Source organism: Lissotriton helveticus, chromosome 10 (assembly GCF_964261635.1).
Source record: "Lissotriton helveticus chromosome 10, aLisHel1.1, whole genome shotgun sequence".
In the NCBI taxonomy this organism is placed as follows: Eukaryota; Metazoa; Chordata; class Amphibia; order Caudata; family Salamandridae; genus Lissotriton; species Lissotriton helveticus.
Window position 1 is genome coordinate 927811139 of NC_136071.1, and position 72089 is coordinate 927883227.

The 72089-nt window shown below is 43.6% G+C and overlaps 1 long non-coding RNA gene across 1 annotated transcript; it reads right to left on the bottom strand.

The window, feature by feature from the left end:
* Positions 1–45690: 45690 nt before the first annotated feature.
* Positions 45691–46795, bottom strand: LOC144785548 (uncharacterized). Its single transcript, XR_013601956.1, has 2 exons — positions 46741–46795; positions 45691–46065 (listed from the first exon to the last, which is right to left on the bottom strand). It is a non-coding gene; the product is annotated as an uncharacterized LOC144785548 (long non-coding RNA).
* Between the last annotated feature and the right edge of the window lie 25294 nt (positions 46796–72089).

Sequence of the window (72089 nt, forward strand, 5' to 3'; positions counted from 1 at the left end):
AGGGTACCCGGATTGAAGGATTTAGACTCACAATGGAGGAGTTCAGAATTACATTAAGGAGACTCAAAAATCCCAGAGTCAGCCCTGGGAGGAATTTGTAGACTACTCAGTAAATACACTAGGTGGCTAGTTGACTTGAAGTAAAATGCAGGATTATGAGGGACTACAGAATTTGTTTATGAAGGAACACACTTTAAGTAACTGCAGCAATGAAAAGTTGAATCAGTGTCTGGTAGACCTAGGTCCAAATTCACCTCAATAATTGGGAAAGAAGGCAGACTACTGAGTCAAGACTAGGAAGACCAAAATGTCCACTGAGGATGACCAAAAGAAAGGGTTACAAAACCTCCTCAGGGTAAAGAGGGTGAGCAGCTAAAGTCTCAGGTAGCCACCCCAAAAACCTCTCCAGGAAGGGGGCCCAAAGACACCTCACAACCTAAAACTGGGTACCAAGGTAAGAGTTGGTATCCCAAAAAGCTATGGTGTCCCAACCCTCAAAAGACAGGACACCACACCAAGGGCCCTAACTATCCTAAAACAAAGCTCCTAGTGTAGCTCGAGGGGTTGCCAATGTAGCCTATGAGGGTAGTCCCTCATATGAGGTAGACCACATAGCATTCAACTGGAAAATGGGCACACATGGTGAGTTGGAAATTCCAGAGTGGAGTAGACAGTTCCACCACCTACTGGTTAATGGAATCCCAACCACTGCCCTGAGAGATACCTGTGCCAGTCACACCGTGGTGCATGACAGGTTGGTACTCTCAAGCCAGTATTTCCCAGGGGAACAAACAACTAAGAGCTATTCCAGGGAAGGTCACTGTTAGGCCTGTGGATGTAGTACCCCTAGAAATAGCTGTGTCCCTTAGTTGGGGAATGGTGATAGATAATAAAGACCCCCCCCCCTTGATTGTCTCCTTGGTAATGACCATCCATAGGTTGGTCTGAGCCAAAGTGAGGTACTGGTCCAGTGCCAGACCTCCCTCAAGGAATTTGGGGGGGGGGGGGGGGGGAGGGGCTGAACCTGCAGTTAGTGCAGAAAAGTCCCAAAAGAAAAAGAAGAAAACGTGTAGGAAAGGTAGACAACTATTAGCCACCATTCCAGTGTGCCAGGGATATTCTATAACAATAGGTGAGAACTCCAAGATTGGCAGTGTTAAAGTCCTTCCAAGCCCACAAAAAGATCTGACTAGTCAGGCAACTGTCCACTCTCAGTTGATGGATCCTCAGCACACAGAACTGAGGGTGGAAGAAGGAAGTTCACTAATAAGTGTTGTGGCCCCCCACCCTAAAACAGCAGACAGGTGACTAGAACCAAAAGACACCTGTTAGTTATCCCCTTCAACTAGCAGTCAAGAGCAAAAGTTGTGGTTTTGGGCACTGACAGCTGTCAGTGGCCTCTGCTGAGTGTTAGCCTTCATGGCAGCACTGTCCTTGGCATGATGGTCTAGCCCTATGCCAAATAGCAAATTAGGCCCCTGTGGGTAACCTCTATAGGTAAGCTGGAATTTTCCCTTGCTAAGTTAGTGTTGAGTAGTTCCCACTACTCCGTAGGACCTGCATGTTTGTTTGGACAACATAAACTTTGGGTAAAGTGTCTAAAGTGATTCTGGGCACCCCACAGTATATGTTGGCCTAGAGACCAGCTAGCTCACAGTGTAAAAGTTAGCCCCCCCCTCAGCTTACCAGGGAGAGAAAGGTTTTTGGCAACCACTGAACATGACAACCCTGACCCCTCAGGGATCGTAGAAATAAACCTTTCGCTCAGTCACTCATGCTTACTAGTGCTGAGAGAAAATATACAGAATACACAGTGGGACATTTTCAATATATTTACTGATCCAACGTTATTCTTGTATTGAATACAAGTGCTGCGATAATCAGTTGACAGAAGCAGATGAAAGAGATTACAAGCACTGTTAGAAATGGGATTTCTGGTTGGCTAAGGCTTGCGCCAACGCCAGGCAGAAACCATCACTCTAGTCAGGGCAAGGGAGTTACACGCTGAAGATAACCCCTGCTCACCCCCTTGTTAGCTTGGCACGAGCAGTCAGACTTATCTCAGAGGCAATGTGTAAAGCGTTTGCGCAACACACACACACAGCAGCAACACACTAGGCACACTACAAAAGAAACTCCACACAAGGTTATATCAAAAATAGCCTTTGTATTATCATAAACACATTAGAAACATAATCACACATTTACTCTGTGCCAGCTGGTACTGGGCAATATTCACAGGGGATTATATACAGTACCAGGCCAATAGGGCCACTGTCAAAACCATCAGATCAGGTAAGTAAATGCAAAACACAACCAGTAACTACTGGTACCATAATGACCTAAGCATTCTCATATTAGCATTAGACACCCTCCTAAAATATCATAGCATGACATTAGGCAATAAATCACATTAGTGTTAGATACCCTCCACAGCATAAACACATTATACATTAGGCCTCACCAGCATAAACACATTATGCAATAACCTCATGAGCATAAACATCATTAGAGACAGAAATCATGGTGAATAACTCACATCACATAAATCACTTTATGAAATCACAATCACCTGAGGCATAAAACACATTATGTAGCTTTGTAGAGCCTGGCGCTCTATCAATCTCACCCACAATGACCCCAGGCCATCTGGCCTTTCACCTGGGCCCTAAACGCCCTTTGTCCAGAATGTCAGGGCTTGGCTGCCAATGCAGCAAACTCCAAAGTGTGCAATGCGCTGGGGTCTGGGGTGCTTCTCACCCCTTTCCTGTAGGAAACACTAATGCCCCCAAGTCCCACTTCAGGACTTCTAGAGATGATCTGGCCCCCAAAGATTAAAGGACACTGGCACCAACTGCAAAGGTCCCCCACTGGGACTTTTGCAAAACAACTGTGCCCCCACGTTGCAGCTGCCTCCAACTGGCAGTGCAGCTGTGAGAATAGGCTCAGACTTTGGCACTCACTGTGCCTGGGGGGTCCCCTCTGGGACTCTATAAACAAAACTACCCCCTCGGTGCAGTTGCCTGCAACTGCGGCGCAGCTGTGAAATTTAACAGGGCACCCCTGTGCCTGGGGAGCCCCTCCGTCTCCCTCACAGGCACCTACAATGTGCCTCGAACTGCTCCCAGCCTCATACAATGCACCACCACTCACCGGATTCTGTTGGGGACTCTGCTCCTCTCTGCACTGGTCCTCAGACTCCGCTCCTCAGCTCTGGGCAGCACTCTCCTGACTTTACCCGCGCTCCCTCCTGGGACCCGGGTCTTCTACGGGAGGCTCGCAGGGCAGGACCACGAACGCGGGGTGGGCTCTCTCTGGACCCTCACTCTCCTGCCGGCACACATAGGGCTCTCCTCGTTGTCCCGGGAGCGCAGCCAACAACAACCGCACCTCTCCGCTTCCGGTGCGCCCTTTTCTGCTCATCGCCAGTGCCGGGTGGGCTCCCGCCTGGCTTCTGCTACTCGCGGGGCTCCCACCAGGTCACGGGAGCCATGCAGAGGCCAACACCTAATTCTGGACTTTGGCCTTTGGCCTTGCTGCCATTGGCGGCCTTGGCCGCCTCCTCCCATTGGCCCGCCCGAGTCAGGCAGCAGGCGCCTGGCTTCCGGGTCGCTGCTCCTCTCGGCGGCGGCTCCTTCTGGCTACGGCAGTTTGCGGGGTGGGCACCCACTGTAATTAAAATAAGCATTGATGCAAACTGCGGGGTGGGCACCCGTTTAAAAATAACCATAAAGTGGGGTAGGCTCCCGCTCTCCTTAGCACAACACGGGGTGGGCTCCCTCTTCTATAAGCAGCACAGGGGGGAATCCCGTACGCCGGGATTCCTTCACAGCCTCGCGCTGAGAGGGCCAGCTCCTTTGGCAAAATATAGCACTCACGAGGCGCTGGGATCACGAAAGGTCCTGCAGTTAAAAAGACTGAGCCCACTCAACAGTTCTTCCAGGTCCAGGGGGCATAGCGGTGCCCAGGGAGGCCAGCACACAGGGCCCTCCAGCAGGCAGGTAATCCCCAATGGCGGTTCCTCCTTGGCCCCAGCAGCAACAAGCCCCAGCACAAAATAGAACAATTTCATTGGTCCACAGCCCCTATAATTATACTAAGGATTCCTTTGTCTGCAGTGCAGGGCATGGGGTAACCAGATGCAACTGGTTCAGGGGGGATTTGGAGCACTTTGTTTTCCAAGCTCCTCTTCCCCTTTGTTAGGTGGGGGCTCGTCATCAGACACACCACAGGGGGGCGGAGCCAGTATTTACTAGGGCAGGCAAATCCTATTCAGTTACCAGGGCTTCCCCTCCCACTACTCAACATGCAGATGTCCCATTCAGCCTAGCACTGACTAACCTTCCCCCTTCTGGAGCCACACACACCTCACCAGTCCCTGTCACTCAAAAGCCAGACATGCAATTCACATCAGGAAGGCAGACACATAGCACATAGAAATACCAACTTCTAAAAGTGGCATTTCTAAAGTAGTTATAATAAATCTGCACACACAAAATGTGTAGCATTTATTATCACTATTCCAAACATACCAAACTTGACCACGCTGCGCCTCTCATATCAGGGATTACTACTGAAATACTTATCAGGGAATCCCCAATGCATTCCTATGGGTGGGCAGCCCCACAGTAGTGAGAAACCAAAATGGCTGTTTGTCACTACCAGGACATGTCACACACTTAAGGGACATCTCCTGTCTGTTACCTGCCCATAGGGATAGCTATGGGGGCAGTAACACTGCGCGCACAGGCCCTGCAATGGCAGAGGACTGAAATAGGTTTGAAAGGCTACTTTGGTGGGTGGCGCAATCTTGCGATGTACATTGTAGTTTAGCGATGTTATGGATATGTAGATAGCTCTTTCGCCCTGTGGATGAAGATAGTACGACATTTGTACTTAGTGCATAATGAGGCCTTGTACATGACATTTGAGGCATCATGATAAGGTTGTGCAAAGCTAGATGTGCAAACAATGTAGTTTCAGAGAAACTAATCCAACATCGTCGTGCATGCAAATATGGGCAAAAGTTCACAGGAGAAATGTTAATATGAAAAAAAGGACAATGTAACAAATGAGCAGCTTCTCTGCATGGGCCTAGCCCGGGAACAAAACACCCACTCCTCCTCGATATATAAAAGCAATCTAAAAAGCCAATAGGTCATAACTCAAACTAAAAAAGGTCTAAAATCAGTTTTAAAAACATCTAAAAGCAAGTTTTGCTTTAAAATATTCCTAATAGCCATTATACGTATTTGAAATCTGAAGCACTCAGAAAGCCACTGTGCTTTAAAAATAAAGCAAAAAACTGTATATCCATTACAGTTTTGTTTTAAAAACAGTCCAAATGGTTCCCACCACACAGAAAAGCCATTTGTTCATGTGTTCCGAGTGGTAGACGCAACACTGATGTTGCTAGCGACCGCAGATGATGTTCCCAGAGGCGCACCTCAAAGGAGGTGTATAGAGCCAAGGTGATTCCATCCAGATCCCACAACAGCCGCTGAGGGACGGACTGCATCCTGTAAGCATATTGTGAACCGGGGTTCGTTTCGCTGGGAGCCAGAACATCCAAGGGTGGCTCGAAGAATGCATTCATCAGCAATCGAATGAGCTGGGGAAAATGATACCCATGGGCTTTAAAGGGGCCATCAGTACTTCAATGTCCAATGGTGCAACAAATTGTGATCCTAGGCATAGATCGAATGTGCATTCATGACTGCAAAGCAAGAAGTGGAATACAGGGTGCACACAGTGAAGCTAAACAGGCCTGAAGGTCAAGAACCAGTGCTCATTCAGTTTTCGAAGACAAGATGTGCCACAGCAGTGTACCATGCACTCACAGCACTGCAGCTCAAGCAGTGGTATCTCCATTCTGGGTTAAACTGGGACGTCCATCGCGGAGCAGAATAATTAAAATCAGGATTCCCGCCACAAGCAGCAGGACAAGCCGGAGCCCTCCAGAAACGCTTCCCAACACGGAGTGTATGAAAGATGGTAAAACTCCCAAAATCGTCTGAAAGGTGCTAACCAGTCCAGAGTCGTTACATTTTAAAAAGCGCACTATTCCTTTTGTATTATACATATCGAAGATATTGTGAACCAGCTCCCCAAAATTCAGTGAGACGTAAGTGTGGAGTAGTGTCTGAATCTCAGAGGAGGATCTTGCAACCTGGATATCAAACGTCTCTCTGGCTGAAGTTAAGGCCACATCCTTTTGAAAAATCATGGCTTTCAGTTTGCTCAGAGAATAAACATGTGTGTGGGAAACATTCATCGAAGGCCATAGCATTTCCTCTTTAACTGTGCGGGCAGGTGGAAGCAATACTTGTGTGCAACAAGTTACTATGGAATTACCCATCACCAGATAAGCGATGCCTGGTTCCATTCAACAGCATGCACATAGAAATCGGAGCCTAGAGGGAAAGAATAGGTCTGGGTCGCCCCCCACTCAATACGTTATCAATACAACAATGACCCAGATCAAGGGCATTCAATTTATTTTGTACGACTTGGGTACCTCATGTCGTATTCTTTTAACAATAACCACCCATTTCATGCTGTGTAGGGTTGGGGGTACACCAGTCAATAGCCCATTTTAAAAAAGCCTGTCTCCTTCTATACAACAGTCCTACCACCCACACCATAATGTGTAGAAAAAAAGTGTGAAAAACGTGATAACACCTCACAGGCGCACCACCAATGGGACCCCTGGCTGGTACTCACCAGGATGGCCCTGTTATCATCATCGGTGTTATCACGCTGAACGGAAACGTGTCCAACCAAACAAGTGTTAATAGTGATGAGTGCAGTGGAACAAACAGACAACACATACATATAGTGAAACAATACCACATATATAAAACCCGCAAAAAGCATGAACAGACAACTTTATTCTTGTTCTAATATGCTTGATGCTCTCAAGTTAAAAAGGTGAAAATGGCTACTCCCTATAGAGCCACTATCAACTTGCCGACATGTTTCATTGCCTTAATAATTTTAGGCAATTTCTTCAGGGCATATCTTTAGTCGCCACTGCTTAGGACACCAGGGTTGTAGATACTGTTGTAAAGACAAACCACAGAAAAGTGTCTCACTCATATGTCCTTTACGTGTGCAATTCTATTGACACACCGCACCACACACACAATCATCTATCATATTTACCCTCGATCAGCCAATGTGTCTCCTACCAGCCGAGAGGTCTTTAAAAACAAACTCCAAGGAACTCCAATCGTGAGTTCACGAGGTTTCTCCTTGCGCGATGAATCACTGTAAAAACATCGCAGTCATGTTCAAATATGCCTTAAACAATTCATTGTTACAGACCTGTATTTCTCCAGCTCTTCCCTACGTTTGTTTCAAGGAAAATTACCGCTATACGGAGAGTCGCCGGCTTTCTCTCATCCCTCGAGCAACTTTCTGGTTGTTCCTTCCCTGTTTACATATTACGCTCTCTGATAGGTTCCCGTGGTCTCGCGGGCAGTTCCCATTGTTTGTTATACCAAAGGATGTAACTCCCGTCTACTCACGCGAGATGACGGAGTCCGTTTCCTTGGTTACATGGATACTACTTCGGATTGCTATCACCTTGTTTACAGATTGAGCAAGCCAACCTGCATATCATAAATGCACTAATGCAATCGGGGTTATTAAATGTTTGACTGAAATTTATGCTGCCATGTGTCTGATCTTTTGATACTGGAAAGTGCAGCCATAGCTCCTTATTTTTTCGATTGTTTAAAATCAAATTGGGTTTACATAGTCGGATCCTAATCACTCAGAGTTTTTCCATAGATAGGCGATAATGATTTTCGTGTGTTGGATTCTATGTATCCCTCCCTTGTTTTCTGTATTTGTTTTTATATTTTTTATAATAAAAAATGTAAAGGGTCGTGTAGTTTTATCCATGTAGTTGTGTCTAGTATGTCCAGATGTGCATCATACACTAGGGGCAACATTCTTTTACCATTATAATCATATACAGTACTGACGGATGGACCTGTACATAAGAGCATGCTGCTTGATATATTGTGCGTGCAAAACCCTCACAAGACGCAGAGCACCACAGAGGAGGTTAACGTAGTTTATTCCATTCGAGGAGTTCATTCAGCCCTCTTTCTTCACTTTTCTCCTTGTAAATCCATCTTGCTTCTTTTGTTATAAGTAATCTTTCAATTGTTTGTGGATCTCCTTTCACTTTCTCCAATACCACCCATGTAAACGTGTGTTTGTTTCTGTGGCAATGTTGGACAAGTTTTGTCGTTAATCTGCCCGTTCTAATTGTGCTCAGATGCTCCTGTATTCGCAGTTTTATTTTTCTTGTGGTCAGGCCAATGTATTGCAGGCCACATTCACATTGAAGTCTATACACCACGTTAGTGGTATTACAATTGCTGAATTGCCCCAACCACCATGTCTTGCCAGATTGAAGTGTTATACTCAATGTTTTTTCAGTCAAGGCACATACAGAACAAGTTCTGCATGGATAGTGGCCCTTGGGGATGTTGCTTTCATTTCCTTTAGTGTGTAGTTTTTCCCTAGTGTGCACCAGTTTGTCTTTCAAGTTGCAGGCTCTTTTAAAGGAAAAGCGTGGAGGAGGCATCTTAAAGTCATTGTTCGACAATAGTGCCCAGTGTTTCCTGATCGATTGGCGCACTTTAGTCGCAAGAAGGTCAAATGTCATAATGACCGGAATACACTCTTCTCTTTCCCTCTTATTGGACTCCAACAGCGCACTCCTTGGTGTGTTAAGGGCTCTTTTTCTCGCCTGCTTAATCACTCTTGATGGATATTCTCTAGCTTTTAATTTTTCACTCAGAGTCATAGATTGTTCATTGTAGTCTGCAGTGGATGAACAGTTTCTACGGTATCTGAGAAACTGTCCCACCGGCAGATTATCCCTCAAAGCCCTCGGGTGGTATGACTTGTATGATAGTAGGGAATTTCTGTCGGTGGGCTTTTGATGTACGCGGGTTTTCAAGATGTTATCTATAGCTTCAATATCTAAATCCAGATACACAGCTGTACTATTGCTGTACGTCCAGGTGAACCGCAGGCTCTGATCTTGGGTGTTAAGCCAATTTAGAAACTCAAGCAGGGCTCTTTCATCACCAGTCCAGATGCATAGCACGTCATCGATATATCTCTTCCATTCAACAGCAACCTTGATCATTCAGCCTCAAATAGATCATATTTGAGAGCAGTTTGAAAATCGGGAGAATCAAAGCAGCTGGGGTACCCTTAAGATAACAGGACAAGTTCGCCACTGAAGCATTGCTTGCCTCGTGAAGTGAAAGGACCTTGCAAACTAGGAACCCTGTTAAACATTCCTCACAGTCACCAGAACCAATACGGAAAACATTTACATCCCCATTCCTGCACCTAAACCTGAAGGGTAACTCCCATTACTCATGCACATAACATTCCCTTAGTGCTTCATATCCGCATACCTGCTGGAATTGGAGACAATATTGGAATTGGAAATCGTGACTGGTAGGGTGATGTAACCATGGATAAGTCAATCTGTGGATGGTGTCTCAGCCACGGTGAAAGATATTCGGTCTCATTTCTCAATGTACAACAAAGTACACTTTGCATCTCTGCATGCCAATACTTTCTGTTTCTCCGTTAGATCGAATGCAAAAAACAGACTTGTACTGTTTATGTAATGCCAAGGAATGTGGCCAGAACAGAGTGTTTGCAACATCCAGCTCAATATTGAAACGGACCGTAATTGTGACTGTCCATTATGTAAAATAGACATGTTTTGCTGTATAATGTCAATTGAAGAAAACACTATCTGGCCCAGTGAACACATTGTGGATACTAAAGTGGTACTACCATTGTCAACCACAGCCAAAGCCTTATCCAAATTAACCCTGTTGGTCTCGCGCAATCTCTCAGCAGCCTCCTGTTGAGAAAATTTCCACTTGTATATTCTGTACAAGGAGCGCTTTCGGAGTGGGTTCCAGGGACCTAAAAGAAAATCCCCAAGATCTATGTCATCAGAAAGAAGGGACAAGTGTTGCTTCACCTGAGAGAGTGTTGAAGTTTTTAGCCAATCAAGGCACAACTTCCCAACACCATCTGATGCCACCACCCCAGAGTCCTCTGTTTACACATATCGCTGATCAGGCAGATTGATCCTAAACACTTCGGTGTTACCCAGGTATCTAGATTGACACCCGTTTGTGTCCAAAGGCCAAACCAACCATCCCTTTCAATTGGGATCTGATAAATTAAAAGTACCATTACATATCATTGTATCTAGTTTATCCTCGTTGTAGTGTGTTAAGTGCTGCCAGTTCTCACATTGTGAGAATGTGGGAATGCAAGGTATGTTCAAATCCTTCATCTTGGCTATTCCAAGACAGGAAGACTTTTGCACTGTTTTAATCAGGGAAATTATTTGATTTGGTATGAGGCATACTCTAAATATGGCCTCAGTTCCCTGAACCTGCCAATCTGTTTTCCCCCAGACAGATTTTGTGTCCATGGTGTCTTGAACAGACAGTTGGGAAATAAAGGAAGCAGACTATATCAGCTTGGTGTTTGTTAGCATATTTTTCTTTGCTGGTTTAGGTTTGGGCCTGTAGTAATAAGACGCTTGGTCTGATGTGTCAATACCAAAATAAATAAGCACATTTTTGTGCAAATATTTTTGAGGTACCATTTGGCGGTGTTGGGCAGTGTTCTTATTGAGTGTAATTGAAAACACCGCAAGGGATACTAGCTTTGTGTAAAACGATGGTGATAACAGAACATGTCGCCAAAATTAGATGTACCATCATACAATTCGTCACTTGAAAATGCAGCTGATTCTTCTAGATCTGCAAGCAGATTATGCACAGTTTCAATGTCCCAATCATCCGAGAAAGTACTAAAGGTGATGATATCATTTAAGCAAATTTTAAACAAATACGGAATTTGTAAAAGTTCAGTAGGACCATATACATCATATGCTACCCTATCCCATACTATTCCTTCCGGAAATGGAACTCCTGTAATGTTCACCAGGGACAGGTCCCTTAGTTCACAGTGCGATGATGCATGTTTACTGCCAGTTGAGTAGTACGAGTTTATGTGCCCAAACGTATGCAGCCTGTTCCTATCTATGTTAGGGTGTCATGTACTTTGACTTAGCCATGGGCAGTCTGCCTTTCCCTGATGACTGCTACCCCCAATCATGTCCTTTAAACTGCCAAAGTGGATGACTTCTCACTTGGTAGGTCCTTAGTATTCTTTGCTACCGTGCCCCGGGATTCACTTCCTTATTGGATCTTGGCGCTTTTCAGGGCCCATTGTCAAATTTAGTTCATTTCATACCAATTTTATATACTTTCCAATGTTGGCCAAGTCCATCGATACTGTGCAAGTACAAAGCCATGAGATTGCCTCTACACAGGACCTAATCTCATATCATAGAATATTGGCTTTGAAAGTGTTCGGTGTTATTGTAATAAAGCAGGGCAGCAACATACAAGGTGCAGCAGGATCACTGCTCTATATTTGCACAGCCTACATTTAGTTACCTGCTGCTAGCATTTCTATCCCGGGTTGAGTTCCTTAATTGGAAGTTGTCCTATTCTGGCCCATTGGATGTCTTTCACATTTTTTTTGCCCAGTGCGCTGCTCGCTGTAAGTTTCATAGGAGGAAGTCAGGCCTAGTCAGTCTCCCTTTTCTTTCTGTCTGGCTTCATTTTCAGCCCTCGAGAGCAGAAATACCTGTTTATTTAGAGCTTTTTCTGTTGTCAGATAACTCATTTCTTCCAGAGACAAATTGTCTATTGCTAAGTTCAGTTTGTAGACTGCCAGTTGCATGTGGATGTTCCATTGGTTCGCTCCCTTTTCAAAAATAACTTTGAGTATTTCTTTTAGAGAACTAAGTGTCTGGGAATAGTATTTCGCAAGGGTAGTCATGCATTCATATCTTTGTTGTATTAGGCGGAAGTCCAGCCTGGCCAAGCGATTGATGGTGTCATTTGGAAGCTTAAAGACACATTTTTAGCACTGGCATTGTGCTTTTTCCAGGGAGAGTTACATCTGCCCTGGGAAAGCTTTCCGGGAATATCCTGCTCCTGCTACTGCTAACAGCTTTGATTTGATTAATCTCCTTATTGATATTGTGGGGCTGCATCATTTTTGCTGTAATTTACACAGTGTGTATGTGGTTGCTTGTGTTTTGGCTTTCATCTTGGCCAGATGTGTGTCGCATAGCCATGCCCCTGGATAGTTAAAGGTACATGCTGTTTTCATCGTCTGGTTTCCCATCCTCCTTCTGAGCCCGTTTTTTTTTTGTGTATGTTGTCCAAATACCACCAATTTGGTCTTGCTTTCATTGGCTACTAACTCGTTGGCCTCATTATATTGATTCAAGGCATCCATACTTCTTTGTAGACCTATTCTGGGATTGGTCAAAAACTACCTGGTCATCCACATATTGGAGAAGGTGCATCTGTAGGCCCATATTTTTGGGGTAACTAGTGCTGCTCCTTGCAGGGTCTTGCCTAAATATAGTATAAAGTTTGAAAAGCGACGGGGATAGGACACAGCCCTGTTTCAGGCCCCGGTCCATGTATATCCTTTTGGAGACTGTGTCCCCTGTCAATTTTATCCACACCCAGGTGTTGCTATATAGTGAGATGACAGCCATTAGGAGGTGATATAGGATATTGCAGTTCTTTAGTTTTAACCACAGCTTGAAGACCCCATCAAACGCCGCTGAGTAGTCCACAAAGCAGGCGATCAGTGACAAGTTGTTATTGGTGTTCCCCTGCTGAAGCAGGTATGATAGTGCTACTATGTTGTCAATCGTTGACCCACCCTTTCAAAACCCTGTTTGGTAGAATGGTAAGATGTTATTTGCAGTGAACCAGTCATTTAACTCATTTAGAAGAGAACTGGTGCATGCTTTTCCTTCTATATCCAACACAGCTGTTAGCCTGTAATTTTTAGGATCCATTCTGTCACCTTTCTTGTATAGCCGTTGCAACATAGAGCCTCTCCAGGAGTCTGGTACATCTGCCTTTGCACTATATTTCATATAAAAGCAGATAATGTCTTTGACCAGTAAGCCAGGCCTTCTTTGAACATGCCACCTGGGAGGCAGTTGGGTCCTGGTGTCCTGTCTTTTCTTTATCGTTCTTAAGATTTTCTCCATAGTGTGCTGTTCCTGTGCCCTTGTATCTTCTGGCTTTTGGAGCCCTTTGCTTGCCAGAGCGCTTTCAGACCACGGGGTCTCCCTGGCCCCTTGTAGCAATGCCCTTGGTTCGGTTGTATACATGTATGCTACATGATCTTGCCATGCTTCCGCTGTCGGTCTATCTTTTTGTTCTCCAGATTGGCTAAATAATCCCAGAATTGCTTCTGTTTGTTGCTTTTGCACAGCTCATGTATCTTGATACATTCATCTTTTATGAGCCTTTGTTTTAAATTCCAGATGAGATATTTGTGCTCTCTCTCGGTTGAATAGCTTATATGCCATCTCAGTCGCTTGTGTTCCTGTTTTTGGTGTATTTGTTTTACCCGCCTTAGGATTCGTGTGCTATTGCTTAACTTATTTTACCATGAAGCAACAAAGACAGCTGACTATTTAGTGCGCTCGGCGAGGAATTTACCTGCTTGCTAATTTTTATCTATTGTACTCGTGTCACTTGCTGTAAAAATGTATAGCCACAATTGCGAAAGTGTTTCGAAGCTTTTAATACTGCCCTTTGTTTTATGAGCTGTTTACTCTTACCTGCACATTAAAATTGAATTCCCACATCCCACTGCTTTAGGGAGAACAGAGTAGCGGGCGTTTTTTTCGTGAGCGCCATCTTGGGTGAGGGAATTGGGCTCGGCCACACGTCAGGGGCTGTGCTCTAGCGGTCAGGCACCTGCTTGCCTACTTAAGAGCTGGCAATACTAGCGCGCGGTTAATTTTACTGTGAAGCAACAAAGACAGCTGACTATTTAGTGCGCTCGGCGAGGAATTTACCTGCTTGCTAATTTGTATCTATTGTACTTGTGTCACTTGCTGTAAAAATTTATAGCCACAATTGCGAAAGTGTTTCTAAGCTTTTAATTCTGCCCTTTGTTTTATGAGCTGTTTACTCTTACCTGCACATTAAAATTGAATTCCCACATCCCACTGCTTTAGTGGGAAGAGAGTAGCGGGTGTTTTTTTCGTGAGCGCCATCTTGGGTGAGGGAACTGGGCTCGGCCACACGTCAGGGGCTGTGCTCTAGAGGTCAGGCACCTGCTTGCCTACTTAAGAGCTGGCAATACAGGCGCGGGGTTAATTTTACCGTGAAGCAACAAAGACAGCTGACTATTTAGTGCGCTCAGCGAGGAGTTTACCTGCTTGCTAATTTTTATCTATTGTACTCGTGTCACTTGCTGTAAAAATGTATAGCCACAATTGCGAAAGTGTTTCGAAGCTTTTAATACTGCCCTTTGTTTTATGAGCTGTTTACTCTTACCTGCACATTAAAATCGAATTCCCACATCCCACTGCTTTAGTGGGAACAGAGTAGCAGACGTTTTTTTCGTGAGTGCCATCTTGGGTGAGGGAATACGCTCGGCCACACGTCAGGGGCTGTGCTCTAGCGGTCAGGCACCTGCTTGCCTACTTAAGAGCTGGCAATACTAGCGCGCGGTTAATTTTACCGTGAAGCAACAAAGACAGATGACTATTTAGTGCGCTCGACGAGGAATTTACCTGCTTGCTAATTTTTATCTATTGTACTCGTGTCACTTGCTGTAAAATTTTATAGCCACAATTGCGAAAGTGTTTCGAAGTGTTTAATACTGCCCTTTGTTTTATGAGGTGTTTACTCTTACCTGCACATTAAAATTGAATTCCCAGATCCCACTGCTTTAGTGGGAACAGAGGAGCGGGCGTTTTTTTCGTGAGCGCCATCTTGGGTGAGGGAATTGGGCTCGTCCACACGTCAGGGGCTGTGCTCCAGCGGTCAGGAACCTGCTTGCCTACTCAAGAGCTGGCAATGCAAGCGCGCAGCGCGCACCCGCAGCGGGTGCTCCGATGGCGCACCGAAGGCGCGCCAGAGGCAAGCCCGTTTGCGCCCGACCGCGCACCGGCCGCGCACAGCGCCAGCCATGCTGCCCACCACAGCCCCCACCAGGAAAGAATTGAATACACCAGGGAAGAACTACTCTCTTTAGGTAAGAGGGAAAGGGCTCCCCATCCACCCACTGGCATGGACCAATGTAAGAATACACTCAAGTGTGGTTTGATCAATTGTAGATCTTTGAAAAAATATTACCGCGAGGTCTCCTCTCTGTTGGAAATTATGAAGCTGGATGCTGTCTTTCTAACTGAAACCTGGACCTCCTCAGAGTCAGGGGTGCACTTGGGTCTTGCTTGCCCTGCTGGTTATAAAATATTTCATAAGCCGCGGACCGCAGGAAGAGGAGGGGGGGTTGGGATAATCTTTAAGGAGGAATGGGACTTTACACCTCTGCAGATTGATGAGGTTGAGGGGAATGAAAGATTGGGTTTCTCTCTCCAGGAAAACAAAGGTGAATTACTCACAGCCATACTGTGCAATAGACCCCCGGGGGCTGACACCCAGTACCAGGCCCTGCTCAACTCTATTATCAATCTGAGCTTAACGCACACACGCATGCTGGTACTGAGAGATTTTAACCTATGGGATAATGGAAGCCTAGATAACCAGCCAAGGGACCTAAAGCATACCTGTGAGAATCTCAGGCTCCAACAACTGGTAATGCAACCTTCTCATACTGGAGGACATAATCTGGACCTCCTGTTTGCGAATGAGGCCGAGACGGAGGTGGTTGATATTGTTCCTCAAAATTGGACTGACCACTTCCTGATTCACTTTCTAATCAAACTGCCCAGTTCAGTGGATAAAAACAACCAGTCTTCGCTTTTTAGGAAGGGCAGAAAATGGAACAAGGTGGTAAAAAACTGGGCCCAAATGCCCTTTCAGGATCAGCTGTCATTCTCCTCTTCCTCTTCGGTAAAGGGAAACTATCTGACCTACTGTAAGGCGGTGGGGGAAACTCTTAAATGTAGTAGCCGCAGTAAGAAGCTTAAAACTTAGGAAAAAAATCTCGGCTCCCTGGTATAATGTCGAACTGAAGCAGCTACGGGAAGCTTGTAAAAGAGCAGAGAGGAAATGGAGGAGGGCCTACTGGGACTCTGATAAAAAAGCACTGAAACGGGCTCAGACCCAATATAAGGAAATGATTGCTAGGGCCAAAGCAGAGTATTATGCTGAAGCCATTCTTCAAGCCCCTAATAGCACCAAAGCCCTCTTTAAGATTGTTAGGGAGCTTTCCAGCCCAGCCTCTGCAAGCAACAAGGTAGTGGCATCACAGGAACTCTGTGGCGAAATAGCTTCCTTTTTCAGGGATAAAATAACCAACATTGTTGGCAAACTTCAATCTGATGCCCCAGAGGACTTGGCCTTGTCGCCTGACATCCTCTCCCAGAGTACCAACTCACTGGACATCTTTCATGCCTCTTCGGAGGATTTATTTAACCAGCTCGCTCTAAGTGTTTCATCAGGCTCCCCCTTAGACCCGCTTCCCCATAAGATCTGGAAGGCCCTGGGTAAAGATACCTTCCACGGGCTACGGAAGATCTGCTGTCAGTCACTGGAGGAAGGGGTGGTTCCTGAGATCTGGAAACAAGCAGTCGTAACACCCTTGCTGAAAAAACCATCCCTAGACCCCACTGATCCAGCAAACTTCAGACCCATCTCCCTATTGCCCTATCCGGTTAAAATCCTGGAGAAGATTGTCAGCAAAAGGTTGTCAAGTCATCTCGAGGACAACCTCTTGCTGGATGGGGATCAATTTGGCTTTCGCCCAGGACATGGGACAGAGACGGCATTGGTCACAGCAACAGAAACCTGCGAATGCGGGCTGACCATGGTAACTCCTCGGTCCTTGTATTACTGAACATGTCAGCCGCATTTGATACGGTGAGCCGGGCCATGCTGGTTGAGAGACTGGAAAGCGTGGGGATCAACGGTCGAGCCTTGCAATGGTTACGATCATACTTGTCAGGAAGACAACAAGCTGTATCTTTAACACCGTTTATCTCTGACATGTCCCCAGTTCACCACGGGGTGCCAGAGGGCTCAGCAATAAGCCCAATTTTGTTCAACATCTTTTTACGACCTCTCTTTCCCCTTATTAAGTCCTTTGGGGTAGACCTGGTCAACTATGCAGACAACACTCAACTGATATTCTCCTTGGAGGGGAAACAAGCGGTGTCCATGGACACCTTTCAGGAGTGTATGTCTCAAACTGCAAGTTGGCTTAGGAGAAACTCCCTACAGCTGAACGGAGGAAAGACTGAGGTGGTGTACTGTCCAGCTACCAGAGTGTCCCAACCTCTGCCAATAGATTTTAAACTCTCTACAGAGAATGAAACTCTGGTTTTGGTTAAGGTAGTACGCAATCTGGGAGTTATGGTTGATGAAAACCTCCAGATGGACATACCAGCCGACAAAACTGCCAGTGTGTGCCTTTCTCTGCTACGTGTACTGCGCAAAATGCTCCCCCTACTCCCTGAAGACTCTCGACCGCTCATAGTGAGAAGTGTAATACTGACCAGGTTAGATTATTGTAACTCCCTATATTTGGGAGCACCATTATAGATTGTGCAGAGGTTACAGAGGGTGCAGGCAGTGGCAGCAAAATGGACGCTAAACAGACAACGTGGGTCATCCACGGCATTAGCGTTAAAAGATCTCCACTGGCTACCCATCAAGGAGAGAATTAACTTTAAATCTCTCTGTGTCGTGTATAGGGCAACAAATGGGCAGGGTCCTATCCCTGTGCAAAAAATGTTCACCTGGTATAATCCAAGTAGGCAGCTTCGATCGTCTAATACCAGTCTGGTCACAACTACCAGATTTAAAAAATCCCGGAAGGGGGTAGAGCTTTCGGAATATTGGCCTCTCATCTATGGAATGGGCTGCCCCTGCACCTTAGACAAGAAAATTCGTTGACAGGGTTCAGGAAGAACCTTAAAACCTGGCTCTTTCTTAGGAACACCTATTAGCGCTACAGATATTGACACTTGAGTCTGCTGTCTTTGATGTTATTTCAACCAAGCGCCAGGATACCCGTAGGGTGGCAGTTTTGCGCTATATACGTTCTTTTCCATTCCATTAACTTGCTCCTGGCTTTTCATTTCCTGTTATATAATGGCATCTGCGTCCCTTTTAAAAGGGCTTTGAGCAGGTCTGCTATCCAGATTCCCCAGTTTTGTAGCCGCAGAATGGACCTTTCTTTTTTCAGCCCATTTATCTTCTCTGGTAACCATCTCTCTAATTTCACTGAATTATCAGTGTTCCACTGGATCCTCCTTAACAGCTTGTGTTTCTCTGTGCCCCTGGTATTACTAATGGCTTCTATTTGTTCCCGTTGTTCAACGTTGAGATTAAAGTGTGCTCTGAGCATGGCGTAATCACTTTATGCACTTTGCTGCATCTCAAATTCCAGCATTTGTTGTTTAATGTTCTTGCTCAAAAACATATAATCTATTGTGGTGGTTATTATAGGAGGGAATGCTTACTGCCATAAGTTGTGCTTCGGTTACCCAGGTTTCTGCTGAGGCCAGTTGATGTACTTGGAGGAAACTGCTGAATTCTCTTTCGGCGGATGTGCTCCTTTTATTGATCGCTGCTTCTGTTCCCAGATGATGGAGATTAAAATCTCCTGTTATCAAAGTGGTTATGGACAGATGCTAACACAGCGTCCCTTCTAATAATGAGATTGCCTTCTTTGTTGTTTCTAACTTTGCAGCTCCCTGCCCATTTAGGTATACATTTATGATTAACAGATCCTTCCCTGTTGTGCCATCCTGAAGGCCCTCTAATATGACACTCTGTAGTGTGTCAGATAGTCTCCTCTTTTCTTTTTAATGGTGACTTCTAACAAATGCTTGAAAGGCCACCTGCGGGCCTGCCAAACAGGTGCACTTCCTTTGCTGGTATTTTAGAGGCCATTAAAGCCCTCTAGATGTACAACTTATGTTGCCCAGGTTTCTTGCAGGCAAAGTATATCACCCTCTTGTATAACATTCAAGGGTGGTCTGTTAGACTGGATGCTTGTAATGCCGGCGACATTCCATGAGATGATATTAATGGTGGTCTTTTTTACTCCGTTCTGTACTCCTTCACCTTTAATGATTTGTTTCAGGTTCTCAGTTCTGTGGGTCCAAAGACTCTCTTTTTTGCTAGGAAAAATTGTTATTTCTGGTCCACAATGACAGTGCTGTGTAGTGTTGTCCTTCCCGTCACTTTTCTTTCACTACCTTGCCTTAAAAAATTCTTCTTTGCATTGAGCCCATGTCTGATCTGTTCTGAGATTTTGGAGGCACGTAATTTGTTGTGCAGGTTTGCCCCCCGCCGTAGCAGGCCTTGTGTGGCTTTACTGCTGGTATAGGAGCTGTGTCTCTTGCCTGTTAGATTGTTGAGGACGTGTGGATATTTTTCTTCACTTGACTCCTCTACACATATACCCCAGTTCTCAAAGCGCTTTTTTACCTGCAGAATTGAGTTTGCGAGCCCAGCTGTCCTCCATGTGGTTATGGTATGTTCCAGGATATTAGGTTGATTGTCACCCTCAAATTGAATGCTTAGGAGATCTTTGCTTGTTATTCGGACTAGCGGGGGTATATTTTGAAGGAGGTTCAGGATGTTAGCGCCCTGTTCAGAATGCTGTGTCTCCCCCGCGACCTGAGCTATGGGAGAAATATTACTTTTTGGGTTGATTCTACTTGGGCGCTGGGATCTAAATCTATGACGTTTATGGCTTGTTAGGCCATGCTTTCTGTTTGAATGTTGTTTTGGCTCTCACTCTACTGTGTTCTCTGTTGCACATTGCTGTGTGGTGCCAGTGAACTTATCCCTATCCATCGGGAGTGGTTCAGTGCGACCTGCGTGGCCTGGCAAGTTACGTTGGCAATTGTTCCCCACTGCACACTCAGTCCTTCTGCTGGTGGAGCTTGCTGATCTACCTTGCTTTTGTGTTGTCATGGACCCAGGGTATCTTTCATCATTGCGGTCGGTTCCCCCCTCTTTTGTGTCCCTTTGTGGTGTGGTTTTTCTGCTGAGACCCTATCGCCACTGCACCCCCTCCTCTGTGCCTATGTAGGACTATCCTCTGCCCCTCTGGTGTAGTCCAGTGTGAACACAACTGTTCAGTGGGCCAGGCAGGCACATCAGGTGTGAGTGGGGGCAGGGTTAGGTATGAGGTACCCTCGGACCTAACTGAGGTTGATTGACTAACTAGACAATCTGGTGGGTCCATTGATAATGATTTAAAGGGCCACCCATACGCTGCCGCAGGGGGAGCTGGGATTAAAGTGGCATCTGGTATATCAAAACCCCTTAAAGACATTCGTATACATTTTGTGGGCCTCTCGGAAAAGGCCACAAGCCAGTGCCTGAGCTTGTTACCTTATACAAGGCAAAATGCATGTCGGTTGCATTGTAGGGGGCGGGGGTGTGGGGTTACCAAAGAAGCCACCCGTTGCAAGTAGTGGAGAACACGTTAATAAAACCCCTGTTGATGATTCCTAGCAGTGCTGCCACCTCATTTTCCCACCAAGAAGTGGGGATGGAATATATAGAAGATAACATCTACGCTGCTCTCTTGCCTTTGTTGGCCAAAATCTGGGCCTCAGAAGAGTTATAGTTTTCCAGGGAGATCATCGAAGACTGTATTAACTTGGACAAGTCTCTGAGGATCCCTTGGCTTCAGTTTGTGAGGAATAGGTTACTCTAGATTGGGCTGGGTGAGTACTTTGACACTTCGCCAAGCATCCCCAATAATGTGAAGGGCAAAATTAAAGAGGAGTACAGTGTCTGGGCAAAAATGAGCCATTCACAACTGGAGGTACCCGGCCCTAGCTGCCCTTTTATGCATAAACAGCAATATTACCTTTCCTTTGCCACGAACAGTCATATGCGTTTTCTATTAACAAGATTCCGTCTCAGTTCGTTGCACTTTCTGGTAGGGTTTCCTAAACAATCCGGGTGGACAGACAACCTTATTCCTTGCCCATGTGACAATAGTACTACCCAGAGCACTTTGTACTTTATTCTTTTTTGTGCACTTTATAAAACTCCAAGGAGCAGATTTTTGGTGCCCTTGTTAAAGAACGTTTGCCCGTGTACATATTAGAGGGCTTCAGATATTTGCAATCATTGACTCATCCTGTTATTTGCACTGCAGTATTAAATTGTTCCAAATCAGCTATGGACATTAGGAAACGATATGATGTACAATAACTAAGGGGGAATGAGGAAAATAATTGGATTTCATTTATGTTAAATAGGAACTAAACTCAATAGTCATTACTTCATCTATATACATTTATGTTTTTAGCTTGCATAGGAACTTTTATCTTTTTTATAATATTTTTAAAGGACACAAGAATGTTTTTTAAACTTCAATTGTGTATTTTTAATTTGAGTTTATTTGTTGAACCTTTTATGGCTGTGTACCGAATAAAGTTAGATTGAGTGATTGAGTGGGGGCAGGGGGAGGGGAGGACAAGGAGCAGGGAACTTGAAAACCAGAGCTAGGAGGTGAGGGGTGGACCACCAGGAAGCCTTGTGCAGACCCACCGGGATTCTCTGTGGTGCACTGTCTCTACTGCACAATGCAGTGCAGTGCCTCTCTGCAGTTGTTCGCTCTCATCCTGCTCATGGGGCCTCCTGGCATCCAGTTGTGCTGTCCTGCATCTGCCCTGTACTGCCACAGCTTGCCCACTCGGCACTTCGGCGCTCTGGCACTCCGGTGCTCCTCCTTGCCTTCGATTTGCCTGTAGCCCCACCCTCCATCACCTGTTTCTGCTTCTGTCTCTCATGTTACTCACCTTCCATCTGGCTGACGTCTCTCAATCCCAAATAATGAAGGGTGCTTGGCTAGAATAAGCAGGAAGTACGGGAATTGTAACAGCTATTATTTGCTTAACCTGAGTCAGTGCTCTCTCTCTCACTATAGCAGTCTTAGTGGGTACAAAAAGCATTTCAGCGTTGGTGTACAAATGTGATTTGTATGCAATTGGTACAGTATCACCTTCATTGAAAGTTATATGGGTGTACCCGGTGGGTCCAGGGACTACGCAGATCACCAGATTAGTTATGTTTATACATGTGTGTAAATGTTTGGATGCTATCATATCAGCTTGTACAGAAATTAAAATGTTTGTATGTTCCTGTGTCTAATGGTTGATTGAAAAATCTGAACAAATAAACCGTAGAACAGTTTTACTCATTCCGCATAATCCAAAATGTATGTTCTGCCGAAATTTAGGAATCCTAAAATGGAGTCATTGGAGAAATGTGCATTTTTCTAGAAAATATGCTGCCAGGCTTTTGCCTTCACTTTGTAACGCAGATGAGTGAACTCGAGGATTATGGAGTTCACTCTAGGCAAGTATTCCATTAATTCATCGTCCATCTGAGAGATGTCATCTACACAGAACAATGCCTCCTCATCAAAATTTGAATTAACTCTGTTGCCTGGCTGAAAACAGCCCAAGGCTGTTCATATACCCTTGAGTCAAACGACAAAATCGATTTGGTGAACCTAGAGCTGAGAATGCAGTCAAATACCTGCTTTCAGGTGCTATATTCTGGCAGAATAATCCCTTTGAGATAGCTAGGTTTGTTTTGTATTTCTTCTGTACAATGTTATTCATTATTACTGCAAATCTGCGTGTGGAAGTGTTCAAATGTCTATAGTCTAAAACTAGGCAATATGAATTGTCTGGTTTCATTGTGAGAAAGAAGAGAGTATTCATGTGTGAGGTGCAATTTTCTATTACACCCTGGAACTCAAGTTTTTCTAGGATTTGCCTAACTTGCTTTTTGGCTTCATGTTTTATTGGGTATATGTGCTCTGACCATCCACCTCTCTCTGAATCTCTATCAGATGAGTCCTGAAAGGAATGAGAGGAACATGTATCAGTATCCTGATATCTATAGTGCTTTTAAATATTATCACAGTTTCTCAGATTGTATTTTGTGTCAGTGGATTCCTGCTGAGGAAACCCACCTGTGATTGTGTTCTGATTTGTTTATTTTTTTGTTTATTGTCCCATTTCTTCTTGGAAGAATTAGGTGCTTACTTAGAGTTATCCTTTTCAGAATTACCCATGACCTGTGGTTGTAATTCCCACTCCCTCAGATGTTGGTGTATAGCCAATGCGGCTGCTTCCCCTTTTGTGTTACTTAACATCATGGTCAAAACAGCAGCGAAATTGCCAAAAGTCCCATTCCTAAGTCGAGGGCAGGTCTCATTATGTACCTGTTTTAGTACACCAAGTAGAACTGCTAATGAAGGGGTACCATGAGCTCTGGTGTAGACTGCTGCGAAGACTGCACCAAAAGTGGCACAATCTTCACCCAAAGGGGCCATCCCCATTGGTAAGTAAATGGTTAACATTCTGTGTTTATCCTGCGGTCCCATATGAGGAAAAAACGATTCAAACTGACTAGTTTTCTGTGCAATTCAGAACAGATTTTGCTCCTGACTGGTGGGAACGTTTCCCATAATGGCATTCAAAGTTTGAGGGTTGATATCTGTAGCAGCCAATTGAGGCTGTGCACCTTGAGCCAGCCGCACAGGGTTAACTGTTAGTGTTCTCATGATGTACTGTGTGAGATTTCTGTACATTTTTTCCAAATCTTTGTATAGTGTTGCTATTTCTGCTGCCTCTAAATTAGCAAGATTAGGATGCAGTGTATAAGCAGCTAGGAGCAGCCAAATTGCTCCTTCTTTACTGAGCGGGCCAAGTCTCACATTTTCCTCAGTATGGGGGAGGGCGCATTTAAACCAGTTTATATGTAGAGTAAGTTAACAGAATTTCTATGTCCAGATATGGAAAATATTCCTCTGGTGTCTCATTTTCAATGTAAGTGTGAAACAATTTCGAGCGAGCATCCGCTGACCGGAATTTAACCCAAGAGTAGAATACCTCTGTTCTGAATGCTTTGTGTGCCTTGACCACGAAGGTAACGTCACTACTCATTGCCAAGAGGCTGTAATGTAATAATTTCAGACTAACTGCACGTCTGCAACAAATCCTCCACACCAGCTTCTCCATTCACAGGAATTGTGTGAACGGAGTAGAATTTTATGGAGATGAATTTATGAAGCTAGGGTTAGCACAGTATGGTACCATATCCTACAAGCTTGAATAACCTACAGCCAATACGTAGGGTATGCCTACTCAGATATGGTGGATTTTTTCGTCCCACCACCGACATCTCTGGTTTGGAGGTGAGTAGGATTCTCTGAGAAAAGCACTACTGATCTACTCCGAAAAGACTGATAAATAGGAGCTCAACCAGCGTTGGTGGTGCCATGTCATGTAGTTCCTACTAATCCTTAGGACCAGTGTGTTTGTTTGGACAACAGAAACTTTGGGTGAGGCGCCTAGACTGATTCCGTTCAACCCCCACAGGATATGGTGGCCCTGGGACCAGCTATCTCACAGAGCCAACGTTAGTCCCCCTAACCTTACCAGGGAGTGAATGGTTTCTGGCAACCACTGATCCCTTGGGGATCATGGAAACAGGTGAGAAACTTTTGCTCAGTCACTCATGCTTACAAGTGCTCAGAGAAAATATGAAGAATACACAGTGGGAAGTTTACAATTTATTTATTGAACCAAAGTTATTCTTGTATAGAATATTGGTGTTGCGATAATCAGTAGACAGAAGCGGGTGAAAGTGATTACAAGCACCAAGAGAGTAAATGGCAAGTTCAGCTCTACCATGGTGCTAAAACAAAGTGTATATGCAGGCATATATACAAGGCAGTAAATAGGCATACTCCTACTATGCTAAATACTACTCTATGTGAAGGTGTAGAGCCAAGAATCTCCCCAAGGGACCATCCAACCCCATTACCTGGCGTAACAGAATGAAGGACCCCGTCTTGGTCACAATTTCAGCAGCAGGGACCCTCGGTGTTAGCTGAAGTGTCTTCTATGCTAATCTATCGGGATGCTCATTATTTATAATAGAAAGCAGCCTGGCAATGTACGTGGTAGATTATTGATGTTATGGATATGTAGATAGTTCTGTCGCCGCGTGGATGAAGAAAGAATGAAATTTGTACATAGTGCGTAAAGAATCCTTGTATATGATGTTCAAGACATTGTGATAATGTTGTGCGAAGATAGATGTATAAATAAAGTAGTTTCAGAGAACCTAATCCTACATTGTTGTGCATGCAAATATGAGCAAAAGTTAATGGCAGAAATGTTATTGTGAAAAAGGGCAATGTAAGAAATGAGCAGCTTCACTACACCCCGGAACATAACTTTAGAATTTGCACAGGTAGGCACCTCTGTAAGTATGGGCCAAATTTACAAATACGTGGTCCGCTAATTAGCGCAAAATCGAATTCGCGATCTGCATAATCCGTGAACTCGTGCCAATTTGCAGATTTTTTTGCGTGTTTTCGCTGTTTTTTTTGCGTATTTGCCGGCTGCTTGCAGCGCACCGACCGCGAAGTTACCCATGCGGTCGTACATGGGCGCAGCCATCTTGTGCGCGTTTCCGTGTCCGGGCGCTATTGGCAAGCTCGCGTTGTGTGCGGCGCATTATTATGAGTTTGCGTGTGTTTTTGCATGCTCGTGGGGGAAATATCGCACGAACTTGCCCACGCGGTCCTCAACGGGCGTGGCCATCTTGTTTTTCATTCATTGCTATGGTTCTGGGCATGGCTTTTCTATCCGCTTTTAATCTTTGCAATCCTTTGTTTCTTTGAACTTTGTTTTGCTCTTTTTTTGCTCATTATCTATCTCTCTATTTGTCTAGATCTATATTTTGTGTTTTTTTCAACTTTTTGTTACTTTAATAAGTACTTTTTTTGTTTAGCTCTCTCTTTTATGTTATTTATTTTTTCCCCCTATTCTTTTCTTCTTTCGCCCAGGACCATGGCAAAGGGAGCCGGGAAAAGCAAAGGGAAGGGTCCCGCACCCCGTACCCGGCTCCCATGCGGGCGATTGAGGGGGGAGGATGTAGTGGCCAGGGAGGTTTTTACCGCGGTGGAGGTGGCCGCCCTTATATTTTTTGTTCTGTGCCACCTCCCTAAGACAGTGGCAGCAGGGGGCAAGCCCGGTCAAGGGTATGGCCTCCGGGAGCATCGCCAGCGGTGGGATAAGGGTCATGCGGAGGGAGTCGGGGGTCCGGCGCACCTATGCCCAAGTGACGCACCGGTGGGCCGACGTCCTCGACCGGTAGCAGGACCTGCTCGACCTGCTCGGCGTGGAGATCCCTGGCCTTGGTGAGTAGCTATTTAATACCTACTTTGTTTTCTTCTGCTCTGTGTTATATTGCTAATATATGTTTTTCCCGAAGAGCAAGAATACTTCCTATTCGATTGCAGGTAAAATAGTGTTTAAATAGCTTCTGTGATTGCAGGTGCTTGCCTCCTCAGTGGCGTTGCTACTATGCTTACTTGTTTGCAACTCTGTGCTCATTTGGCCTGAATATGTATGAGTGTAGGACTTTACAGAACTGCGTAATGCTAGAGAGACTAGAGACTCAAGTCTAGTCCTTCCTTTTGTACTCCTGCTGCCACTAAGAAGAAGAGATAGTGATGGATTGATAGGCTGAGTATATTATGACTTGTTATTAGTAGTAGGACATTTTTTAGTGCTCTGCAATCATGATGACCGACTGTGTCTGTCACGTCGCGTGCTGCTGAGTGCTGGCAGTCGTAGTAGAACCTTTTTGTTGTTGGTTTAGTTAGTGATTTACATAACTTTCCAAGTAGACGGTCTGCGTATCCAGCAATACTGTACTAGTATCCTCCTAGTTGACCATATCAGATAGGTCAATAAATGTAGTGCAATTGTTGCTAATTTGTTTCCCCGAGATAATTTTAGATTGTGGTCAAAGAAATCAAATATTTCCAAAAAACAATCATCCATGTTTGTGTTTATTTCATGATCATCAGCACCTCCCAGAGGCAAGGCAGCAACATCCCAGACTCCAGCGGAACAGAGTGGGCAGGAACGGTCCTCTGCAGGCTCTTCTGCTGGCCCCAGTAAGTTGTTCTGTTGTTAATATAATTATACCTACCTAACTTTTACAGCTCCTATTCATTCCAAACTGTTTCCTAATTCTATTTTTTACAAAATAGTCTTTGATCTTCTTGTAGACTGTTTCTACTTTCTCATCCTGCCTCTCTACCATCACTCTCTGTGCTCCTACTATTTACTATTATTTCTGAGTTGGTCTGTGTAGGTAGCTAAGCTTGCCGAGTCGGCAAACAGTGTTAAACAAAACTCTGATCCAGCAATAGCTCTAGAGGCACTCAGTGCAGTCCTCTGGGTTGCCCTTGCTGTCTATTCCAGTCTTCTTAATGTTAGTGCTTTGACAATTTCCAACAACAAAATGTCAATGTCCACCAAGAATAAGCTTGTAGTTGGCTTTTTGGTTTGATAGTAGCACATACCATACCGCTAGTGTTTCAGGGACTATTCTGCACATACAGAAGTATGGACAAGAGAAATAGGACATTGTTGATGATAGGTGCAGTTCGACTTTTCACATACCTCAGTCAGAGGTAACTGTGCGGGACTCGGGAGCCCTCACCTTGTTGGAACTTCAAGTCCTCCTGGTGGTGATGAGGAGTAGTAGGTTCTGTCTATAATTATAAAAATGTTGCACGTTAAAGGGCAAGCATTCATCAATTGTGCCAAAAAGAGTTGCATGTTATGGCTAAGCATATAAGTTAACATCCTCCCCAAAACCGTGACTTCTTTTCAGTCCCAATAATTAAAAATTGTTTAACATTTTCTCTTCCATTACGAGACGAAGTAGGGGGTGGTGTATGGCATCTAAAAATATGACATGTTTTATCTAGGCGTCACAACATCGCATGCAGCACTTGCCACCACCAGTGCCGGGGCCAGCGGCGCAGGAGGGTCCACTCAAGCAGCAGATGCGGCGCTGCCACCAGGAGGAGCTGAGGGGGATGGCTCAGCAGCGGCGGATGGTGGTAAGTTATTATTATACTTCTTACGTATTGACATTTTAGAGTAGGCTCGCAAAGGAGTGCATGATGTACTGTACAGTAGACAGTACACTACTACAAGTACACTGTACTGTTAAGAACAGTTACTGATTTAGAACTAAATTTATTTAGCCAATCACGGAGAAGACAGTCACCCTTGTCTTAGCAATAGCATTAGCAGCGGAAATTCTCGAGTAAGCAATGGCCCTCTCTATTTGACTTCAAATCAGCTGGGAAACTTTTATCGTGAAGCCAAGTCATATCAGATGAACTTGAGGGATGTGATGAACGAAAAGGGAAAGAACTTAGGGTCCAATGGAAGGACGAGCGAGTCGTAACATTTATGACTAAAAAATGATACTTGTTTCTGAATGCAGGCAGAGGTGGCTAATAGGAAGGAATCAGATGCATGGCTGCTTGAAGCAAGGATGGTTGGGGCAGAAAGAAAAAATGACTGCCTGTGTGGGTCAATCAGATAATTCATGTGCGGTGTGCATTGCAATATATCATTTTGGTGAAACTCAAATGCAAGTCAAGACGATGGTTTACCAAATAAAATGAAAAGGGTGTTATTTGGTTGTTGAGAAAACATACATTTGTTACAGTTGAGACATTAAGAAGAATGATAGACGTTTACTTTGGAAGCCTGGATGGTATCTTCTTCCTCATACATAGCAGAGGTGTATGTGTAGAGCAGACGCTCAGTGCATGAAGAGTGTTACTTTGTTTGACCAGCATGTCCGTGCCAGAGTAGCAAAGCAGAGGAAATCCAAATACTACAAGTTGTGATTGTTCAGAAACTCTCTCTTGCCTAAAGTAACAGTACAGTAGTTTACTTTGCAAGCACAGCATATATTGTGTATGTATTGTATGGTTGACAATTATATCAAGTCAAGTCCCTTCCTCCGGCAATTATGGTTACCACACTCACTCCCTATGTTCATAATTTTCTTTCTGCTGTGTTAATCATGGGTGGACTATCGCTGTTGTTCACTCAATCTATCACAACAAAGCACCTAAAGTCATCCATCATATAAGCAAAGAGATCATGTGATCGGCTGGATACATGATCAGAAATGAATAATCTTCATTTTCCTTTTGTAGTACTGAAGGCCCTGGGGGGGGCAGTGCGAAATATAAATTACATTGAGCAGTAGCCCTTGATGTAACCGAGTATGGCCAGTGCCACCCCTATACAAAAGTAAGAGCTTCCCTATCCCCACCTGCATGTACTGCTTAAAGTAATGCATGCAAGTCTGCGTCATCATGGCTTCTGTCTCTTTTTCTTGGGTGCAAGCTGACTGAGCTGGCATTATGCCGGCTACCACAAACAAGTTCACGTACAAGTAATTTCTTTCGCAAAACTAGAGAAAAAAAGAAGAATACTGGTGTACTTGCTGACTATGTATTGAGTCCATAGTGCTGCCTGGTAGTAGAATTCCTGAAACTCCCACTGTTACAGGCCTACAAAGACGGCGGAAAGATACATGCCAAAATGTTATACTGTGCTTGCAAATTGCTAGTGTTACTGTAAGACAACTTTCTATTGAATTATTTTGTGTTATTGTTAAAGAGTATTGGTTATATTATTTTTCTTTCTTTCTTCATATAGATGTTCCCAAAAAGCTCACCAGAAGGGAGATGGCTGTCCGGGCCAGGGCCCGGAAGCTGGAGGCCATTCGGGTTGAATATTGCCGGCTGTGGGCTCGGGAACAGGAGGAGGGGGCGTCCACAACCTCCTCCAGCACTGCCCCCGTGTCCAGCAGCCAGCAGCCTCCAGCACGGCACCGTGCTCAGACAGCCCCCCACCGCCGCTCAGCTGCAAGAACATCAGCAGCTGGCCCCCCCAGAGCCTGGAAGGCACGCATGCGCTGCCTAAGCCTAAGAGTGGACTACCTGGAGCGCAAGGTGGACGACCTTGAAAAACAGCTCCGGGACCTCCGCAAGGAGTGGCGGGACCGCCTGTCCAAACACCGCCGGAAGTGACTGTGTCCCTTGCCTCTTTTTTAAAGACTGTTGGGGGGGTGGGAATCGGGAGTTGGGGATTATTTGGGATTAGTGGACTATTTGAAATGGACAATTGTTTGGGTTAGGGAGGGGTGGGACTAGTTTATTTTTGTTAGGGGAAATATATCATTATTCTTTTTACATACTTCAACATAGTGTACGCGTTGATCTTATTTTGTGGGGTGGTGGGCGGGGGTTACGGCACGTTTGGTTTCATCAAACTTACCAGCATGAATTATCTAAAACGTCCAAAAATGTTCAAAAGTGCCACTAACAGAGTTAGTGAATTCAATTGGCCTACTAGTACTTTACTAGTACTACTGTCAGTCTCACCTCTGAGTCCTAACCCATTATTCTACCTCCCCAAAATGCTTATCTTACCTGTGATTCGTGTTTGAGAATAGAGCTAGGCACAGCGCTGGCTGCATGGCAAATGGCGATTACTCCATCCCGGACCGAAATTCCGTTGTTGTGGTGTTAGTAGGAGTGGTACCACACTAGCAGTAGCAGCATATGAAAAACAAAGTAAAAAAATTAGACATTGAGTGGCCTGAGAGGAGTATTAGAAGGAACAGTAGCCGAAGCAATGCTGAAGATAAGTATGGGGAAAAAAGAATTGCATGGATGATTATGGCTACAACAAAAACAGTGACACAGCAGCGTAACAACAAGTCTTCTTGACATGTAGGAGGATGATGTTGACGATGGATCCAATCGATGGTGGGCATGAAATTCAGAATTTATTTTAAAATACTCGTTGTTTTTTTTAACTAAAATTACAATATCCTAGGCTTCATCTAGCTGCCTTAAAATTGATTTGAGGAGGTTGCTTGCACCTTATCCTCCCCAGCAAGTGTGTGGAATTATTGTTGTAATTTACTCACACCTCAATGGAAACCACACAGCCCGGGGGAAGAGGGTTAGGGTTTGAAACTTGGATGGGAATGGGGTTTGTGGGGAAAGTTTTGTGGAGTGAGGAAAAAAATAACACAGCATGGACCAACAACAAATGAAGATAAACAAATCTTTGGATATGAAGCTATCTATAAATCTTTTAAGGGACATAAAGGAAGTGCATGCACTACTGCATGCATGAAGTTGTTTGCTAAATGGATAGGTTACTGAAAAGTAAGTAGTACTTTCTACAATGTACTAACTATGAAGAAACAATGTGAAAGTACAGGGCTGCAGTAATTACGCAATTTCACTTGCCTATCTGCCCTCAGAGAGAAGAACCACTTAGCACATTAAATTAGTGTAAAAAATAGCAAAGAAAAAGTATACAATGGCTGGAGGTATGAATTGAAGCAGAAAGCAAACAAATGCACAGAGGCACACTCTTAGAAGTTCACAGCAATAATATTACTTAAAAGATAAGTAGAAATTAAGTTGGATACTGTAACTGTATGTTGTTGTAGTTGTCCTGTTGAATTTGGGAAGTTGCATGCATCCAGCCATTCCTCTTTTTCGCGGTACTCCTCCATTCCATCTGACTCTCCGTCAATCAATGTTGGGGACCAGAAGACACCTTGTCTACTGCCTGCCTGGCGGATGCTGAAATGCGGGTCGCTAATTGTAAGCCTGAGTTCATCCTTTTTGCCATTGCACAGGGTAAAAGCCGGCCTGTAATTGTTGATGGAAAAACAGGAAGTGATATTAAAACACCACGGAGAAAAAAATATAAGGTACGCTGTGTAGTGCAAAAATAAAACTTTCAGTTGCAGAGTCGACAGTATTACAATACATACAAGCATCATTTCGAAAGTGCGTACTCTGAGTCTCCTTTTCAAGGATAAATAACTTGTGTGGGCAAAATTTGCGGATCTTTCCCCTCAAGCTAGGTGTAAAGTGTAAACTGCGATTATAGAACAAAATTAGACCTTCCCAGCAGTACTCCCAGACCCCTCAACCCACCCCCAAACATCTAGAACCCCCCCCAAGCAGCCCCCCAAAAACATGCGGTACTACTACTAGGCCTAACTTTCAACCGTGCCAAAACGCTCTCTGCAACTAGAGCTAGGCCCAAACCCCACTTTTCCACCATGGATTTTCTTGAAACCACTTGTAATCAAAATTAGACTTTCCCAGCAGTGCTCCCAGACCCCCGACCCACCCCCAAAAACCTAGTACCCCCCCAAACAGCCCCCCCAAAACATGCAATACTGCTAGGCCTCAGTTTAAATTGTGTCAAAACGCTGTCTGCAACTAGGCCCAAACCCCCCTTTTCCAACATGGTTTTTCTTGAAACCACTTGCAATAAAAATTAGACCTTCCCAGCAGTAGTCCCAGACCCCCCAACCCACCCCCAAAAACCTAGAACCCCCCAAACAGCCTCCGAAAAACACGCAAGTGAGCTAAAAAGGAAAAACTTTTTCACCGTGGATTATCTCCAAACCACTTGCATCCGATATTAGACCTTCCTAGCATTGCCCCCAGACCCTCAACCCACCCGCAAAAAAGTAGAACACCCCCAAACAGGCCAAAAGCAAAAATGGAAAATCCCACACTTGGAAAATTTGAGGCCTACCAGTAAAAATCACTCCAAATGCGCTCTGCAGCTAGGCCCTAACTCCCCTTTTCCACCATGGATTTTCTTGAAACCACTTGCAATCAAAATTAGACCTTCCCAGCAGTGCTCCCAGACACTTGTTCCAGCGATTCCCAAAACTCTCAGCAAGGCAGAACAAAATTGAACCACTGCGCTCTGTGAAGAAGAAGAAGAAGGTCTACGACTAGTTTTCACTTTTCACCCAAACACACGCCCTCGCAAAACTCCAAAAAAGGCCAACATTCTGCCAATTCTGGACCAAAGAACACCAAACCCCCTAAAACCTTGCCAACATCATTATGAACGAGCCTGCATCGGGCCCTGGGAACCCTTCCAACTTAAACCCAAAAACCCTAGTAAATCACACTGAACCCTAAATGCTAGATATGCTTTGTCTGTCTGTGTCAAAGAGCCTAGGTATGGTACATCAGGATGCTTCACTCAGTGGTGCCTGCCTTGACCGTCTGCATGGCCCTGCCGCAAGCATGGGCCAAAAATCCGTTCTGCTCAAGAATTTGCGAATTTTCGGTAATTTCGTGAGATTTGCGAAAAACAGCAAATTTCGCAAACATAACGGATGTTTGGCACAAGGTTGAAGCAGGGCCATGCAGACGGTCAAGGCAGGCACCACTGAGTGAAGAAACCTGATGCAGCATACCTAGGCTCTTTGTCACAGACAGACAAAGCATATCTAATTGTATGCAGCAAGCCACATAGCCCCAATTTTACATGAACTGCTGTCTGGAGTGGAGTGGACTCTGCCTGGCATAACAACAACAGTGTACTGCCTCGCCCTCGACCTCTACATACCACGAATAGACAGACATGTAGTTCTGCTGTAGTAGTTGTTGTAGACTGGTTTACCTGTTTGCCACTCACGAATTGGCCATAGTTCTTCCGTAAACCGACGCTGATGATCCATCCATCCCAGTGAGTGACTGTAAAGAAAAAAGATATATTATTTAATCAATCATCATGGTATATTGGCAAGTGAGTGCACTCCAAGGACATTTTGCATATTGGAAAATGCAACATAGTGGACCCTAAAGTTGAAGTACAATTTGAATTAAACAAGGTAAAAAAAACAGAGTAGTAGACATGAGTTAAAATTACTGTGTAAAAGATTAAATAAACTAAGACAAGACATATGATTCATTTCATGCACAGAAAACAAACAGCAATTGGTTTCATCAGAGCCAGACAGCCATTGCTGTCCACTGAATGCCATCTTCTCGTTATTCATTACCTGTTCTACTTTTTGTTCGCATCTTCTTCGGAAAGTGAAGGCCCACAGGGCAGCCTCTCCTGTCAATTTCAGAAGTAACTCTGTCAGCAATCAGCAAGCATGTAGTCAGTCAGTAATTTCAGTCCCACTTGAGGGGACTCTTCTACGAAGACAAAGTTTATTTATTCTGTGTAATCCATCCATCTGCCTTGAGGGTAATGGAAAGGGGGAGTCTGGAGGAGGAGGATAGAGGAGCATGATTGAGTTGTGAACTTGTGAACCTCAGGAATGCAGGCTGCGGCACCTTCAAATCAATAAGGAAAATAAGATGAAGACAGTGCTGCTGATGGACTTGTGATTAGGTGATTAGAGTTTTGTTGTGGTAAAAGTTGCAAAACAAAGAAAGACACACAGGAATAAAAGTGAACAAGGACGAAAAAAAAGGAAGTAATTTTCAGTCCTCGGTGTCAGGGAAGTAGAGCTCGTCCTCAAACTCTATGAACTGAGACGGGAGTAGGTCAGCTAACAGAGAAGAACTTCCATCCCCTAAGTCGGTGTCCTCTTCTTCCTGCATGCATTCACGTATTTTGTAATCTGGTGGTATGAAGTGCTGATTCATCTTGATCAGTGTTAACCTCTCCACATTTTTGGGCAAGAGGCGGGTCCTTTTTGAAGTTACAATGGCACCAGCAGCACTGAAAACACGTTCAGAAGACATGCTTGCGAGTGGGCATCACAAATAATTTAGAGCCAGGTTGGTGATCCGTCGCCATAGAGGCCTTTTCCTATACAAATACAGCAATGGGTTGTGATTAACAAGGATCTCTGTTGGGTCATCCAGATAGGCCTGCACCATCGACTCAAGGTTCTCCAGGGTTGCTCCACTTTGCGTACCATCTGTGGCCTTTGCATCACTGGAACGAGCAAACCCTTGATGAGTTTGCCACTCCACTTTGCGTACCATCTGTGGCCTTTGCATCACTGGAACGAGCAAATCCTTGATGTGTTTGCCAATCCGCTTCCGACAATATTATGGCTGGGCCTGGTGCAGGTGAGGATGATGATACGGTTGCTGGTGTCGTTAACGGCTGTGAGGGAAAGTGACTCCCTTCGGCCACAGATTCAGATTCAGAAGTGGAACTTGACGCCAGATGGCCTGCTGATTCAGTTGTACTTCTGCCGGCTCCTTGAATTTTCTGCCGCTCTTTTTCTAACCGAGTGGCTGAAACAGCTAGCCAATGTTTGTACTTTGAAACATCTGCTTCATCAAAAGGAATGAATGCTTTGCTGGCCACTGCCTTTTGTACCGTGGATCCAGAATAGTGGCACAAATGTAATGTTGTTCTGTATGTATGTTTTTAAGCCTTTCATTGTCAACTAGGCGGCTTAATACCCTCTCCGCCAACTGATATGCGTCTTGCTTTTCAGCATCATCTCGGAACGTTGAAGACACCGCCTTCAGTTGGTGCTCTAGCATGACCAACAATAGGATACCTTTGCCCAAAGAACAGTCCTCCCTGCTGACATCACGCGTGAAGACCTCAAAAGGACGAAGCATGTCTGTCAGGCTTGCAACTAGCTTCCATTCCTTCAACTCTAGCCTCATGTCTTTCATAGTAGAACCCAGTTTATAGACATAATCATTTATTACCCCCCACTGCTCAGACAGACGCTCAAGCATGTAAAAGGTTGAGTTCCAATGTGTTGCCACCTCCTGGATGAGTGCTTTGACTGGCAGTCTACGTTCATGTTGAATGCTCCTCAGCTACTTCTGGGCCTTAAAAGAATGGCTGAAATGTGTGCAGATTCTTTGGCAGGTGGTCAGTAACTTGCTGACTGTGTTTTCTTTTTTCAAGAAATCTTGCACCACTATGTTAATACTGTGCGCCAAACACAGCACTCTGAAGTAGTTACCATCTTGCATGGCCTAAACTATATTACTGCCATTATCCGTGGAAACATAACCAACTATGCGATTTCTTGGATGCAACCATTCATAGACCTTCCTGTCAAACTCCTCCAAAAGGTTAGGTGCAGTGTGAAATTTCTCCATGGCAAACATGGCTACTGTTGCATGTTTCCGAGTAGCTTGAAAAACTGTGTCCGTGTCAACACCTGCAGATACCTACTCTTTAACCCCTGCAAAAGAGACCCAGTGCACATGTAATCAAGGGCTTGGCAACTGGTCCACATGTCTGTTGTCAGGTGGATAGTGTGAACAGCACTCTTCAGAATAGCTGCGCCAATCACCTCCAGCACCTCTTGATGTATTGCTGGAACAGCAACCCTGGCAAAATAGGACTGGCTAGGAACCTTCCATTTAGGGCAGACTGTTGCCACAAATTCTAGAAAACCCACCCCTTCCACGAAAGAAAAAAGGAGAAGGTCCAGCGCTAGCATTTTAGCCAGCTTTGCGTTATACAGACGTGCCGTTGGGTGGTTGCGTTCAAATGGCGCATCCGACCAAAACATTCTGCTAATGGTGGTCTGGACCGTTTTACGTGATGATGATGCAGACTTCGTCCAGCGCTAGCATTTTAGCCAGCTTTGTGTTATACAGACGTGCCATTGGGTGGTTGCGTTCAAATGGTGCATCCGACCAAAACATTCTGCTAATGGTGGTCTGGACCGTTTTACGTGATGATGATGCAGACTTCTTCAAACCAGTTAGGTTCATTGATGTACTTTTTCGCATTGGTGTCTCTCCCAGACTCTTAGTGTGCCTCATACATGTTGCAGGGGTAGAGAGTGTGGGCGCTACCACTGCAGTGCTGCTGCCAGGTGTACTGGGTGTACCAGAAAAAATGTCGGTCGGTTCTTGACTTCCCCCCTGCACGATCAGGCCCTCGTCATCATCAGATGCAATGTGAATGGATACATTTGGATCAGTTCTACTTTTGGCTTCCCGGATCTTCCTTAGGTGCGCCTCCCACCGGATAGTGTGGTGTTTTTGGAGATGACCTCTCTGGCCTCCGGTACCATAGTTGGTACCAAGCTTACCCTGACTAACTACAGTTTTACAAATCGAACAAACAACCGTGTTTTCCGCCTTTTTGCTAACACTAAAGAAGTCCCAAACTGGGGACTGAAATGTCTGCTGGTGGTGGAGGTGCTACTTTCAATGTCAAGGCAGAGGTAGTGGCCATCTTAAAAAATCCCTCGGCAGACCCTTCTGTTATGACCAACTTTCGTCCAATATCCCTCCTCCCTTTCCTCAGTAAGGTTTTGGAGTCACACGTTACTCACACCCTTGGTTCATTTATTGAGGAATCGTGCTTTTTGGACCCCCAGCAGGCCGGTTTCAGACCTGCGCACTCCACAGAGGCAGTTATATTATCTGTCATGGAGGAGTTGCGCAGAGGAGCCGACACTAACATCTGTCAGGCTCTGGTGCTTCTGGATTTATCGGCCGCCTTTGACACGGTCGACCATAATATTTTGGTCGGCCGTGTCAGGGAGGCCGGTATCCAGGGCACCGCTCTGGACTGGGTCCGATCTTTCCTGACCAATCGTCAACAGGCGGTCAGGCTGTCTCAATTTTCAGCGAGGCAGGTCGGGTTGACGTGCGGGGTCCCGCAGGGTTCCTCCTTGTCTCCCCTCCTTTTTAATTTATACCTGGTTCCTCTGATTCGATCCCTCCGAAGGTTGAATGTCACTGCGTTCAATTACGCAGATGACATTCAACTGGTCTTTACCATCGACAAATCGGAGGACTCTATTTCTACTTTTCAAACCACCCTCAGCTTCATTAGTGAGTGGATGAGCTCCAACCATCTTAAGCTCAACCCCGACAAGACCGAGCTGGTTCTTGTCGGGGGTCCCTCCAACCCCTGGCAGCCATCCTTCTGGCCGACTAACTTGGGCAGTCCCCCCTGCCCGACTAACTCGGCCAGAAGTCTGGGGGTGATTATCAGTGCTGACCTGTCTATGAAAAATCAGATCAGTGCGGTAGTGTCCTCTAGTCACTTCCAGCTCAGGAAGTTACGAAAGATCTCCCACCTTCTCACCACAGAGGCCCTTACCCTGGCACTGTTAGCGCTAGTCATATCAAGACTTGATTATGCCAATGCACTTTATGTAGGCATCCCTGACTATCAAGCCAAGAGGCTACAACAGATCCAAAATCAGGCTGCTCTTATGATTTTTCGTCAAACCAAGTACCAACATGTTAGCCCTCTTTTGAAAAGCCTCCACTGGCTCCCGGTTAACGCTCGTTGCAAGTTTAAACTGGGCTGCATAATTTTTAAATCTCTTGCAGGCGGAGGCCCGTCTTTTATTTCCTTCCTTCTTCACCCCTACCTTCCCTCACGCAACCTTCGTTCGTCCCAACTGGCTCTGTTATCAGTCCCCAGATTCAAGAGGAAGAAACACAGTGGTCTTAGGTTTTCTTTCTTAGCCCCTACCTTCTGGAATGCCCTCCCTTCCCCCCTAAGACTGCCCCTCCCATATATCAGATTTAGATCCCTTCTTAAAACTTTATTGTTTACTGATGCCTATAAATAGTCCTGTTGTCCACTTCCTTACTTCTTTCTCTGCTTCCTCAGTACCAGCGCCAAGAAACCTTCAGGTGTTAGCTGCGATAAAAAATCTTTTTAACATAACATGCCAGATGAAGTGGAGGATGGGCGTGGTTGAATTTGACTCTGTTGTGCACTTACAGCACCTCTACTTGAGGTAATGGAGGTCGAGCTGGATGGAGGTCCCTTCTGACGAGAAAATATGGAAGCTGTAGGTCGTATTGTTGTAGTAGTTAACTGCGTTGGTGGTGGTACCAGTACCACGCCGCCCACATCCCGCTCAGCAGCAATTCGGGATAGGGTAAAAATGTCTGTCTGCTGCATGCCCGCTGGGGCTGGAGTGACAACTGTGATGACTGGGTCGTCGTCAGACTGTTCATCAGCAGCAGAAGACACCTCTTCTTGTTCGTCGTCATCACCCATAAGTCGAAGCCTTGCGGGAACCTTCTTTTTAGGCTTAGCTACCTTTGTCGGCTCATGGTGTGCCTCACTCTCAGACTGCATTGCTGGGTTCCAATCAACATCAAGGTCATCAGAATGAAGGGGGCTTGAAGAAGAACTTGTAGTAGTAGTAGCCCTCCATGACCTTTTTCTTGCTGGGGATCTGGAAGACAATGGATCATCATTAGGAGGAGTGGCTTCCTCGGATGATACCTCCCCTTGAATCTCAATTTCCTGATGTGCCCCTACTTCTGGAGGAACAAGCGTTGTAGGCAGTTGTGCCGCTAAATTAACCTCTAGTTGCACCTCTCCATGTGCCTCTACTTGCGCCTCTCCTTGTGCATGTACTTGCGCTTGTACTAGTTGCACCTGTGGGTGTCGTTGCGGCTGTGCTTGTTGAACACTCGTCAGCTGAGTTACACCCGGCATTGATTGGATGGTACTTTCTTGTGATGAGCCAACATCACTGGTCGATGGTGATTGAGAAACTAAAGTGCCTGCCTCAGCAGCCCTTATGGTCTTGGACCTTACTTGGCGTGGTGGCACTGAGCCCAATGAAGCGGAGGTGCTGCTTCCAGCTCGGTCACCGGCGGACACCGCTGCTGCTGCAGGCGTAGTTTTTTTTCTCCCAAAAAAGGTGTCGGTGGGCCCACCAGTCTCCTTGGTAGGTGGTGCCACTTGCTTCTTCTGCTCCTTCTTACTGGCAGTGGCAACTCTTTTTCGCTGAGGCGCTACGGCCACCTTTCTTTGGGCCCATCTTCTTCAGATGTCAGAACTGCAGGCCGCAGTTGCACGAGTTGCAGAGTTGTCTTGTCTGTGGCCACACGTGACGTCACGTGACGTTGTGCTGCACACACCGCTGCAGTACTTCTTCCTGGCACTGGTGGTTCTCTTGTGCACCTAAAAGCAAAGGAAGCCAGAGGAACATCAGTTAAACACCCCAAAAAGTAGAAAAACATACAAAAATCACCACAATCCAATGCCATCCATGCCCTCAATGATGTTTAAATTCAAGAGGCCCCACACAAAGTCTTGGTCCATGCACCACTCACTACCCCTGGGCATGATGGGTGAAAGCAGGGCAGGCTGGGTGCAGGCCTATGGCTCAGAGCAAACTGCCTGGCTTCAAAATGGCCCCTTGTCCCCCAGCCACATGGCCAGTCCCTGCCTAGACCAGGCTTCAAAATGGCCCCCACCCACATGGCCAGGCCCCAACAACACCCCACAAAGTCGAAAAACACAGAAAAAACAACACAATCCAATGGCATCCATGCTCTCAATGATGTTGAAATTCAAGAGGCTCCACACAAAGCCTTGGTCCATGCACCACTCACTACCCCTGGGCATAATGGGTGAAAGCAGGGCAGGCTGGGTGCAGGCCTATGGCTCAGAGCACACTGTCTGGCTACAAAATGGCCCATTGTCCCCCAGCCACATGGCCAGGCCCTGCCTGGACCAGGACTCAAAATTGCCCCCACCCACATGGCCAGGCCCCAACACCACCGCACAAAGTCAAAAAACACAGAAAAATCAACACAATTCAATGCCATCCATTCCCTCAATGATGTTTAAATTCAAGAGGCCCAACACAAAGCCTTGGTCCATGCACCACTCACTACCCCTAGGCATAATGGGTAAAGCAGGGCAGGCTGGGTGCAGGCCAATGGCTCAGAGCACACTGCCTGGATTCAAAATGGCCCCTTGTCCCCCTACCACATGGCCAGGCCCTGCCTGGACCAGGCCTCAAAATGGCCCCCACCCACATGGCCAGGCCCCAACAACACCCCACAAAGTCGAAAAACACACAGAAATCAACAAAATCCAATGCCATCCATGCCCTCAATGATGTTTAAATACAAGAGGCCCCACACAAAGCCTTGGTCAATGCACCACTCACTACCCCTGGGCATAATGGATGAAAGCAAGGCAAACTGGGTGCAGGCCTGAGCACACTGCCTCGCTTCAAAAGGGCCCCTTGATCCCCAACCAGATGGCCAGGCCCTGCCTGGACAGGCCTCAAAATGGCCCCCACCCACATGGCCAGGTCCCAACAACACCCCAAAAAGTAAATAAACACACAAAAATCACCACAATCCAATGAAATCCATGCCCTCAATGATGTTTAACTTCAAGACACCCCACAGAAAGACTTGGTCCATGCCGTAACCGTATCACAGAACAGGTAGCAAACAATTTGACCAGGAAAAGTATACTAAGGCCCAAGAAATTGGAACATTGGTTTAACCAAGCCTGTATCGATACCCATGTGGTGCTCTTAGAGGCATTAAAAGAGCCAGGTAATGATCCTCAGAGGATTGCTGAGGCAAGAAGGGCCTATAAGAAGGCTATTGAACGTAGGAAAACCGAGTTAAAAGATATGGCCTGGGAGGAACTCTCCAAGGTGAGTGTACTGAAAAGTAGCACTCAATTTTGGAGAGTGATCAACAGCCCGTTGTTTAATGAAATAGAAAATAAAAATAAGGACTGCATTATCCCAACAGAAAAGTGGGTGGAGCACTTCGGTGGTCTTTATGCAGATATACTTAATCCATCATTTATGTTACAAGACAATTCTGAAAACACAGGAAAAATTTATTTTAATGAGGTAGAAGTTTTTGAAGCCATTGAGTCGCCTGCCCATGGGAAAGCCCCAGGCCCGGACGGAGTCCCAGCAGACCTTTACAAGGCAGACCCCCATTATTGGTCAAAGATTTTAACTCCCGTTTTTAATGCAGCCACTGAAGTAGGTCCCCCTGTGTCCTGGGCCAAGGCAATGTTATTGTACCAATATTTAAGAAGGGTTCACGAGAGGACCCGGCCTGTTACCGGCCGATTACCCTCTTGGACTCAGATGTAAAAATATTGGGAAAGGTCATAATTGAGAGGATGACAAACTGGTTGGAAGAGAATGCTGTCATCTCTGATTTACAGTACGCTTCAGAAAAGGGAGAGGCACTGTTGGGCAGTGCCTCAATTTACATCTTGTGATAGGGAAATACACGGTCGCAAGGCAGGGGGACATACATCTAGCTTTTATGGATCTGTCCACTGCCTTCGACCTTGTAAATCGTAAAAAACTTTGGGCCTCCCTGTCTGATATAGGGCTGGATCCCGTACTGATTTCCTTCCTAGCTGACATCCATGAGAGCACTAGCGCAGCTGTCCGCTACAATGAGAATGGGAGCCTGACGGACGCCTGGCCAGTGAAGCGAGGGGTAAGACAAGGATGCATCTTGGCGCCCCTACTATTCACACTTTACATTAACAAGCTGGGCGACGCCTTAATTTCAGCATGTAAGGATATCCCGAGAGTTGGTCAAAAAAAGATCCCCGCTCTACTTTATGCTGCTGATACTGTGTTAGTGGCCAGGACAGCAAGAGGGCTACAATTACTTTTAGATTGTTTTATCAATTTTATGGACTCGCTGGACCTGAAAACTAATTTTAAAAAGTCACATGCCATGTCATTTGGCAGCGGACAGGCAAAAAAGACAGTTTTCTTCTGTAACGGTCAGGCACTCACCAAAGTTCTCACCTTCCCATACCTAGGCATTGTATTTGATGACAGAAGGTCATGGGTGAGGCAACGAGCGCTGAAGAAAAACACACTAGCGAGGGCCACAGGGGCCCTGTTGGACTTCGCGAAAAGGCTAGGTTACAAACCACTACCGGCACTCATGAAAATCTACAATGCCAAATGTGTGCCCATGGTGTCGTATGGGAGCGAGGTTTGGGGCTGCACCGAAGTGAGTGAGATCCAAACTGTAGAAAATGTCTTCTTTAGAAAAGTCTTGTCGCTCCCGCAATCCGCAGCCACTTTTAATATACATGAAGATTCGGGGGCTGGTTACATTTCCGATCAAATTGCGGTGGCACCGATTCTAGGGTGGTTAAGAATTTGGGCACAACAAGCTCCGAATCTAAACCAACTAATTATTCAAGATTGTTTGTCCCTAGATAAGGCCTTGGCGATACCCTGGATCCGCTATATTAAAACACAATTGGATTCAATGGGTTGTCCTGATTTGTTTACAAACCCTAGTGCCTTAAGTAAAACCGCTATCAGGGCGATCAAAATTCAATTTTTAAATAGGGCAATGTTACAAAGGGAAGAAGATCAATTGGCAAAACCCTCGGTTAGAAATTTTGTTATGCTAAGTATAGGGAGAGGGATGCAGCCGTACTTAACCCACATAAGCAAGCCATTCCATCTGTTTGTTTTGTTAAGGTTTAAGCATAATATGTTACCATGGCTGCTATCTTTCCCCAGAGAGTTTGCTAAAAGCGGGTCATTGGGGCCGTGTCCATGTGACAATAACTCTGAGCAAAATGTGCTCCACATGATCTTTTTCTGTAAATTTTATGTTTTGCCACGTAAAAAATTTATCTTGCCACTGTTAAGAGGTTATAACTTAAAGAAGGTCAGGCCTTCCCTTGCCTATTTACAAATGTTGGGTACCCCTGTGGTATCTTTTGGGGTCTCGAGCTACATCATCGGGGCGTTGAGATGTAGAAAGAAATTACCGTTCTCCTAAATCGCCTGTCTTGACCCCATTCGGAATGCTGCCCTCAGTATTTTTAAGAAATCGATTTGCTGTGACGTGTATCAGATGATTTATGGATTTTTTAGCATTTTCTGCTTTTTAAAGGGTGACAAACTTTTTATCCTATTTTGTTCTTGTGTTCGCCAAATGTAATGTGCTCTTCATTTTCAGAATGTACTCTGTTTGTTGTGTCAGTTGTAATATGTCAACATGATTGTTTGTGTACTGCTTTGATGCTTTTAAACTTTTTAACCGAATAAAGTACATCTTTGACTTGACTTGACTTGGTCCATGCACCACTCACTACCCCTGGGCCTACTGGCTAGTGTGGCTTTACAGGCACCCCAAAATAAAAAAAATAAAATTCCACATATAGTGGGCTAAAATTCAATGACATAAATGAGATTTAAGTTCAACAAAACGCGCAGAAACAGTTGTATCATGCACCCATGACTAACCCTGGGCCTACTGGATACTGTGGCTACCCACAATATATTTTTTTTAAAGTTGTGAAAAAGTTTTAAAATTGTAGTTGCAGCAACTGCAATGCCCCAAACAAACAACACCAACTTACTTGTAAAATCTCAAATCCAAAAGTGATCCAAAAACTCCAAAGTCCAAAAAGTCCTCAAATACAAATATCCAGCAGCAGCCACAAAAAGTAATCCTTCCAGCTCCAGATCCAAATGAAAAGTGACCAGGAGATGGACAAAGCACTGGGAGGAGCCTGCTGGACAGGAACAAGAAGTTGGAGACTCTGGGGCACTTCCTTCCTCCCACCCCCCCAAAATGGACTCCGTGCACAAAAAAGTGCAGCCAAATCTGAATCTGAGCAGTTATTCTGATCAAAATCATGATTTTCAGAAGGTTAATGCTGCCTGCGGTGGATTTCTTGTGCAGAATTGCAATTTTTGCAAGTTCAGGAAAGCGAGCTGTTCAAATCTCCCGCCGGAAGTCAGCTGCGCGCCGCATCTACGTGTTCGGCATTGTTTACTCCCGCGATGTGGGTTTGCGGGCCCTTATGACGTACTCGCATTGTCAAACTCTCGCTGTGCAAGATGGCGGACTGCGATGATGTAATTGCGGTCGAAAAACTCTTACGCGATCACGCAGCAAGAACCAAAATAGCGCAGCACACTCAAACCGGGAGAAAAACAACTCGGCGGACTCAGAATCACGGTAAGTCAACGCCGCACGCGCGATATTGTATTTTTCAAGCACGACCAAGCAAAAAGAAATTACGGATTTTGGGGCAAATTCGCGGGATTTGCGGACCGCGAAATTGCCAAAAATCCACAAATTCCGCGAACGAAACGGATTTTACGCCCACGCTTACACCTCTGAACCCAAACTAAAAAGATGGGGTGAAGACACTAAATAGCTAGGAAAGGAGCATTGGGAATTAGATCCTGATACTATTGAGGTGGGCCAACGCCCCACAGGGACTGACCTGGACAGTAGGGTGCACAGCGGAGTAGGCCTTATAACTTTCAAACCACTTCTTCTACTCTTCCTTGCCTGGAAGACTAGGAAGACACTGCCAGGTTTGGCTGAGTTTTCTGGCATGTGGGGGGGGCTTGTGTAGGAAAGTAGGTTTCTGTTCCAGTAGCCCCACACGCTTTTTGCCAGGTTTCTGATGCACTTTGACTTGATATGACCTGGGTCCCTGCCAATCAGTTCTTAGGGCCTCTGTTCTTTCCCACGACAGTAGCTTTGTACCCATAATTGCCACAAAAGCCCCTTGTAAAAGGTACCATGGGTACCAAGGGCACTGACACCAGGGAAGGCTTTTAAGGGCTTCAGCCCCTATTGTGCCACCCTTAGAGACCCTGCGCCTTATCACCCACTCCCTGCCATTGCAGGCTGCGTGTTTTGGTGCAGAGAAAAGTGAAGAGTCGAAGTAGCACACATCCCTGTGTATCACACCTGCAATCCACTGCCTGGGGCTTAGGTAAGTCACCCCTATAGCAGGGTGCACTAGTCCACAGGTGAGCGTACAATTGCATGAGCACCATACCCCTACAGTGTCTAAGTCAATTCTTAGACATTGTAAGTGCAGTAAAGCAATAATTAGTATATGGTCTGGGAGTTGGTTAGTATGAACTCCACAGCTCTATAATGACATTACTGAAACCTGGGAAGTTCGGCACAAACGTCTCAGCACATTAAACACACACTGATGCCATTGTGCTATATAATTTAAAATGCACTCATAGGGCATCTTATAGATCCCCCTGAAAAACAACCAGTCCTGGTGTGGTTCCTGGATGGCTGTCCACCATTTGCCACAGTAAAACAGGATGTTCCCTTGGGTGTGGATAGATGAAGTGAGCCAAAGGGTAAAGAGAAAATAATTACAAATTACAAATTAAGTCAAGAATTCTTACAATTTATTGAGAATACAAAAAGTTTTTTTTTAAAACGAAGAGTGGACCAGAAGGATCCCACTCCACACAACTAAAACCATAAAAAAGTTTTTACATTCAATATTGGCCAGCAAGATTGAAACACAAAAGACAGAAAGGACTGTAAGACATAGAATAATGCAATACTGATTGTATATTCGGACCCGTTTGTAAACACCTAAGCTATGTACACCATAATTTTGTCTATCAGCAAAAGATGTCGAGATCATGAATTATACTTGGTGTAGCGTCGACGCGTTTCGGTGGTATTTCAAAGTTCTATCCACCTTTATCAAGACAATGTTTTGATTTCTGTCAGGGTTCAGGGGTCGATATAATTGCCCTAGAAAAATAAACATACAATAAATTCCGATGCATATCAAGTAATTTATGATCATTATTTTTAACGGTGTTATCTCTTTAGCCTGTAAAACATACAACATGGCAATACATTTATATAAACCCACTCTAAAATATCTTGGTAGTATTGTAACTGATGTTTTTTTCAATACATCATACACGTAGGTATACCGTCACTGTTGAACAGATTATGGTTCTTCTTACAAATTTATACCAAGGGAATTAACAGTTATAATACATGTCTTTATGCAGGATCAATTATTTACCCTCCTTTCACAGAGATAGAAAATTCAGTTTGTTAACCATTTATTAGTTTCTTTATATCAGTCTCTTTGAGGAAAACCTGTTCTTATTTGAGTGGAAATTAACAAATACTGTGCATCATCCAAAAGGATGAAAAGCTGAAAGGCTTTTGAAATATACAAAGTTGATACCATGTCTTACCATCTGTAAATTATTTCCTGCCTCTTTCTTCGAAGATAAACTATTATCTTAAGGGTATAGGTTACCAGATTTTATGAGGGAGAAAGATAATGCTTTTAAGAAATGCGACTGGTTTTATATAGTGGATATCCATATGAGACCGTATACCAGATTAAGAAAGCCGGACAAGTTAGTCTATTTTAAAGTGTTTATATAAAGTGAAAGATAAGTTTACCTGGGAGTCCGTGTTAGGAAGATATTTTCAGATTCTATGTTATTCGGTATTTGTGTAGAAACTGTTAAAACCGCAAAACAAGTTGAAGCTGCCTATAGAGTGCTCCTGTGGATCGAAAAAGGATATAGGATAATCATAAGGGGGGGAGAACTGTGCTCTAACGCTTTTTTAATTAAGAAGATGTAATATCCCAGGCGGTTAGCTAGGCATGATTCGTGACAACTGGACCTACCTGCTAATATAAGCTTTTGCGCATGAAGTATGGGCTATCCAGAATTGTTATGCTCCATGTTGTTTTACTTCTTTTCTTTCTAATTTTAAAACCCAGAGGCGCCGAAGTCTTGTCCTAGCAGTGTCAGCGTTAGTTTCGCTAAACAGTAGATGAAAGAAAAAGGGGAGATGCAGATATGGCAGATAAGGGCATTGCTTTTAACCGCATGGTGTTACATACTGCCCAAGTGTTGACTTGGCTTACCTATTTATCTGCAAAGGACTGCTCGCTTCTCTGTTTATATATAGCCTTAAGGTAGCAGAACCAGAGGCATACACTTCATGTCCTCCTGTTTAGTGATTCTTTTCCTAGTAAAAAAGTAAGAGGAGAGCTCAGCGGTTGGATCTAACTTTGTCTTATTTGATAAAGTATCCCTCTGGATTCCTATTTGTCTAGTAGCGCTTACCTGGTGTATCACGTAGGACTGCCTGCTTCTCTGGTTCCACGAGAAATGCCAGAGAGAAAGAAGCGACGTGTTTAAATACTAAGCTCGCATGTGGTTGGTCAAAAATTAAACCAATCAGGTCCATTCTATTGGGAGCCACGAAATTTGCATATCCGGGCTTACCTTGCTTTGTCCTGATTGGCTAGTTCTGTGTTGGTGTAATCCAATGGGTTAGCGGCATCGCTCTATCTGTATCTAGAACTCAAGGGAAGTAAACGTGGCTTTGTATTATCGGCAATGGTGCTGAATGGCAATGTATAATTCACAAAAGAGGAATGTTTGGGTCAACGTTGCCATGTTATTATTTGTAGACATTTTTTCAAATCCTCAAGTGTTATTAAAATTCAAGAGGATGTTAAGCGAGGGATTAACATAGTCCCAGTATGCCAATATGGGCAAGAGAAATGACTGTTAACTAAATCTATCGTAAGGGGACTACCCGATGGTGATGTCTTTTTGGTGATATTTAACTATTCTGCGACTGGTGTCTAGTTTTTTTAAATGAAAGAATGCGTCGAAGTTCTCGTGCCAATCTGGAGGATCAGCTGAACCTTAAACTGCCAGTGTTGGGATGATATATTGGTTATATGTGTTAAGGAAGAAGTGTCTGTTGTTATTGTATGACTCATAAGGGGTTTGTTGTTATCATCTGGGTTGCTGAGGTCTATATTGCAATAATGGACTGTGGCCAGTAGGGATAAATGCATTTCGTCCAGTCCTCCCTAGTGTTTAGACCTTTGAGAATGGTATTGAGAAAACAAAAGTACCATTGTTCTCTGTTTTTTCTCAATTTCTCGGTGTCACCTCCACGTCTGGTGGTTCTTACCTTCTCTAAAATGAACCAACGTAGATCGTCACAAGTGTGGTTCTCCTGTTTGAAGTGTTCTGTTAGGGGGGCATTGCATTTGTTTGTGCGTATGGCTGATTTATGTTCGAGAACTCTTAGTCTTAGTTCCCTACTGGTTTCCCCCACATAACCTAAGTTACAGGGGCAGATCAGATGGTAAATAATGTTTTGGCTTCTGCAATTATTGAATGTTTTTGAAGTCAAAATTTTACCATTGAATTTCAAACTAGTGCCTGTAATGCAGTGTGAACAGACCGAACAGGTACCACATTTGTGGTTACCTGAAGCTGTTGAGCCTGTCAGGGTTCGTTGGATTTCCATAGGTGGCTTGTATGTGTGAACCAAGCTGTTGCGTAGGGTTTTATTTCTACGAAATGAAAACAGTGGTTTATTGAGTTTGGTGTCATTGTTATGGTTAAGAATACACCAATTCCTGTTCACGATGTTTTTGATTTGATTGCTTAGGTGTGAGAACTGCGTTACAAACACTATTTTGTCCAGGTTCTGTTTGTTACGGAGTTTGTTTTGGTCGAGCAGACTCTCTCGGTCATAGAATCTTGCCCGCTTCAGAGAATTTTTGATTAATTTGTGGGGGTAGCCTCTCTCCTTGAGTTTTCTTGTCATATTCTCAGAGTGTCTGTAGAAGTCGTCTAAGTTAGAGCAATTTCGTCTTAGTCTTAGGAATTCACCAAAGGGCACATTGTCCCTTTGTGCTTTGGGGTGGTTACTGGAATAGTGCAGGAGTGTATTTTTATCCGTTGGTTTGGTGAAAAGTTCAACTTTCAAAAAACCCTCCTCTTCTTTGATAACTATGTCTAGAAATTCTACCCTGGAGTTACTATGATGTCCCGTGAATCTAAGGTTGGGATCACCCAGGTTGAGCCATTCTAAAAAACTGGCTAGGTCCTCGCTGGCACCGCTCCAAATAAAGATGAAGATGATATCGTTTATGTAGCGGTGCCAGCGAGGACCTAGCCAGTTTTTTAGAATGGCTCAACCTGGGTGATCCCAACCTTAGATTCACGGGACATCATAGTAACTCCAGGGTAGAATTTCTAGACATAGTTATCAAAGAAGAGGAGGGTTTTTTTTCACCAAACCAACGGATAAAAATACACTCCTGCACTATTCCAGTAACCACCCCAAAGCACAAAGGGACAATGTGCCCTTTGGTGAATTCCTAAGACTGAGACGAAATTGCTCTAACTTAGACGACTTCTACAGACACTCTGAGAATATGACAAGAAAACTCAAGGAGAGAGGCTACCCCCACAAATTAATCAAAAATTCTCTGAAGCGGGCAAGATTCTATGACCGAGAGAGTCTGCTCGACCAAAACAAACTCCGTAACAAACAGAACCTGGACAAAATAGTGTTTGTAACGCAGTTCTCCCACCTAAGCAATCAAATCAAAAACATCGTGAACAGGAATTGGTGTATTCTTAACTATAACAATGACACCAAACTCAATAAACCACTGTTTTCATTTCGTAGAAATAAAAACCTACGCAACAGCTTGGTTCACACATACAAGCCACCTATGGAAATCCAACGAACCCTGACAGGCTCAACAGCTTCAGGTAACCACAAATGTGGTACCTGTTCGGTCTGTTCACACTGCATTACAGGCACTAGTTTGAAATTCAATGGTAACATTTTGACTTCAAAAACATTCAATAATTGCAGAAGCCAAAACATTATTTACCTTCTGATCTGCCCCTGTAACTTAGGTTACGTGGGGGAAACCAGTAGGGAACTAAGACTAAGAGTTCTCGAACATAAATCAGCCATACGCACAAACAAATGCAATGCCCCCCTAACAGAACACTTCAAACAGGAGAACCACACTTGTGACGATCTACGTTAGTTCATTTTGGAGAAGGTAAGAACCACCAGATGTGGAGGTGACACCGAGAAACACCGAGAAATTGAGAAAAACCAGAGAACAATGGTACTTTTGTTTTCTCAATACCATTCTCAAAGGTCTAAACACTAGGGAGGACTGGACGAAATGCATTTAGCCCTACAGGCCACAGTCCATTATTGCAATATAGACCTCAGCAACCCAGATGATAACAACTAACCCCTTATGAGTCATACAATAACAACAGCCACTTCTTCCTTAACACATATAACCAATATATCATCCCAACACTGGCAGTTTAAGGTTCAGCTGATCCTCCAGATTGGCACGAGAACTTCAACGCATTCTTTAATTTAAAAAAACTAGACACCAGTCGCAGAATAGTTAAATATCACCAAAAAGACATCACCATCGGGCAGTCCCCTTACGATAGATTTAGTTAACAGTCATTTCTCTTGCCCATATTGGCATACTGGAACTATGTTAATCCCTCGCTTAACATCCTCTTGAATTTTAATAACACTTGAGGATTTGAAAAAATTTCTACAAATAATAACGTGGCGACGTTGACCCAAACATTCCTCTTTTGTGAATTATACATTGCCATTCAGCACCATTGCCGATAATACAAAGCCACGTTTACTTCCCTTGAGATCTAGATACAGATAGAGCGATGCCGCTAACCCATTGGATTACACCAACACAGAACTAGCCAATCAGGACAAAGCAAGGTAAGCCCGGATATGCAAATTTCGTGGCTCCCAATAGAATGGACCTGATTGGTTTAATTTTTGACCAACCACATGCGAGCTTAGTATTTAAACACGCCGCTTCTTTCTCTCTGGCATTTCTCGTGGAACCAGAGAAGCAGGCAGTCCTACGTGATACACCAGGTAAGCGCTACTAGACAAATAGGAATCCAGAGGGATACTTTATCAAATAAGACAAAGTTAGATCCAACCGCTGAGCTCTCCTCTTACTTTTTTACTAGGAAAAGAATCACTAAACAGGAGGACATGAAGTGTATGCCTCTGGTTCTGCTACCTTAAGGCTATATATAAACAGAGAAGCGAGCAGTCCTTTGCAGATAAATAGGTAAGCCAAGTCAACACTTGGGCAGTATGTAACACCATGAGGTTAAAAGCAATGCCCTTATCTGCCATATCTGCATCTCCCCTTTTTCTTTCATCTACTGTTTAGCGAAACTAACGCTGACACTGCTAGGACAAGACTTCGGCGCCTCTGGGTTTTAAAATTAGAAAGAAAAGAAGTAAAACAACATGGAGCATAACAATTCTGGATAGCCCATACTTCATGCGCAAAAGCTTATATTAGCAGGTAGGTCCAGTTGTCACGAATCATGCCTAGCTAACCGCCTGGGATATTACATCTTCTTAATTAAAAAAGCGTTAGAGCACAGTTCTCCCCCCCTTATGATTATCCTATATCCTTTTTCGATCCACAGGAGCACTCTATAGGCAGCTTCAACTTGTTTTGCGGTTTTAACAGTTTCTACACAAATACCGAATAACATAGAATCTGAAAATATCTTCCTAACACGGACTTCCAGGTAAACTTATCTTTCACTTTATATAAACACTTTAAAATAGACTAAATTGTCCGGCTTTCTTAATCTGGTATACGGTCTCATATGGATATCCACTATAAAAAAACAGTCGCATTTCTTAAAAGCATTATCTTTCTCCCTGATAAAATCTGGTAACCTATACCCTTAAGATAATAGTTTATCTTCAAAAAAGAGGCAGGAAATAATTTACAGATGGTAAGACATGGTATCAACTTTGTATATTTCAAAAGCCTTTCAGCTTTTCATCCTTTTGGATGATGCACAGTATTTGTTAATTTCCACTCAAATAAGAACAGGTTTTCCTCAAAGAGAGTGATATAAAGAAACTAATAAATGGTTAACGAACTGAATTTTCTATCTCTGTGAAAGGAGGGTAAATAATTGATCCTGCATAAAGACATGTATTATAACTGTTAATTCCCTTGGTATAAATTTGTAAGAAGAACCATAATCTGTTCAACAGTGACGGTATACCTACGTGTATGATGTATTGAAAAAAACATCAGTTACAATACCACCAAGATATTTTAGAGTGGGTTTATATAAATGTATTGCCATGTTGTATGTTTTACAGGCTAAAGAGATAACACCGTTAAAAATAATGATCATAAATTACTTGATATGCATCGGAATTTATTGTATGTTTATTTTTCTAGGGCAATTATATCGACCCCTGAACCCTGACAGAAATCAAAACATTGTCTTGATAAAGGTGGATAGAACTTTGAAATACCACCGAAACGCGTCGACGCTACACCAAGTATAATTCATGATCTCGACATCTTTTGCTGATAGACAAAATTATGGTGTACATAGCTTAGGTGTTTACAAACGGGTCCGAATATACAATCAGTATTGCATTATTCTATGTCTTACAGTCCTTTCTGTCTTTTGTGTTTCAATCTTGCTGGCCAATATTGAATGTAAAAACTTTTTTATGGTTTTAGTTGTGTGGAGTGGGATCCTTCTGGTCCACTCTTCGTTTTAAAAAAAAACTTTATGTATTCTCAATAAATTGTAAGAATTCTTGACTTAATTTGTAATTTGTAATTATTTTCTCTTGACCCTTTGGCTCACTTCATCTATCCACACCCAAGGGAACATCCTGTTTTACTGGTTAGCTAACCCCAATTCCCTTGACTCTTGTTAAGGGGTACCTCTCATACCTACCGTCACCGTTTGCCACAACCAGACAGGTTTCGGGACCCCTGGGAAGAGGGCCTCCGCTCTCTGGGTCCAGAAACCAAGCCCATCCGGGCTGAGGTGTCATGCCTCATCCCCCACGATGGGCTGGGTCCAAGAGATGAAGCTTCAAATGACTGCCTCCTTTGTAAGCTGTCCAGGCCTTTTGCTCACTGTGGCAACTGGCTCCCACTGGTTGTGACCCTGGGATAGAGAACCATTGGGAAAATCAAGTTAGGAGGATAGGTGTGATAACCTTTAACCACCCCTCACGTGAGGAAGGCGAAGCACACATCTCAGTCCCCTCAATCCTGACGATGAGGGGATCCAGCCATTTAGAGAGAGGTTCATGCCCCCATCCCTCCAGAAGGTGGCATAATAGGGGGTGTACTCACCCTAAGGAAGGAACCTATGGGTCCTGAACTGCATGCCCCTGTAAACGCCCCTAAGTTTAGTATTTAGGAGATCCTGAACAGCAGAGGAGACTGTAGAGAAGAACTGACTTGGACCCAGCCATACCGGCCCATCTGGGGTTTCCAGAGATCTTGCGCCAAAAGTCAACTTGTCCTGCAGCCGGTGACCTCCTGCGAACAGCCCTGTTCAGAAGAAAACTCCAAAGACAGACTCTGAGCCTGCTGAGGACAAACAGACACGACGCCTGGGACCACCACAGCACCCATCGCATACAGCCCGAGTTCAAGTGTCCCACTGGTCCCACAGAGGTCCCCCAGTACTCCAGAATCCGAGTCCACCGTGTGTTGACCACTCCAGGACATCACCTGCAGCCTCCGCAAGGAGGCTCCCCCAACCGCAAATGCCCCATGTTGGACATGACCCTTTTTGGCTAAAGTTTCTTAATCTTTTTGCATTCCCCTAGACCTTTTTTCTGACATGGTGTTGCCAACTCAGATGCTTTGGACACTTTGCCACTGCTAATCAGTGTCAAAGTGCAAGTGCTCCATGTGTAAAGTGTAATGGTACTTGGTTGTCCATGATTGTATGTTTGCCTTACTAGTAAAGTCCCTAGTAAAGTGCACTATGTGTGCCAGGGCTGGTAATGCAAATGCTACTAGTGGACCTGCAGCACTAATTGTGCCACCCACACAAGTAGCCTTAAAGAGGGAACTCAGGCCTGCCACTGCAGTGCCTGCGCGTAGTTGGTTAAACTGCCATGTTGTTCCGGTAAGTACACCCACTTGCCAGACCTTACCCATCCCTTTCTATGCCACCTTAGACACCCCTATGGTAGGTTCACCGTAACACCTGGGCAGGGTGCAGTGCATTTGAAAGTTAGGACATGTGCTTAAGTGCGTACCATGTCCTGACAGTGAAATAATCTCCATTTCGTTGTTCACTGTGGAAATGCCATCTTGCCCATTGGATAGAATGGGGAGGCTGTGTAATATGTTTTTCAGCCTATCTTCCCAAAGTCTCAAGATGGAGTGGTGAGGTTTAGTGCACCTAAAACTCACAATGTAATAATCCACATCTTTTTATGAAGGTTGCTTTTCTATTGTGTGTTTAGAAGCCACTCTTTTAGAAGTGGCTGGAGTTTTGTGCTCTAACATTTCTGTGTGTCTCTGCCTGGTTGTGGATTGACTGTCTGGATTTGAAAGTGATAGGATCTGGGGAATGTCTTGACACAGGGGAGGAGGTGAGACAGCAACAGGCTGACCTACATCTGGAGTGTAGGGGGTAGGAGTAGCCCTAGAGGTGAAGAGGCCTGGGTTGCTGCCATAAAACAAGGATCACATCTCCTGCTGAGTGATTGAGAATCCAGACCCCGACTAATCACAGGAAGAAGGTGTCACCGGCAGGGAGGCACCCAGAACTGGTTTGAACAGGGGTCAGTGCCCCCTGAACATAAATACTTCAAAGACATTTAGGAGGTATAACTATGAGAGATGGTTTGATCAAGAGTGAACAAGACTGAAGCTACTTCGTGGTCAAGAGGAATCTTTGCCAAGGAAGAAACAGCTGAAGAGACTGAAGGAAAGGACTGACCCTTGCTCTGTGTTCTGGGGCTGGCCTGCAATTTGCTGCTTTAACCAAGGAGAGGTTTAAAGGACTTTGCTGTGTGCTGTGTCCCCCTGCCTAAAAGGACTTTGCTTTGTGCTGTGTCCGGAAGTAACGTATCCCCAATGGCCCGAGGTGAGCTGGCTGACTGTTGCGGAAACTCAGGAACACAAAAATTTCCAGGAGAGTCTCAGATACGCTGTGTGCGTGTGCTTTTTGCAACCTGAGACCCTCATAAGAAGTGCCCTATGATTGTGGGCCCTTGAGTCCAAGCGAGTCAGCAACGCTGTGTGCATGTGCTTTTTGCAGTCTGAGCCCTTTGTGAGGATTGTTCTGCGATCGTGTGCACCGGAGTCCAAGGGAGTCTCAGCGACGCTGTGTGCGTGTGCTTTGTGCAGCCTGAGACCTTCGTGAGGATTGCCTTGTTATTGTGCACACCAGAGTCCAAGTAAGTCTAAGCGACTCCGTGTGTGTGTGCTTTGTGCAGCCTGAGACCTTCGTGAGGATTGTGTTGTTATCATGCACCTGTAGTTCAAGTGCATCTCAGTGACGCTGTGTGCATGTGCTTCGTGCAGCCTAAGACCTTTGTGAGAAGTGCCCTGTGATCGTGCACCCGAAGCTCAAGGGAGTTTCAGTGACGCTGTGTGCGAGTGCCCTGTGGCAGCCTGAGATCTTCGTAGAGTCTGGGGCCCGGACCGGCATCCCTGGAGGAGCTGAGCTGCCGACCTGAGCCCGCCTTTGTCAGAGCGGGACCTCAAGCCAACCTCGTCGAGGGAGGGCCCGAGTCCCACTGCCCGGAATACACAAAGATTGCATCGTAGGCTGGAGTCGCAGGAAGAGGAGAGGAGAGCAAGCTCACGGCCCCATGTGAACATGTGGACGCCTGGGGCAGGGTGTGGGCTTGGAGGGAAACGCTCTCTGCCTCTCCCATTCCTGCAGTGCGAGCCTCTGCTTTGGCTCGTATCACGGCCCGTACTTGCCAAAGGTGTGGCAAACCAGGGCCGGAGTGCGGAGCTGCACTTTTTGTTCACATCATACCCATCTGAGGCCAACTGTTGACAGAGGCTGACGGAGAGGTAGTACAAGTGGCGGAGAGACCACCTGAGGCACCGTGATCGGTGCTGGTGTGCATTAAGCATTGCATTATTTCTGCATAACGAACTACCTGATTGTCGTATTACACATTGCATTATTTCTGCATAATGAACTCCTTGATTGTCGTATTACGCATTGCATTGTTTCTGCATAACGAACTGCCTGATTATCGTATTACGCATTGCATTATTCATGCATAACGAACTACCTAATTAGTGTAATAGGCATTGCATTATTCCTGCATAGCCGAACTTCCTGATTAGTGTATTATGCATTGCATTATTTCTGCATAACGAACAACCTGATTGTTGCGTTACACATTGCATTATTTTTACATTGAAAAGTGCCTGATTCTAGCATTACGAGTTGCATTATTGTTACATTGCAAAGTGCCTGATTCTAGCATTGCGAACTGCATTGCATTGTATTAGGACTGCAGTGGAACGTTTAGAAGTGCTCATTAATATCGCCAGTACTTACAAAGGCTGGCTGACTTAACAACCGGCCAGGAGGAATATTACAAATATGCATTTGTTGGATTTATATCTTGTGGTCTTGTCGTATATCTTTTTATATAAATGTATAATCGTTTTTATGAAACTAGTGTGGAGTCCATTTGTGCTGTCATCTTTGGGTTGATGTGTGCATGGTTGCAAATACTTGACACATTTATCTTGAATATAAGCCTGGCTTCTCGTGCCAAGCTACCAATGGGATGAGCGGGGGCTATCAGAGAAGGTGTCCTTCCTTTCCCTGATGTGGAATCGCAGGTCATTATTTGGCCTAAGGTACCTCCTTCAGCCAACCAGGGATCCCGGGTCTAACACCCCAGGAAGGTGAAATAATACCTCAAAAGGCACCCATGCATCCGGCTCTGCACCCTGGAGAAGAGGAACTGAGGGGAACCTACATCCCTGAGCCCTCCAACTTACCAGCCTGCCGTTGGTTCCTTGCAGAAGACTTCCTGGACCAAGCCTGCAGCCAAAATCCAAAACCAGCAACCTTAACCCTAGGAGCTTGTCTCCCAGGACCGAGTGGCCTGCCTCTGAGCATCCCCCAGCCAAAGTGCCCCCTAGCCCGATTGGTTAATATTGGGCCTCAGCACTCTGCCCCAGTGCTGCTGGAAATGCAATTTGAGTGCCTAACTGGACCTTGGGGAGCCTTGGTCCTAACCCCCAAAAACCATACTTACAAGTTGAGTACTAATCTGTAAACCATTAACACTCTTTTTGCCAAAGGAACCAATGTTGTGATTTTCTGTTCCTAATAATGTTCTCGGTCGAGCTGAACTCTTGGATGAAAGAAAAGTAACTGCGCTTTAAACCCCAAAGTGTCTTACTTACCTTTGTATTGTAGGATCCACTGTGTGATATCTAAGCATATCACCCCAAGTAGTCGATGTAATCCAAAAGTAATCTAAAAGTATTCCAAAAGAAAAGTTTGCAATTTCATCCACAATTCATTTCCTTGTAAAGTTTTGCATTGGAAATTATATTCTACTTACGGATGTATGACGTTACAACGCACACTTTTACAACGCATACCTTTACAATGCATATTTTACACCGCAACATCCATTACAACGCACACCTTTACAACGCATACCATTACAACAAATTCTTAAAACATACCTTTACAACGCATTCCACTACAACGCATACTACATTTACAACGCATTACATTACAACGCATTACATTACATAGCATATAAGGTAAGTGTTGGATAGTGTAGGGGTTAAAATTACTATTCTAACTCCAGGGGGTGCAACAGTAGGGAAAGTTTTGGATAGTGTAGGGGTTAAAATGACTATTCTAACTCCAGGGGGTGCAACAGTAGGGTAAGTGTTGGATGGTAAGTTTTGCGTTGTAATGGTATGCGTTGTAATGACTGCGTTGTAATGGTATGCGTTGTAGTGGTGTGCGTTGTAGTGTCATGCATTGTAATGACTGCGTTGTAAATGTATGCGTTGTAATGGATGTTGCGTTGTAAATGTTTTGTTGTAATGGTAGTGCATTGTAAAAGTTGCGTTGTAAACGTTGTATACCTCTACTTACCTGTACCTAGTCCTGCTTGGTTCAAGAAATAATACATAAGTATGCATTTTTTATACTTACCTAATTGGTCTGGATTCTGTCTCTGAATGTGTGTAATTAGTCTTTGATTGAGTGAATACAATAAATGCTTAACAAACCCTCCTAATAAGCTGCTCAACCACACTTTCACAAAGAGAGCTGTTAGTGATTATCTATTTTAGCCTCTGCTGTAGTTATGGGAATCCACTGGACTCTGTGCACACTGTACCTTACTTTAGGATAGTAGACACAGAGCCAGCTTCCTACAATGCGCAATACTTTAATAGCATGTGAAAATGATTGAATGAGCACACATAGTATCATGTCAACTACAATCAAATGTGGTTGAAATGTGAATCCATTGATCTATTGAAGGTTCTACCATGCTTGTGTCACTCAATTATTACTAACCTAGAAATATTCTTCTACTATAACCTAAAGATTTGAATAGCAGTCTTTATATAATAGAACAATTTGTACCATATGTAGCAAAGGTATTTCACCTGAATGCTAAACTGCCAATACATACCCAACCATGGTATGATTGTGGAGGTAAAATATCAAGGTCCTTGTTACTTAGTACACTAAAAGTAAAACAAAAAAAAGAACAAAACTAGTCAGTGCCAGAAAACAGTTAGACAAATTACTGATGTTAAAATAATCACTAGGCTTGAGAGTATCTCCAACAGGTTGACTTGATAGATGCAGCAGCGTTAAAGTGAAATAGTCACTATTAGCACATCATGATGCAAAGTGGTAAAAAACACACAAATCGAAACCAGAAACCAAGAATCCTGAAGATGCTTTTTAAAAATGTTTAAGTTCGTACAATGGGAACATTGATCAGACTTCATCAACGACTGCCCACAATTAATTTATTTACACCAATGAAATGGGATCAGACTACTTTATTTGAGTAAAAGTAATGTATTGTCAACAAAATCCCACTACATTTATCCGGGCCTCCAACTTACATCAATTGGTCAGTGTGATAATACAGGCTGCTCCTATTCCTTCATATTGGCAATATGAAGAACTTATGCGGTTATACAAGAATGAATGTCGTACTTATGATAACCGACAAAGAGACCCTTATTAAAAGAAAACACGCCTGGTCCATAATAAACGGCTACAAAAAAAAGAGGTCTCAGCAGTATCTGGACACGGCATGGTCGTGGAGAAGCAAAAATATCTTTATTAACGCACGATTTGGAATATGACCAGGAGAATCACATGCACTACCTTGGAAAAAACTCAAAAATAACATGCCGTGTCGGTTGTGCAAAATTGGTGAGGAAAATATTTTACATCTCCTGTGCGTCTGTCCAGAACTAAAAAACGAAAGACTAAGTTTGCTAAAAAGGTTATTCAATGAAAGAGCGATCAGAACTTGTAGCCAAGCACTGATTCGATGTCTCTGTCTAGATGATCTACCCATTAATTCTGCTTTCGCAAAATTCACTGAAAAAATTAGAACAACATAACATTGTTTTTAAAAATGACTACATTCATCACTAACTTTTATACATACGAACTTGTTTTATTTAAAACAGTTTTTAAAATGTTTTTGTATACATTTTTAAGATTTACTGTTATTTACAAATAACGAATTTTTAACAAAGTAATGTAACTTAAACATACATAATTGAGCATTCATTCTTTGTAAAGATTTTAATTAATCAATCAATAAACTACCTACATGTCGTACTTATCCATCTTAAAAATATGGGCATCCATGTCTGTAAAAGTGACATGCTCTCTAAATATGTAACATCTGCCTGGTTTGCATGCCTAACAGGTACAGCAAGTGATGCAGTTGACACCTGTACTTTGTTGAATTAGTTTGCCTGCCCATTCACTTTATATTACTTATTTAATTGCATTTCTATCCTGTATGTCATGATATAGTTGCTTTACAGTGAATTTCAATTGCATACTTACTATACTTGTATACTATATGTTTTGTGGTTTTTCCAACACGCAACACCCATTTTATTGTTAAATGTTGAGATAATCAGCATTTCTTACTTCTACAAGAGACTTATTTAATGTTTGTGTAGACAGTAATAATATCAGATGGTTTAATCTGACCTGTGAAATATATAGCGTGGCCATGCACACAAAGCAAGAACAACCCTATTTACAGATAGAGACGAGTGTAATCATTTATAAACAAACAAATGTCCTGTGGGACTCATTCAAATGATTACCTGCTGTATTACTGTGTCAGGTTTTTGGATCAACCACATATGTCAGTTTGTCATCTCCGTGAAGGAGAATTAAATAAATCAACACCACTCTTCTTAGTTTCAAACTTGATGCAATATATACAGTGAAACAATAGCACAGACGATGCAATGCTACTAAATATGTGAACATATATCCAGAAGTGTACATAGACAGTGAAGAACCTAAGGTTAATGATATACTGAACAAATATCTACGAGACTGAAAACATTGAGAAAGTCTCATTAATTGGCAAACTTGGACTCTTAGTACAAATGCCACAATTAGTATTTTAGAAAATATGTTTAGCTCTACCAGAACCAGGAAGCCTATAAGTTGGCCTTGTTAACCATCCACCTCTTGTAGTGTATGTAATTATATTTATTTCAGCATATGTCCATGGCAACAGTTGTAATACAGTTATTAAGTTCCCTGCCCGGGCAAATGAGAATCCCTGTGATCCCACAACCTCGCTGAGAGGTAACCATCAGCAGGATAAGAGACCTATGATTACAGGACATCTTCCTTTGCTTACCTGAGGAATGTGAGGAGAGGAGAAAAATGAGGTAACCGTTTCATACAACGGACCTGCAAGAACCTATGGAAGATCCATACCATGGCACAGTGTGCTGGGTGCTTGGAAGCCTTTGAAGCAGCATTCCTCATAGACTCACAAACTGAACTCACCCTGGGGGTACCAGGGTAGGCTCATTTTGACTAGATGTGTATCAAGTTAGCCTTTCTTGGTTAATTTTGCCCATAAGAGAGGTTTACAACTTGTGAAGGGCCCACTGTGGGAACTTAGGGCCTGATCACAATGTTGGTTGGACCGACAGGCTGCATTAAGATGCTGGTGGTAGAACCATACATGGTCAGAGTCCACACCGTCACCTCCGCCAGGATCTAGGGTCCTGATGGGGTGGCACTCGGAGTCGCAGCCCTTAATAGCGGTGGTGCTGAGCCAGGCACCTTTGTCGGGATTTGGATTTCCCTTTCCGACAGCCTGTCGGAAAGGGATATTTCGGGCCCAAAGCAGGGCCCTGTCCCTTGTGGACCACTCCAAAGTCATCCTTGGGCACATGTAGTGCCCCCTTTGGCCTCCATGCACCACATGTGCATGGCACACAGTCCATGGACATGCTCCGTTTCACTGTGACTTGTGCTGCAGCTGTTTTCCAGGGTCGCATCACAAGCCGCAGTGAAAGGGAGCCCTTTGTGACTGCCAATCCGGAGGTCCCATCGTAATATGGCTGTTGGACCACTGCCTGCTTGTCGGACGGTCTTCTGACCACCACGATAGCGGAAGGCAGTCTGGCCGCTCAACATCGTAATCAGCCCCTACGTGGGGTGAGAAGCAAGGACACTACCAACCAATAATGAGATACCCCCTATAAATGGGGGATCTCAACACCTGGAAATAAGAACAATACTTGACGTGGAGAAGAATAAGAATGGCAGAGTAACCCTTCTTGCCTGAGGAACGACTGAGAACATTTGGCCAACCTTATCTTGCGCCCAAGGGATTGTGGTTGTTTGTCAAGGGTCATAAAAGCCGGTTCCTGAGGCTCGGGTGGAGCTAAAGGACAAATACATACTTCATGCAGTCACTCTGAGGTTTTTTGAGTAATGTTCAATGCCACTGTTTGACAGCAGGAAAAACAAATCCGGCTTTGTGCAACTAGTGTCATTCTCAGAATCAAGCCTTGTGCCAGTGAATGATTTTGAGATGAATAAACACCTCAACATACAATACAAGAGTCTTAGAAAGAGGCAAAGTGACCCCTGAAGTGAAGTACTTTCAGCAGCTGAAGATTTCACATTTGACCCTCTCAGACGTTTTGCCATGTAACTCTAAGGCTCAGGTGGAACATGAACTTCAAGGTATATTTCCCTGCAGGAGGAATGTGACTTCGATATTTGAGACTTCATTTGAAGATTGCACTGTTGACTGGGGCAAACTAGGCTTTACCTGATCTGTGCTCCATCATGTTTGGCCTGAAAAGGTGCATATGACTTAATCATCAGCACTCAATAAATTAATATTAACTTTTGCATTCTCCATTGTTTTAATTGGATGATTTTTTATTTTTCTTCAAAAAAATCATTTCTCTTACTATCTTTCTCATTATTGTTTAATTTGAAATAAAACATTTTATTCATTTTTACTAAATTATTTTGGGAATTACATTCCTTTTTTTAATTTACTTTACTCACATTTAGTGCCTTATTACAAGTTTGGTGGTCCTCCTGTTGGCCTGCCACGCCAACAGGAGGCAGAAGACCTGCGCTGTGTAAGCACCTGCAGCACAATCCTGCACGGTGTGTCATGTACCATGTCATGCATGCCACACAGTGCAGGAATGGGGGTGCAATTCCAGGGGGCACTACATGTGCACCCTGCAAGCCACCCCAAGCCCAGATCCAGCCAGCGGCCTTGCTAGGGCCCCCTTTCCTGCATGTCTGCCACCCTTTCCATGGTGGGCTCACCAAAACGAAAAAGGCGTTGGATATGTAGGTCATAACATGCTTAGCGGTGCTAGCATTGGTAGCACCGGTATACTGAGTATGGTTGCAGACGGCCAGCACAGTGGGATCCTTTATCCCATTGAACCAGCGGTCTCATGGCGGTCCACCCACCACACTCCAAATACAGAAGGCAGACCCGCAGGGGTGGCAGTGGTTGGACCGCTACAGCGAGTATGGCGGTCCCATGGTACTCGCAATAAGGCCCTTAGTCTGTTACTTTAACCTCGGCCAACCACGGGGGTAACCCTAGGATTGGTCATTGAAACCTGCCTTTCCTACCAAATCAGTCACACCTTTTGCACAGCGACTTGTTTGTACCTAATGAATATTTTTGTGCTGTGACTAACCAGTTGCAGTGCCATAGTGCCAACATGACCATTCTGTAGAATTTGTAGAATCCTGCCACATTCATATTAATGAAGCAAGATTCTGTTTGCTATTCATTCCAAAAAGGTTGAGAATATATGAATGGAGTCCACTGCAGGAGCAAGGGACGTCAGACCACCATCTCTGCATTTATATTCCGAGAATGCCAATTTGTATTTTTTTAATTGCAGTCCCTGACCCTTTAAAGGGAAATGCCATGCAATAAAAAAATCTAATTTAGGTATATTGCACACCGCACTAATGGAGCATGCAGGGACTGCCTTGTCGTCCCAGTGCTATTCAGGGCTAACAGCCCACATGGAAAGTGTATACTTTGAGAATGAATATCTTTTTCTAGTTGCCATCCAGCCAGTTATATGAGAACACAATTGGGGTCAAGTGAACGTTAAGCTTTATTATGTGATTAACAAAAAAGCTTATTCTATATTTATTAAATTAACAAAAATCATAAATAAAATTCATGCAATGTCAATTCAATAAATCTGGACAAACTCATAATATCACACTTTTTCAAAGTTGAGGATAGCAAACACATATGCCTCACCAAATAGAAACAAATACAAAATTGGCCCTCCTGGTGACTATAATAAAGTGTCCAACAATTGTATAAAATCAAATGTATTTGGGTTATCTTGCTTTGTTAAGGCCAGGGATGCTACACTATATAACATTTTATAGCCTGGTTCAAAAACTGCACTTTGTAGTACATTTTGTAGTACGACAAAACGTACTTCCAAATGTTATTCAAAGACCTACCTATGGAGTTTATGCCTCCGTCACTCCTATTTTGTAATGTTTAGAAATTTCTACCCGGATTGAGTAGTCTCCGCATATGCAAGTATTAGTTTTAGTAGTAAATGTAGGAGACACTGGGGACTAGCTGGAGAAGGCGGCCAAGGCACTTCAAAAAGGAAGGTCAATAGGAAGGAGTAAAGTAGGGGTTAAGGAGGGTCAGGCAACGGTTTAGAAAGGCACAACACCTACTAAGAGATTAAGCCTATTGGTATTCCCAAAATGCTCTACTGGCCAAAAGAACTGTAGTACTTCAAGGACCACACATGGCCAATCACTGGTTTTACAAAACCTCCCCTAAGAAAATCATGGGGGCAGGGATTTAAAAAAAAGTAATTGTAAGTCAAAAACAAAGATTCTAGGTGCATGCTTTCACTACTCATTTCCAGGGACACACCAAATGATATTGGGTATTGGCCTATCTTCAACAAGGCATAACATAATTTATATTTCTAACCCTAAAATGTCAAAATTCTGCAACATATTAATAATCAACAACAAATATGTGAAACGATAGTCTGTCATATTGAGCATTTTGATGACAGTGATGTGTGATAAAAGACATAAAGCTAGATGTAAGAGTATTAGGAAAAAGAGCTCATTCAGAACGTACCTGTGCCTGCAATCCATTTTCTGTGCCGTTAATCGTGTGGAATGCAAAACCAATCGTGTGGAAGCATTGCTACAAGTAGAAGATTATTGTGCCAGGTGTGGATAGGACAACAACACAGCCTAATAAACTCAAATAATAATGTTATATTGGTATAGCTGTATGTATGCCAAGGTTGGTTTTTACTCCACTTTAAAGACACATTTAAACATATATTGACATTTCTGTGAATGTTTAAATAAAACAAGTGCTTCTTTTTGCATTGGTACATACCAGTCTGTGTAGGTGTTTTGCATTGCAACACCTGCCCTGTGTGCTGCCCTGCTGCATTTACATGTATTTCTGCCCCAGCCGAAGCATTAACTCCGACTAAGTGAGGAATAGTAAAACAACATTAACACAACATTAAGAAAATGATTAATTCTTGTGTCAGGTGATGTTTATAAGGGATATATACATATATGGTGTGCAACAAGCAACGCAGGTATAAGTGAGGCACATAAATGGATTAGCACTTGTAGTCATAGTTATGGAGAGATTGGGTCATAGCTTGAACATTATGAAGGTCCATGCATAAGGAATTAGGTCATTCCTGGTGTTTTGTTAAGAATTCAGGGACTTGTAGTGTTATTTGAAGGTATTTAAAAACAGTTCTATTAGTCACATAATGAAAAAAATAAAACATGGACTGGCTTACTAAGTCCCACATGAAACAGGGAAAACTGGAACTAGGGAGAATATTAGAGGGGGACAACATCTAACCTGGTGCCACAAGAATGTAGTCTGGAAGCGGCAGCCCATATCGCAGTCAGAGGTGCTTGGGGGAGAGGATATTCTACACAAGGGTGCTGAGAGATGGCGAGGGGCTCCAGTTGGTCCTCCAAGAAGAACTTTCGAAAGCTCAACCTTAGAGAAATTATCTTTCACTCGGCTCCTCTAATCCTGCCATTTTTTCTTAATATCCCCACAGTCCAAACCTACTCCCTCAATACGTTTTATGCATCAGTCACCTCATGCCATAAGACTGATTTCTGAGCTTCACTGATGGAAAATGGAGGCAACCCGAACAGTTGTTTGTAGTTTTTCACCACAAATGAAACTGTAAGGGCTGTACTCTCTCCTAAATTAGATTTTTCTGTTTCTTTCTAGTCAACTCATGCAGCATATATGCTGGAGTAAGTCTCCCAAACCAAGCTGGATACTAAGGAGCATATGCTGAAGAGGAAAGAAACAGAACCTAGGATGTGGACATTTTATATGCAGTTGTAAGTGAATGTGTGTCAGGTGTGCCTGATTGCTTTCACATGTATATCAATTTCCTATTCATTGTCATGTGTAGGTCTCCTATTCACTATACCGAATGCTCCATGTGGGGGAATTTCCCCGAAATGAGGAGGTCTCCGATGCAGTAATATGCAAAGTCTCTGCCCCAAGTGCGGAACCACCATCAGAGATAAAATAGAGTCATAAATTATTTTATTTAGTAACTTTGCAATCCTAACTTAGCACTATTCACACTCCACCCCTCAGCTGAGAGGTTGGAGCCATGTAAGTTCCACTTTTGGGGTATATTTTAACTTGGACTTTTTGACCAGAGAAAAAGTAGTAATCTTACTAAAAAGTGAACTTTTTTGAAAAGTATAAATTACATTTGTGAATCAGACCCTAAGTATTTAGCTAAATAAAAGTTAGTTGCACATCTATAGTTCCTAATACTTGCATGTAAGACAGTTGTTCTTTCTCCTTTCAATAACAGGCTATTACAGCAAAAGTCTTGAAATGACAAAACCTAAATTTGCCATTGTATATGATGTAAAAGATTTCTAGCTTTGAACTGAAAGAAAATACATGGTAATAATATTCTGCCTAATAGTTCGATTCAAGGCTTGTAATAAATATAGATGCTTGACTGGAAAAGCATGCAATTGAATAACCCAATGGGTCTGTTTGTTTTTTTTGTTGGAATTCTAGACAATCACTATCTGTTGATTTCATAATCGTCTGAGTTCTGATCTGATGTATAAAAGAGACGTCTTGTGTTATTCTTTGCGGTATATACTCAAAATATCGAGTAAAAAATATACAATTGCACTAATATTGAGTAAAAAATATAGAATGGACAGAATATAGACAACAAAAATATCGAATGTAATGGACAAAATATCGAATGGACATAATATAGACTACAAAACTATCGATTTGAGGTAAGTAAGTTAATGTCGATTTACATAAATATAGAAAATCAAAATATCGAAGTATATAATATAGATGTTAAATATATCGATTTTTTAATAATATCGAATTTTTTTAAGTGTTTTTTATGTTAGTATATGTGTGAAAAGTGTATATTTATTTTAAGTAATGAATTTTATGGTATTTAATTTTTGTGTAATTTAATTCTGTTGCGGGTTGTGAGTTTATAGGGGAATAGGGTGGGAAGTAATTTAATTATAATTGATTAAATGTTTTTATTTATTTATTGGTATTTATCTTGAATTAATTGTTAATTAATTTTTAATTGGTAAATAATTAAATTATAATTGGTAATTAATTTTTATTAATTGATTAATTGATAATTATGTTAATTTTAGTAATTTAATTCTGTAGCGGGTTGTGGGTTTATAGGGGAATGGGGTGGGAAGTAATTTCATTATAATTGATTAAATGTTTTAATTTATTTATTGGTATTTATCTTGAATTATTTGTTAATTCATTTTAATTGGTAATTATTCAATTTTAATTGGTCATTAATTTTTGTTAATTGATTAATTGATGATTATGTTAATTTTGTTAATTAATTTACTGTAGCGGTTGTGGTTTTATAGGGGAATTGGGTGGGAAGTAATTTAATTGTAATTATTTTTAAATATATTTATTGGTATTTATTTTTAATTAATTGTTCATTATTTTTCAATTGTTAATTAATTAATTGTAAATTGGTAAATAGTTTGTATTAATAGGTAATGATTGTTAATAAATATTTTTTATTTGTATTTTTAATTGATTAATTATTATATTATATTTAATTGGTAATTATTTTTTATTAATTTGTAATTGTAATTAATATATATATATTTTAATTAATATATGAAGTATTCCCTTTCCCTACTGTTGCACTCTCTGGAGTGGGAATAGTAATTTTTACCCCTAAGCTATCCAACGCTTCCCCTACTGTTGCACTCTCTGGAGTGGGAATAGTATTTTTTACCCTCCCGCTATCCAACGCTTTCCCTACTGTTGCACTCTCTGGAGTGGGAATAGTGATTTTTTACCTCTACGCTATCCAACACTTTCTCTACTGTTGCACTCTATGGAGTGGGAATAGTAATTTTTACCCCTATGCTATCCGATGCTTCCCCTACTGTTGCACTCTCTGGAGTGGGAATAGTAATTTTAACCCTCCCGCTATCCAACGTTTTCCCTACTGTTGCACTCACTGGAGTGGGAATAGTAATTTTTACTCCTACGCTATCTAACGCTTTCTCTACTGTTGCACTCACTGGAGTGGGAATAGTAATTTTTACCCCTACGCTATCCAAAGCTTTTCCTACTGTTGCACTCACTGGAGTGGGAATTGTAATTTTTACCGCTACGCTATCCAACGCTTTCCCTACTGTTGCACTCTCTGGAGTGGGAATAGTGATTTTTACCCTCCCGCTATCCAACGCTTTCCCTACTGTATCACTCTCTGGAGTGGGAATAGTAAGTTTTTACCCCTATGCAATCCAACACTTTCCCTACTGTTGCATTCACTGGAGTGGGAATAGTAAATTTTACCCCTACGCTATCCAACGCTTTCCCTACTGTTGCACTCTCTGGAGTGGGAATAGTAATTTTTACCCCTACGCTATCCAACGCTTTCCCTACTGTTGAACTCTCTGGAGTGGGAATAGTAATTTTTACCCCTACGCTATCCAAAGCTTTCCCTACTGTTGCACTCAGGAGTGGGAATAGTAATTTTTACCCCTATGCTATTCAACGCTTTCCCTACTGTTGTACTCACTGTAGTGGGAATAGTAATTTTTACCCCTATGCTATCCAACGCTTTCCCTACTGTTGCACTCACTGGAGTGGGAATAGTCATTTTAACCCCTACGCTATCCAACGCTTTCCCTACCGTTGCACTCACTGGAGTGGGAATAGTAATTTTTACCCTCCCGCTATCCAACGCCTTCCCTACTGTTGCACTCTCTGGAGTGGGAATAGTAATTTTTACCCCTATTCTATCCAACGCTTTCCCTACTGTTGCACTCTCTGGAGTGATAATAGTAATTTTTACCCCTACGCTATCCAATGTTTTCCCTACTGTTGCACTCTCTTGAGTGGAAATAGTAATTTTTACCGCTTTGCTATCCAACGCTTTCCCTACTGTTGCACTCACTGGATTGGGAATAGTTATTTTTAACCTCCCGCTATCCAACGCTTTCCCTACTGTTGCACTCACTGGAGTGGTAATAGTAAATTTTACCCTTTCCGCTAGCCTACGGTAAAAATATTTTATATTTTTCATTAATATTATGTTCATATATATATTATATATATATATATATATATATATATATATATTGTCATCCAAAGTGCCTGTGCTTTCGGGGACGCACACGACATTTCTCCGCCCTGCGGGCTATCAATCAGCATGCTTTCCGCTCTCCATTATTTAAAACCTGCCCGACGCGTTTCTGGGAACCTTTTCCCGTCATCAGGGGCTGCCGTCAAAGAATAATGTTCACACACCGGTATTTGCCAGACATTGATTTATTAGCCACACCCCTGGTAGGCGTATTGTTTAGTACCTCGTCATACCAAGTGTTTCTGGGATGCGTAGTCTGTTCGGTGCGTGGCTGTTGCATTAAAAATTCTTTGGCAAGTGATGCTCCTCAATTACCTATAGTAGGCTGGGTATTACGGTTCAGCACGCTGTACATGTGGAGTCCTGTGCTCGAACCTCCAACTCGTTTGGAAGTGATGGCCTCGAACTGCTGCAAAGGGTGAACGCTGCAACAGCTGATGGTGCTCTCCCCCCGACCAGGCGGCCGGTAAGAATTTTGTCATCCAAAGTGCCTGTGCTTTCGGGGACGCACACGACATTTCTCCGCCCTGCGGGCTATCAATCAGCATGCTTTCCGCTCTCCATTATTTAAAACCTGCCCGACGCGTTTCTGGGAACCTTTTCCCGTCATCAGGGGCTGCCGTCAAAGAATAATGTTCACACACCGGTATTTGTCAGACATTGATTTATTAGCCACACCCCTGGTAGGCGTATTGTTTAGTACCTCGTCATACCAAGTGTTTCTGGGATGCGTAGTCTGTTCGGTGCGTGGCTGTTGCATTAAAAATTCTTTGGCAAATGATGCTCCTCAATTACCTATAGTAGGCTGGGTATTACGGTTCAGCACGCTGTACATGTGGAGTCCTGTGCTCGAACCTCCAACTCGTTTGGAAGTGATGGCCTCGAAGTGCTGCAAAGGGTGAACGCTGCAACAGCTGATGGTGCTCTCCCCCCGACCAGGCGGCCGGTAAGAATTTTGTCATCCAAAGTGCCTGTGCTTTCGGGGACGCACACGACATTTCTCCGCCCTGCGGGCTATCAATCAGCATGCTTTCCGCTCTCCATTATTTAAAACCTGCCCGACGCGTTTCTGGGAACCTTTTCCCGTCATCAGGGGCTGCCGTCAAAGAATAATGTTCACACACCGGTATTTGCCAGACATTGATTTATTAGCCACACCCCTGGTAGGCGGATTGTTTAGTACCTCGTCATACCAAGTGTTTCTGGGATGCGTGTCTGGAAATACCGGTGTGTGAACATTATTCTTTGACGGCAGCCCCTGATGACGGGAAAAGGTTCCCAGAAACGCGTCGGGCAGGTTTTAAATAATGGAGAGCGGAAAGCATGCTGATTGATAGCCCGCAGGGCGGAGAAATGTCGTGTGCGTCCCCGAAAGCACAGGCACTTTGGATGACAAAATATATATATATATATATATATATGTATTAATACATCAATTTGTATGTTTTTTAACTGACATTAATTATTTATTAATTCTAAGGTTATATAAGTATTTTAAGTATGTTTAAGTTAACTATATTTATTATTTCATTAATTTTTAATTACTTTAAAGCATTTAAAAAAATTGATATTTTGATTAACTATATTTTTTACATCGATATTTTTGATTCGATATTTTTGTACTTACCTGTTTGGAGACAGGAAGTCGATATTTTGGCATTCTATATTTTTTACTCGATAATATGGTAGCTCTATATTTTTGTCATTGATATTGTTTCAGTGATCCATTCTTTGCCATAGTTCAACGGATGTCAGATGCATGTGCACTAGCAAAGATTTTAAATAAACATCAATGATCCCAGGTGTATGCTCGTGCTAACTGAACATGGCTTTACAAGGTCGGCTATACATGCCATTATCTACCTAGTTTGGCTAAAGTGCAATGAAATTCCATCGATTTTTTTCGCAGATTGCCAGGTTAAAAATGTTGCTGTAAATAGAGCACTTTGTTACATCAAGTGTTGGAGACACTCTTTATGGAAAGGCCTCTAAGTCATAGGTCAAGGAAGGTAACCTTTTTGTCCTTATAACCTTTAATATTGAATCCACTGAGAGACATTACATTTTTGAGTATATTCGGCTAAGGGCCACGTCTAGTGATACACCTCTCTTTTCCACTGTGGCCAAAGGAGAACAAGGAGGTATTCCTGTGTCAGTGAACCAGACCCCTAGATAATTATAGGAAGAGAAGTAAGGAAGTTATTGACGACCAATATGCCATTTATTCACATTTGTCTTGAGTAGAAGAGATATGGTATGGTGATTTAGCGCAAATAAGGAATACAGAAAAGCAATGCTGGTACTAGCTACCAAAAGGGCTGAGAAAACAGTGATTTCAGTGAAAGCGATATCAGATCACCATCTCTGCATTTACATTCTTAGAATGCCAACGTGTATTTTTTTAATTGTAGTCCTTGTCCCCAAATGGGCATGATGTCATCTTGAAATTGAAGTATTTTTATGACATTTTATTTACTATACTCAGTGGAGAGGCTCATATATTGTTAAGGGTTTTTCTCAGGACTGCTATACAAAGGCTAAATTATGGGGTGCCGGAATGCACCCCTTCTTAAGGCCTCTCGTTGTTACAAATTATTATACAGTTGTCACAATAAAAAGGTTCAATAGCCTTAAGCAATTGGTTTGGAATTTGCCAGGCTCTTCGTTTTTTCCATTAAAGAACATGACCTGCCCTATCAAATGCCTCATTGTAATCAACAATGCAGACGTACGAAGATCACTGACAAAATATTGATCCTACAAATATCGTTCTACACATATATTGGAATATTGATATTGATTATAAAAATATTACCGCCCTATACTTAACTATTACCATCACTAATATCGAACACAC